The 72,089-nt window shown below is 33.6% G+C and overlaps 1 protein-coding gene across 2 annotated transcripts; it reads right to left on the reverse strand.

The window, feature by feature from the left end:
* Nucleotides 1-11,042: 11,042 nt before the first annotated feature.
* On the reverse strand, nucleotides 11,043-36,136 carry LOC129949593 (LIM/homeobox protein Lhx3). Of its 2 annotated transcripts, none has more exons than XM_056061149.1 (7): nucleotides 35,640-36,136; nucleotides 19,155-19,329; nucleotides 18,891-19,090; nucleotides 18,615-18,807; nucleotides 18,370-18,521; nucleotides 12,138-12,329; nucleotides 11,043-12,071 (listed from the first exon to the last, which is right to left on the reverse strand). In XM_056061149.1, the coding sequence occupies exons 1-7, from the start codon at nucleotides 35,746-35,748 to the stop codon at nucleotides 11,881-11,883; spliced, it is 1,212 nt and encodes a 403-aa protein (XP_055917124.1). In that variant the 5' UTR covers nucleotides 35,749-36,136; the 3' UTR covers nucleotides 11,043-11,880. The 2 variants fall into 2 exon arrangements, with proteins under 2 accessions (XP_055917124.1, XP_055917123.1); XM_056061148.1 differs by having other exon boundaries at nucleotides 18,891-19,093.
* Nucleotides 36,137-72,089: the final 35,953 nt, after the last annotated feature.

Genomic DNA, 72,089 nt, shown 5'->3' on the forward strand with positions numbered 1-72,089 from the left:
GGACACCTTCGCTACCTGACAGAGCTGGGCACAGTACATCGTTTATCACCAACAAAAACAATACAGCCCTGCCTGACTCCGCTTCGGATTTCAAAACCATCTGACACGTGACACTTGGATCCATAATATGGTGCTTTAATAATAGCATTTATTTTTTTTTGGATGCCTCTCCTCCGCAAAGCTAACCAGATATACTCCCTGTTAACGCTATCAAAGGCCTTTTCGAAGTCGATATTTAACGCACTGCTCAATAATAAAATGAATTAGAAACGAGTTAACGAAACTTAAAAAGAGAATTGTGTTTGTTTTTTAAATTTTACAATTTAAGTGTAAAATTTTAATTTAAGTGTATTTAGGTACATATATATTTTTTTAAATTTAAAACAAATAAACTAAGGTGACAAAAATGGAGAGGAACACCCATTTGTTAAACGAAAATGTACCTTTTGATATTTTTTTGGACATTAATATTCTTGAAATTCATGTTTAAATCTCAGTTCTAGAGAATCACATCAAAAAAGGTTTTTGTATTGATGGAATTGAAGACGAGTTTCAGAAATTAAAATGCAGCTGCTATATTTTTTAGAACATATTATTAAATTAACGATCTCTTTTTTAAGGTTTTTTCATTAATAATCTAAGTATTTGCTCTTTTTTATCTTATTAAAATAATTTTAAGCATCCCTAAAGTTTGTCCAAATTTTAAATTTTGTCAATACCTTTATGATTACAACAAATATTTTTGTTGTTTTTGGGAGACAAACTGTTTTTTTGGAAATATCGGTAAATAACTGAACAATCTGAAGATGAAATCTTTGTGGCTCATTCATCCTCCATTGGTCAAAAGTGTATGAAATTGTGCAGCGCGATTGGAATAGTCCAGGATTAGCGATTCATACTGTGTTTTTGGTCCAGTCCTCAGCTAAAAGTACAACTTTCAGCCAAAAGGTGGAAACCGCTGTAACACAAATTAATGTTTATATATCTGGGGCAATAACCCATAACAGTATAAGTCAATTTTCGATACTTTTCAGGGGAAGCATTTGAAGTTTATGTCAACAGTTGAAACGCTTTACAGACAAAAATATTACCATAAACACAGTTTTTAAGTTGTTAAGTGATAAAAAATATCTTTGTTTTGAAGTTTAAATTTCTTTTAAATTCTTTTATTACACTGTGATTTTGAGCAAAAAACCGACTTGTGTCGTTTTGCCTTGAACACAAAATGACTTTATTACCAATTTAAGTCGTCCTATGTCGTTATTCCTTACAATTTTTTTTAAATATGCGAATAATAAATTAACTTGTGTTGTTTTCCCTTTTTAACAACAATTGGTATTAGTTCGTCAAGTGTACTTACGCTTTTATTCCCTTACGGCATTTAAAAAAAATTAAACTTACGCTTGTAAAAGAAACATTTTTTCAAGTAAAATTATCCACTGATTTTCTGATTTACGATTATAATTATGCAAAAAATACTGTTAACCAACAAGTTTTCATTTATTCAATAAAAACGAGAATATATTAATTTGTTAATGTTACACACATGTTTTTGTATTTTTCAAAAATTGGATTATTGCTAAAAGTGTTTTGAAAACAGTTTTTTAATTTAGTTTCATTCTAAATTTTCAATTGTAAATTCGGCAAGCAGCTGCCTTAAACTGCGAGTATAAAACTTCATACAAAAACCTCCTTAGTATTTTAATTTAGGTTTAAAAAATAAAATAAATAAATTATTATATTATAGGGTTTTTTAAATGTACTGAATTATGTATCAACAATTTGTTTTAATCATTTTCTTCGTCGCTGCTTTAAATATCAGGATGAATATCTTGCTCAGCATTAAGTCCTTTAATAATTTCTTTACAAAAATAATGAAATTCAGGGCAAATAAAATCTAGTAAAAATAGCAGAAATCTCAGGGGACTTTTTAGTAACATTTAAGTCAGTAATGGTGTTGATCGCGTTATACCCGCGTTTACGAATATTTACTTCCTTAAATGGCTCATCTTCATTTACACTGTATTTGTAGTAAATAGTACCATCTAAAATCGCGCCAAAGATACTTTGCGAGAGCCGTTTGCAAATCAGCAAAATCATGGAATTTTTCGTTCTGAATTTCTACTACGTGGAAAGGGCTTAAATTTCTTGCTGACGCAACCAAGTTCTTCCAATCCCTTGGATGGTGTATTTTGACACCTGTGTGGTTTTTCTTTCTTTCGATGACTGAGTGATCGACATCGCACTCTAAATGGGTGTGGCCAGGTTCTAAAACCTTATGGTCAATTGTCAAAAGACTGGGATTTCTTTCTAAGGCTGCCATAAACATAACACTCACGTGTGAATTCTTGTTCTGCCCGCACAAGAATCGCTATATAAAATCAGATTGCTGACATTGATTGGAACATTTAAAAGATGTTCGTATAAGCAAGATGAAATTTCATTTCCTCCTCTTTTTGCGGTACCTTCATGCCACATATAACAGAAGGGCTTATTTGTTGAAAGATCATGCACTGTGAGATTGTATGTCCAGAGCTGACGCTTATAAAAATCTATGTTGGATCTTACGAAAGGTGTAGGGAGGCACTGCTGCAAATCAAAAGCATACACTTTTGTGTTTGGGTTTTCTATGGCCAAAACTTTGTCTTGTCTCTTGCAGCTATATGCCGCATATGCTTTTTTTTTGATGAAGCGTTTGAAGCTCCATTTGGGTGTTCTTTTCTCCAAGGTTCTGGGTAATCGATATTTTAGTAGCATATCTATCGCAAGTTCCACAGGTATCCAGCTTAGGACTCTTTATTTTTAGATTAAGTTCTGGAAAAACCTGAGAGTACTTTGATAAACTGACTGGGGTGTCCACTTCGGAACAATAAAGCTCGTACATCTTTGTTATATTTAGTAAGGCCAGGCTGCAAATATTTCTTGGTCGTGTCGCGCCTGCAGTAATGGCTCTCATAAGCCGGAAATCTATTTATCTAAATCTATTTTTTTTGTCCAGCAAATCTAGGCTATCCGATGTAATGTTTTTTTTGCAATTACGCTTCTAATAAATGAATTTGTTTCACCGAAATAATCTAAGAAACATTTTTTGCAAACTTTTATTTTTTCTTTTGAAAATTCAATTGAATAATCAATAGAAATTTGCCTATTTTTGTAAACAGTGTTTGGTTTTTTGGCTTTCGTTGAGGCCTTATCTTTTACGGTGATCATTGAGTTCATGAAAAGAACTCGTGGGTTTTAGCTCCCAAGTGCCCAGTATTTTTCAAAAAAGAGTTTTTGTTTTTCATTGGAAATTTTTTCCTTGCATTCGTTTCGACATGAAGACAAGTATTTTAGTTTTCTTCCTCCGACAGCTTTTCCGGCTTTCCACTTATAAGCAAGCCCTTATTTCGTTGACGCTGTCGTATTTTTTTGGAATTGTTATTATCATGGCATTCTTTGTCAACATTTTCAGCATCTAATGGCTGATGTGATGGAACTTCAAGGTCAGTAAGGGGGGTGTCTGGAACAACACTATTGACATCAGTCATTCCTAGCTGCTCGGGGTTAACAGGATCTGACAGAGAGGGGCCAAAGTAGTCATAAACGGGTTCATTTACAGTTGTTTCATTGGCAATTGCGTCTCGAAAGAGTCAAATTTTGTTGAGCTATCAATAAAAATACACGCAAAAATGAGAATCCGAAATCAAAACTACATTAATTATGCTAATAACAAGAACAAACACAAATCAAAAAGAAATGCAATATTTGGTGCTTTGGAGACGCGATTTAAGAAAAAAAAATGTTTGTTGCTGGGTATCTGTTAAAAGCCAGTAGCATCTGAATATACAAAGATTTTTTAAACTAAGGTAATATTATATTGTATCCCTTTAGAAATAGGTTATTCAAAGGCTTTGCTTCACAATATCTTATTAGTTTCAGCTAAAATATTTAGAACCTATTTGACATAAAATAAAAACAAATAATAATAAAAACCAATGTTACAGCCGGTTATTTTAACTGAAACTTATTAAAAGATTATTAAACAAATACTAAGTTTAACATCAAACAGAAAACAAAATTAAACTTAACAACACTCTTCACTGTTGCATTTACAGTCTTGTTTTCAAAGTTTTTAAGACATTGGTTTTAAACTACTTTTATCTTCTAAAAAATAAAGTTGTCAACATTCAGTAAAATTTTGGGGAAAATCTAGTTTTTTACAAAAAATAAAAACCTAACAAAAAAACAATACTAAAACTTGGTAAAAATTTACTTACGACTCAAAAAGCTTTTAAAAATTAAAAATATTGTCTTCAAACTCTTTTTATTGCGCAGAAGATATTGTTTTCGATATTCAGTTTCCGTTTTTTCATAACAAAAAATAAAATCTACAAAAAATAATGCGCAAATTTGGTAAAAATTGATGTTCGGTTCTTGATATCTCTCAAATTAATTGCATTCTTCCAATTTATAAAAATTTAATAAATGCTTCTAAAATTTGTAAAAATTTGTATTGGACTAAAAATCTATTTAACGAAACTAGATTTTCAAACTAAACAATTTCTTTATATGAAGGATATTGTTGGTAATTTTAAATTGTTTAAGAATAATTCAACTGCCAACTTTTTTAACCCAACAAAAAAAGCTACAAACTTTTAAGCAGGATGGGAAGTTATCAGTGTGAGTCGCATCCCAGCCTCTTTTCTATCTTGAAAAAGGACTGATATTTAGGCCTCAATTTTAGCTATCATTGGTTTTCATCATTGAAACCAATCATTGGAATTTTTTTTGGCAGGTCGTTTATAGCTATCATTAAAAAATTCTGTCATAAAAAAAAATTGTCCTGATTGAAACCCACCGACAAATTTTGACTGACAGAAATCTGTCATTGGAATTGAGTGAAATTGGGACATAAATAGTGGTACGATTCGTTTCACTTTTGAACATGAAAGTATCAGCTGTTCAGGAAAATGAGATTCCGTCCAGAATATAGAAAATACATTTTACAAAAAAATAAATGCGCAATTACACTTTTTTTTCTCAAAAAAAAAACTTCTTGTAATTTCCGATCAATCAGCACATAGTTTTTATTTTTAATCAAAGGGACACCGTCAAATATCGATTCAAAAAATTTTCCGGACCGATTTCAATAATAACTATAACTGGACCTTTTATTTAAAAAAGAAAATGAGAAATCTCTATACGAGCTGCATGAAAGCCATTCAGAGGCCCAGGAAGAAAGTTAGAAAGTGTGCAGCACTTAATCAATAAAAAAAACTTAAACATTTCAAATTAAAATGATTGAGTCTTGTCTTAAACGTCAGACGAACGACGCTAGGCATCAAGACACAGCAAAAGCAGATCTATTTTCTATTCAGTCGGCCATTTTACAGTTCATGGTCAGTCATTTTGTTTTTATAGTTGGAAATTGCACTATAATAAGTAGTAAGTAATAATTAAAATTATTCTTTTTTTGTTTAATAAAATCGTTATATTGTTTCAGAAATCACGAACCCAGCTTAATGAATCTTATTCACTATTGAGATCGAGAAGCTAATTTAGCCTATTTTGTACTTTCCGACGTTCGCTGCACTCGGAATACCCTACGACTTCTATCTCAAGAACCGGTAAAGATATCGAGTTTCAACAAAAAACTGAAACCTTTGGGTAGCACACAAAGTTTGGAACTGTATTTATTTTCTGTTTAGAAGAGTATGCCAATTGAAAACAATTTGCATGACCAAACCTTAAAATAAAAATGAGCAATAGTACGAAAGAAGGAACAAAACGGTTTTTAACTTCCCATAGGAAGTTATTGTAATGGATCCGAATTATCGAATTGAAAATGTTGAAATTTCTCGACGTTTCAAGGTTTCTAGAATCTCAATAAAAGATTTTTAGTGGAATATCTGTGCATGCGTTTGTGCGTACATTCGTACGTCTGTACGTTAAGGAAGTTTTTTTCGTCGTCCATACCTTAAGAACCAGTAGAGATATAGCCTTCAAATAAACTTTGCTATACAGATAATAGTGCAGAAAGATACAGAAAGCACTCTCAACAAAATTAAATGGGCATTTTCTTAACAACAGAAATTAAAAAAAAAATTGGTTAGCCCGAAATAACTTTTTATAAATCAAAAAAAAACTGAAAAAAAGAAATAATTGTCACCTCGAATAGTAAGGGTATCTCTGAAATAATTCTAAAATAAAAAAAAAAAATTGAATTTATATTTGGTAACAATACTTTCCACTCAAATATCTTTTCAAAAATTAACAAAAACATTGGTTTCAAACTAATTTCTTTTAAAAATATTGTTTCCGACATTGCGTAATTTTTTTATAAAAATCTAACAGACAGTTTTTTTTAATAAAAAATTATTTAATTAACAAAAAATAGATTTTGAAATCGAACTATTTCATCATATTCAAAATATTGTTGGTAATTTTAAAGTTTGTTAGAATAATTCAACTGACAACTTTTTGAACAAAACACGAAAGCCTCTGCAAACCATTTAAGTAAGACAAATTGACAGACGGCATGGAAAGTTATCAGTGTGGGTCACATACCAGCTTCTTTTTTTTAAGATCACAATATATTACCATTCTGTCAGGAGATCGAATATTATCGTTTAATAAAATATCAATAAAATTTTAAAAAAAGAAACGTTTTTGCAGACGCTATGGTTATTTTTCTCACCTTGAAATTCCTTGACTATCATTATATTATTAATGGTATCAAAACTAAGTCTACCTTTCGTTTTAATCAAAGTTGATCGTACATTTGTTATGGGGTGCATTTAATTAAATACAAACGACCAAACTGACAACAGTGAGTAAAGCAGTTTCATGTGGTTCTTATAAGGAATTGGATACAAAATTAAAAACAATTACATTGAGGTATCAAATTCTTTCTGTGTAAATACCTACAACAACAAATAGATATATAAAAGAGGCTGAATACAGACATAAACTCAAGAAGTAAGAAATGATGGGAGTCAGGCTCTAATGCAGTCTTTTGCGAATGCAATCTTTTATGAAATTAATTAAAATATTCCACTAGGAACTTAATATTTTGAAATCACCGATCATTTGACTGCAATCATTGGAGACTTCTTTGCATTTTTTGAAGTCTTTTCCATTCTTTGTACGGTTTAAAAGTCTTATGCACGTGATTGCAAAAACTTAAAAGAAACAATAGACTTTAAATGAATGTTATATAAATTTTAAAGAGTACTGTGAAATGATTGGGCCAAAATTATTGCAATGATTGGTGATTTCAAAATTGTAAATTTGAATTTTTAACTATTTATAATGATTATTCACAAAAGACTGCACTCTTTAACAAGCTTGACCCACTTATCAACCATAACCACCCTTGGTATACGAAAAAATTGCGTTTACTTCGTAAAAAAAGAAATAAGGCATAGAAAACTTATCTCAAAACTCTGTCTCCAATCAACTTCTCTGTTTATGTTGAATTCTTTAATGAATTTAAGGCTCTTTCTAATTTTGTACACGCTAGTTAAGTTACTGATATGGGCACCTCTTTGAAAGAGAATCCTAAAAAATGTTGGAAACTTGTTAAATTAGAGGAAAAATCAGATGGCTTTTCAGTTAACTTCACTTACGAGAACCTTTCGTTAAATAAAACTAATGTTATCTGTTATGCTTTCGCAACAAATTTCTGTAAGTCATTTGTTAATAGCCCGCAAGAAGTTGATGATGTATATTTTCATAATCCTCACTCCTTTTCGCAAACTAGCTGTAGTCACATACCTGTGCTACAGAGTACAGTCCTTGATCTTTTATCTGCGTTGAATGATGACTGCTCAGCCGGTCCCAATGGTATTCCCCCGACAGTATTAAAAAAGTGTAGTAATGCTTTAATTGAACCCCTTACGTTTTTATTCAAACTTTCTTTAAAAACAGCCACATTTCCTAGTATATGGATGAAGTCATTTCTAACACCATAATTTTCAAGAAAGGTACCAAGGCAGATATAACATACTACAGGACCATTGCAAAGCTTTCTTGTATTCCTAAATTGTTTGAACAACTTGTTTGTGAAAGTATAGCATTTTTTAGTAAAAATCTCATTTGCGAACAGAAACATGGTATTGTGGAAAAAAGATTAACCGTTACAAATCTCCTCACATTCTCAAACATATGTTCAAACGCTTTAGAACAACGTTATGACGTTGACTGTATATACACTGACTTTTCTGAGGCTTTTGACCAACTTAGCCACGGAATTATTTTATTTAAACTTAAAGCTCTTGGTTTTCCACCATTTTTCTTAGCTTGGATTAAGTCATCCCTTGAAAACAGATAAAAAAAACCTCCCAAGGGTACCAGCCACGAACCGAAGCATGTAAAGACGATCAAGGAAACATCGTAGTAGAACCACAGTCGATGCTGAGAATATGGAAAGATCACTTCTCCAAATTATATAACGGCGATGACGAACCGAATTCCGCTGTAAGAGAGATCGAACCACTCAACCTCGGCGACGCAGATCAACAATTCCGCCTACCCGACCTTGACGAAGTGAAGATAGCAATATCTAAACTTAAGTCAAACAAAGCTGCTGGAGCTGACGGAATCACCGCCGAACTATTCAAAGCAGCAGGCGATGAGTTGGTACGGAGCATGCACCAACTCATTTGCAAAATATGGTCGGAAGAAAGCATGCCCGATGAGTGGAATCTCAGCATAGCGTGCCCGATACATAAGAAAGTAGACCCTATAAACTGCGCCAACTACAGAGGCATCAGTCTCCTTAACATTGCGTATAAGATCCTCTCTGCCGTATTATGTGAACGTCTGAAGCCATTCGTCAACAACCTGATTGGTCCTTATCAGTGTGGCTTCAGACCTGGAAAGTCCACTATCGACCAAATATTCACACTACGGCAGATCTTGGAAAAAACCCAGGAGCTTCAAATTGATACCCACCACCTCTTTATCGATTTTAAAGCCGCGTATGACAGCATCTATAGGGAAGAGCTCTACCGAGCAATGTCTTGTTTTGGCATCCCTGTCAAACTTATCCGTTTGTGCAGAATGACGATGGAGAATGCACGCTGCTCTATCAAGGTCGAAAAAGATCTTACCGATGCATTTGATGTCAAAAAAGGTTTTAGACAAGGCGATGCACTGTCATGCGACTTCTTCAACATCGTTCTGGAAAGAATTGTGCAAAACTCAACCGTCAACACTAGAGGCACAATCTTCCAAAGATCCATCCAATTACTCGGATACGCAGATGATATTGACATAATTGGAAGATCAAAGCGTAATGTCAGTGGAGCGTTTTTGAGCATTGCGACGGAAGCGAAGAAGATGGGTTTAGTGGTCAATGAGGGCAAGACCAAGTATATGCTGTCATCAAAAAAGGACACTTAACGACGACGTATTGGACAAAACGTCACCATGGACAGCTATAACTTTGAGGTAGTTAAGGACTTTGTCTACCTAGGCACCGCTATTAATGCAGACAACGACACCAGCGCTGAAATCAAACGAAGAATAACTCTTGCAAATCACTGCTTCTTTGGACTTAGAAGGCGATTGAGAAGTAAAGTCCTCTCTCGAGCAAGTAAAATCACCATCTATAAGACACTCATCATCCCGGTTCTCATCTATGGCTTTCCTGGACCCTGTCAAAGAAAGATGAGAGCGTCTTAGGATGCTTGGAGAGAAAAATTCTTCGGGTGATTTTTGGTCCCGTACGCATGGATGGAGAATGGAGGAGAAGATATAACGACGAACTGTACGGGCTGTACAGCGACACTGACCTAGTTAGTAGAATTAAAGTCCAATGGCTTAGAAGGCTAGGTCATGTAGAGCGGATGGACATCAACGCTCCAGCCCGGAAGGTCTTTGAATCCAATCCCGAGGGACGGCGCAGTGGAGGAAGACCGCGACTCAGGTGGCGCACCCAGGTGGAAGAGGACCTCAACCAACTTGGCGTGCGAAACTGGAGACAGCTAGCTAGGGACCGAGCTGGCTGGAGACACTTGTTGGTTGAGGCCCAGGTCCGCCCCGGACTGTAGCGCCACCTTAAGTAAGTAAGTAAGTAAGATCCTACGAGGTAAAATTTAGAAATTGTCATTCTGAACCTTTCGTTGCTCAATCTGGTGTTCCCCAGGGAAGCCATCTTGGCCCTTTTCTTTTCATCCTGTCTATTAATGATGTATCGTCATGTCTACGCTCAAATAAACTTCTCATTTTTGCTGACGATATGAAGATTTTCAAAATAATAAAGTCTACCCATGATCGTATTCTTTTACAAGCCGACATTGGTAGTTTCACATTTTGTTTCACCCTTTAAAATGCCAGATGATAACTTTTACTAAAAAACGAATAGTTAGTGTATTTGATTATTGTATATCACAGCAAAAACTCTGTCGCGTCTCCACATTTAAAGATTTAGGTGTTTATTTCTGTTCCAACTGCTTGTTCAAATGCAATCTCTCCATCAAAGGCGTGTTAATAATGACTTAATATTTGTTCATCAACTCATTAATAATACTATTATTGATGTACCTTATTTGCTATCTTGTGTACAATTGAATCACCGGGGCGGAACTCATCACCTGCGTAATTTTGCTATATTGACTTACCTAGAACTAACTATGGAAAGAATAAAGCTTTGAGTCGAATGAGCATTTTATATAACTTAAACTGTTCATCGATTGATTTAAATTTAAATAAGGTGGGATTGAAATCATTGTTTTGAACAAGTGCTCCACTATTCTAAATGTTCTTATTTAATTTTTTGTTCTGTAATAGTTAAAAATGTTAATTGTGTTTTGTATTTAGTGCGTGTGTTAGGCTTTAATTGTATTATTTTGTACTAACAACTAACACATGCACTTATGATGAGCCTCTGATCGTAGTATGAAGCCTGCTATAAGCTAACTACTTTCTGAAAGTTCTGAAGTGTTAAAAAAATCTGAAGTGTACAAATTTGACAAGGTTAAATTTTTTTGATAATTTACTGCAAGAAAACACTAAGTACATTTTCTAAGTTTGTATATTTCAAACATACAAGTTACCATTAGTTTTATGTCACAGTGGTTTTAATTATTTTAGTTTATTTGGTTTTTTGTTTTTTAATAAATATACATGCATTCATTCTTTCTTTCTTAATGTACCTAATGTTAATTTAAAGCAAAACTTGTTATTTTGTATACCTACTTTAAGTAATAGTTCTTATACAACTATTTTATTTGTTTTCTTACAGATTTGTATGACCAATAAACCATAAACGGCTTAATTATGTTTAACACTTAAAAAGGAACTAGATTTAATCTTAACATTTGTAAAGACAAATCAAAATTAATTTTTTGTTTTGTTTTAAACACAAAAATAAATTATTATTTGTACGCTACAATTATTTTTACTATTCACACATAATGTACTTCAACGATCGAGAATGAGAACACAAGGTGTTTGAATTCCATAAATCACAAATATTTGGAAGGAGATAAATGTTTCTTAACTTGAAAACTGTATGAAGATTTGAAGGTTTTGAAATGCATATACTAAAAAATAATAATAATAAAAGAAAACTTTGTAAAAGTCGATAATTAGAATCAGAATGTCTATGCTATTGTTATGAAAAGGATTAAAGAGTATTGATTAGAACTTTTTAGCTTACAAAAGTTTGTCAACAGGTAAAAGATAAAACACTCAATTATATCTATAATTTCATTATCATAAATCTCCTTCAATGATAAAATTAAATGTTGTAATTCTTAAATAATTTTCGAGAAATTTCCCCAAAAAGAAAGTCAAAGATCAATGTCCATATTAGGTAATCTACATGCTACATGATCGAGATGAGGATAGGCTAGTGCGTGAGACTTTAAGCATTGCCATTATAGTTGTATATCAGTATTGCACAGCGGGTGTTGATGAATTTGCATTGGCACTAGTTGAATCACCCAGCCATGAGTCAGGACTAGGAGGAAAATCGGGATAACCTTGTGCTGGACTGGAGTCATTACTCAAATCTGATATACCACTTGCAGGAATCACATGAAGATTTCCAGAAGTTTTTGCTGCTGAATTCACAGAATGACCTTAAATGAAGATTGTTTTAATTAGTTCGGTTTTAATTTGAAAAAAATAAAATTATAATATTCTACCTAAATGCGTATAAACAATGTTGTCTGAATATGATCCAAAAGAATGCCCAGATCCAATTGCTGGAGGTGAGTGGTTGGGTGGATAGATGTGTGGACTTCCGCTTCCACGAGTGTATGAACCTCTTACACTGTGTGGAGAAGCACCTTCTTCAAGTCCTAGATTAACGGTACTATAGCTGTCATTACTTTGATCTGTAAAAGTAAAATAAAACCATATAAATGCATGGATTTTATGAATGTTCGAGGAAGTTATAGAAAGCTAGTAAAGTTTGTTTATAATTTCAGAAAGTGCAAACGTTGTATTTAATTAAAAAAGAATAATTTTAGGTATGCTAAACGTTGTTGGGAATGGTTTCTTTGTTTCGACTCAAAACATCCAGTGCCAGCCAAAATGCAAAGAAATTGAGAGGCACTATCATGTTATATTTCTTTTATCCGAAGTAGTTTTTAGAGACTATAATATTAAATGAATGTGAACAAAATTACTTAATCTGAATTATTTAATGGTTTTGTCAATCAACTGAGTCTTGATTTCTAAGCCCCTTCCAGTACTTTTCTTGTTTCTCAAAGTTAGGAAGTTAAGGGTATTCATGCAATATCGAAAAACACTATGGGTGTTCGGGAAGCAGAGTAAAACACTTAATAAGATTAAGGTTTACCATTTCGATAAATTTATATTTTCGTTTACTTAAATTCGACAAAATTACTCAAGGACAACAAAATTAAATCTTGGGATAAGCTGCGATCACTCGATTGGTCAAATGTACCGATTTTTGTCCATTTGTATGTACAGACCGTGTGAATAGCAGAAAATATTGGGAAAAAGGCAGATATGACAATTTTTTTGGCAGATAGGCAGATAAAAATGAGGTGTCGTGTACCAATCGTGTGAACTGTTTATACACTGATGAGGACAGAAAATATTCTTAAATGTGCAAATAATTTGTTCTGCCACTTAATGTTCGATCATAGTGACAAATGAAAGCAGATAAGTGCATTTAATGTTTTGTTCTTGTTGAAAATTACGATCTTTTAATAATGATTTCATAATTTATTATTATTATATAATTTTGAAATTTGGCAGTACTGATTTGATAAAAAACAGACACCACTGCTTCTTGCATCAGGATTATTCATAAAAATTTTTATATTTTCATTTATTTTAAATATAAATACTTGATAACTATTGCTTTTAATTTTTAAGATCATAAGAACACATATGAAGAAGAAGTGATGAATTTGGCCAATTTCGTGTGCACAAATTTAGGTGAACAGACAAAGGAAGCAACACCAACGCCAGAAAAATATAAGCTAAAGCGAACTCATGTGACAACTAAAGGGTGATTTTTTTGAGGTTAGGATTTTCATGCATTAGTATTTGACAGATCACGCGGGATTTCAGACATGGTGTCAAAGAGAAAGATGCTCAGTATGCTTTGACATTTCATCATGAATAGACTTACTAACGAGCAACGCTTGCAAATCATTGAATTTTATTACCAAAATCAGTGTTCGGTTCGAAATGTGTTTCGCGCTTTACGTCCGATTTATGGTCTACATAATCGACCAAGTGAGCAATTAATGCGATTGTGACCAAGTTTCGCACTCAGTTTACTTTATTGGACATTAAACCAACCACACGAATGCGTACAGAAGAGAATATTGCGTCTGTTTCTGAGAGTGTTGCTGAAGACCGTGAAATGTCGATTAGTCGCCGTTCGCAGCATTTGGGTTTGTGTTATTCGACCACATGGAAGATTTTACGCAAAGATCTTGAACTGAAGCCGAACGATCTGCCACAACGTCGAATTTTCAGTGAATGGGCCCTAGAAAAGTTGGCAGAAAATCCGCTTTTTTATCGACAAATTTTGTACAGCGATGAGGCTCATTTCTGGTTGAATGGCTACGTAAATAAGCAAAATTGCCGCATTTGGAGTGAAGAGAAACCAGAAGCCGTTCAAGAACTGCCCATGCATCCCGAAAAATGCACCGTTTGGTGTGGTTTGTACGCTGGTGGAATCATTGGACCGTATTTTTTCAAAGATGCTGTTGGACGCAACGTTACGGTGAATGGCGATCGCTATCGTTCAATGCTAACAAACTTTTTGTTGCCAAAAATGGAAGAACTGAACTTGGTTGACATGTGGTTTCAACAAGATGGCGCTACATGCCATACAGCTCGCGATTCTATGGCCATTTTGAGGAAAAACTTCGGAGAACAATTCATCTCAAGGAATGGACCGGTAAGTTGGCCACCAAGATCATGCGATTTGACGCCTTTAGACTATTTTTTGTGGGGCTACGTCAAGTCTAAAGTCTACACAAATAAGCCAGCAACTATTCCAGCTTTGGAAGACAACATTTCCGAAGAAATTCGGGCTATTCCGGCCGAAATGCTCGAAAAAGTTACCCAAAATTGGACTTTCCGAATGGACCACCTAAGACGCAGCCGCGGTCAACATTTAAATGAAATTATCTTCAAAAAGTAAATATCATGGACCAATCTAACGTTTCAAATAAAGAATCGATGAGATTTTGCAAATTTTATGCGTTTTTTTTTTTTTTTAAAGTTCTCAAGCTCTTAAAAAATCACCGTTTACATGGTTTACAGAAGACGTCTTTAATTTAATAACAATAATTGAAAGCAATTCATGCCTTTGGGAATACTCTTCAGCAGATTACAAGGACCGCCAAAAGAGAAAATGCAAGGCGAGATGTTGCTACTAAATGTCCTGGCCGTGACGTAGATGAATGTAAAGCGGAATGGGCAAATGTGAATACGGCATGGTGAAAGGTGCATCGACCACGAAACTTTATTGGTCTTTCTGAACTGCCATGCAGTTTTATCACAATCATGACAGAGAAAAGAACACAATATCGGTGTCAACACTTTGCATTGCCAGTGATAGTCTAGGTTCGTTCAGCGAATTGCCTGCTACTCCAATTTCGTCACATTCATCATCTCCAACTCCTACACAAAAATGAACGGCAAAAACTGTTTTGCAACAAACAGCAAAGTTATTGTCATTTGATACAGAAGACCAGTGGCATAGCTTCGGCATGTATTTAGCGTGCCAGCTGCGTGAATTGAAAAAAAAACCTTGGCGAAAAAGTTACACATTACTATAATGAAAAACACCATGGATGTGCTTTCAGAGTTAGATGATGGCTAAATTCTATTACTTTCTCATAAACTGATTACATTGTTTTTGAAATTTAATGAAATCATATAAATATGTCATACATTTTTTTTTTAACATAGACATTTATATTGGTAAGGTATTTCACCAGCAGCCAACATGAAGTATTGCTCAAATTCCTGACGAATTTCTTTGGCTTAATTGCTTATATACGTTGTTGGGAGTTGGCCTAACACACTTCTGGCATAAACAAAGATATGGTATTTGGTGCTATTCGAAAGTGAACCGATAGCTTGGCGCATGTTGGTGTTATTTTTTTTTGATTTGTGGAGAAACTTATCTAAGCAGATCATTAAAAGTAGCTTCATTCATTCAAAAGAAATTTTTAAATACAAATTTCTAATTTTCGATTTCTTGGAACTCCCCCAAAGTTTTTACAGAAGCAAGTGCCATCAATACTAATTTTCAGGAGCCAATCCCGCAACCAAACACTTCGCTTCCGTGCCTTTATTCTTTTTTTTTTTTTCAATTAAATGTACACAAATGCACATTATGGCACCTATTTTATTTTTTTTCGGTATGGACATCGTTTTAATTGTATTTAATTATAGATATAACATATACACAATTAATCAGCTGTTGAACAGGGTTGCAGATATCAGTCATATTTTTGCAGTGCACAAATACCTAATCGCAGAAAATATTTGGCTAAAATACAGGAATCGTGTGAACACCTAAAAATATTTTCGGCACACGAAATTTCTGTCACCAAATGTGAACAGAAAAATGTCGGCCGAAATCGGTAAATTTGACCAATCGTGTGATCTCAGCTATAGAAAGGAGAAGGGTACCAAATGGGATCTGAAGGCAAGACTAGTTAATCTTAACTAAAGATTGACTGAACTAAAATCAGTCCGAAAAAAGAGGCTGGGATGCGACCCACACTGATAACTTCCCATCCCGTCTGTCAATTTGTCTTGCTTAAAAGTTTGTCTATATGTACTCGTATCAATTTTTACCAAATTTGCGTACTATTTTTTGTAGATTTTATTTTTAATGAAAAAACGGACTGTTGGATTTTTATATAAAAATTACTGAATATCGAAAAAAAAAAATTTCTGTGAAATAAGATAAGTTTGAAGCCAATATTTTTAATTTTTGAAAAGCTATTTGAGTCGAAAGTAAATTCTTACCAAGTTTTAGTACTGTTTTTTTTTAGAGTTTTATTTTTGTAAACAAAATTGTCAATTCGATTTTTTTCAAAATTTTATCCAATGTTGAAAACAATATTTCTTTTAAGATAAAATTAGTTTGAAGCCAATATTTCAAATTTTTGAAAAGATATTTGATTCGAAAATCAATTTTTACTAACTTTTATTAATTTTTTTTCGGTTTCTATTTTTTTGTAAGAAAACTGTAAATTTGATTTTTTTAAAAATTTAAGTGAATGTTGACAACAATATTTTTTGAAAGATAAAAGTAAATTAAAGCCAATATCTCAAAGTTTTGAAAAGATATTTGAGTCGAAAATCAACTTTTATTAATTTTTTTTAGGTTATTATTTTATGTAAAAAAACTGTCAATTCGATTTTTCTCAACATTTTATCAGATGTCAAAAACATTATTTTTCGTTGCACAAAATTATTTTGGAGATGAAATCATATTTTAGTCGTAAATTTTTGGAGGTGACAAATTTTTTTTTCATTTTTTTTGATTTATAAAAAAAAAATCGTTAAATGAATTTTCTTCAAAAAATATACTTCTTTGAAATAACGTTACAATATATTATATAAAATTTAATTTAAGTCTCTAGCGTTTTTGGTTCGTAAGATATTTAGGGTTAACCAAATTTTTCACCTTTTTTTAAACTACTATGGTAAAAAAACCACCCACGCAATTTTCTTGAGAGCCCTTTCTGCATCTTTCTGCATTATCTGTATAACAAAATTTATTTGAAATTGATATCTGTTCTGGTTCTTGAGCTATGGACGACGAAAAAAACGTCGCGAACGTACGGACGTACGAACGTAAGTACACACGCACGCACATACATCTTTCTAAGAATCTTTTATTTCGACTCTAGGGACTTGAAACGTCGAGAAATGTCAAAATTTTCAATTTGACAAATCGGACCCATTACAATAACTTCCTATGGGAAGTTAATAAAATATACAAAAATATTAGATTCATGTTTTAAGCTCGTTGATTCTTTAAATAAAACTAAAAAAACTTATTTTTAGTGTTCGCAAGGTTTCAGGCGGAACTTTTGGCCGTACCAGATCTCTTACCCTGGCTTAAAGAAAACATGAGATCAACATCTGATATCCCTATTGCCGTATTTCAGATAGTCAGGCTACACATATTATATCGGTTCATTACTGTCGATCATCCCTGACGGAGATGTCAAAACATTTTAATATTAACATTTGCTGGGTGCCGGGTCATGGAGACATTACAGAGAAAGCAGATGAACTCGGTAGAAATGGTACAATAAAATCCATTCTACCACGTTTGGCTAATGCTGACATATTGCTAATGCAAGACGCTATGGAAGAAGACAACATCTGGTGGAATATCATCACCACGTGTCAGGACACAAAACACATCTGGCATACACTAGGTTTAAATTGATCAAGGTGCTTGCTATTTCTAAGCAGATCGCATATAAGTTCGATAATCGGTATCATAACCGGGCACTGTCTAATAGGAAGGCACGCCACGTGTCGTATTATCAAATGACTTTTGCAGAAGCTATTAAACTGGCCTAAGTGTGTCCCACTCCATCACGGACAGCCACTTTTTGGTATATTTAAGAATGTGTGATCTTAAAATAAGAATTTTTAATCTTGAAATGAACCGATTAAATACTGAACTTAAATCTTATTAGAATTTGAGGCTTATAAAAAACGAGATTGAAGAATGAATTTTCGGCTTGAATTAGGAATTTTCGAGACTATCGTACTTTGCTCACCGGGTCACCTTTTTTTGACACCGATATTCTTGTTGTTCTGTGTTTAGATATTTCTATCTCATATTGTTTCTCAAAGACTGGTTATTTAAAAGACAAAATAAAAAAAAAAGTAAATAATTACCGTTGTGACTAAAACTATCGTAATCCACTTTTAACTCGTCTTTATCTAGAAACTTGTCAGTTCGCGGGGAACCACCACCCTTCATCGATCGGAAATATTGACTCCATCTAGTACGACCCGCATCCTTTTTCAGTCGTTTTTCTTTTGCTCTCCTATAGACGCATCAAAAAAAATAAAAATTGTATTTCACTTATTAGTAATTTTCTTCTGACTATGCTTTATTATTAGAGCTTACTGCTACTTGCCTATTTTGGAACCAAACTTGCACAACCCTCATGTCAAGGCCGGTATCCTGAGATAGTTGTTCTCGTACGTGGCGGGCAGGTTTCGGACTACTGTTGTAGGCATTTTTAAGTGTTTCTAATTGTTTTGCTGTAATAGTGGTGCGAGGTCTCTTATTTGGTTGATCTCCATCCAGTGATCCTTCCAAATAGAGTCCTAAGTTTTTTGGAATTTATTAAAAAATATTAAGATATTTTAATACATTTTGTCTATAAATAAATTAATAAATGTGTATATACCTTTCGATTTGGCTTCTTCATAATCACGTTTACAAACCAACTTTCGATCCTCCATTAAGTAAAATTCATCACCAGTATTTAATGTCCTCGAGCACATAACACAAAGAAAACATTGAAGGTGGTAAACATTATCCTGTGCCCTCCGGACGACTTGTGTAGGTGGTATACCCAGATCACATGCTGAACATTTAGTTCCATATCTTCTACAAGAATTCAAAGACACATTAACAATTGATTTTTTGTAAATATGAGAGATTTAATCACTTAAAAAAGTCATCTTTACAAAATAATTGGCCATTTCGAGCAAAGCATTTGTCGTTGAGTTGGGCTCTACACTCACTACATTGTAAACATTGCGCATGCCACGTCCTTTCAAGAACTTTTAGAATAAATCGATCCAGTATCAGCTCATGACAGCCTCCGCATTTCGGAATGGTAGCTATTAAATAAAATGTGTATATTAATAAATAATATTTTGTCGACGAGAACTTATGTAAAATTATATTTTAAGTTGAATGATAAAACAAAATATACAACAGTAAACAGGATTCAAATGATAGAAATAAGATATTTCAAATAAAATGTGTTCATTTGTTTGTCTTTAAAGTAGACTTTTCCAAGAGCAACTGTAGATTAAGAGAAAGCCAATAAAGTCGGTAACAAAGCATGCATTTTTAGATATATGGAAGGATTTCAATATTTTTTAATGTGAAGTAAACATACAAATGTACTCCGAGAAGATTTTACAACTTTGTCGTAAAACGTCTGCAAAATCATAAAAAGAAACACTTTAATAGTAAGGATAACCATACATATACGAATAATCGGTCTTAGGGATAATCTCTTGACAAGATTCTAGTTTCTTAAACTCGGTTTCTAATTGAACAATTAGAATTCGATTGATTTCTTCCATCCATTCCCGGTGCGTTAGAAGACTGATTAAGATTTCAGTTTAAGATAGAATTTCCTTACAAAATTCTAATCTCTAAACTCGGTTTATCTATAAAGTTAAAGTCTATTGAGATTCTAATTTATTTTTTATCACAAATCGAGATAGAACATCGATATATTTGAAAACTTTAATTGGGTTTTCTAGGAAACTACAGTGTCCGTGGTTTTTTGGCATTCTATAAATAGTATGGTGGAAAATTTCCAAGAAAAAAGTTTTGTGAAAATCAAAAGTTAAAATAAAACTAATAAAATGGACAATTTTCAAGAAGAAATATGGTAAGAAAACATCTGGAAATTGAGATTCTATAAAAATAGTTAATTTAACAACTGCAGCTTTGACATAAAATAAAAACTTCAAGAAGGGAGTTTGTTCGTAGACTACTAAATTAACATGTGATATTGAAGCGAGCTTGAAGCTCGTCTCAATTATTTATATAACTGAATCGAGTTGAAATGAGCTTGATTTGACTCGATTCCGGTCGGGGATCGGAGTCAAAATTTGTGAAGAAAAACCTGTGTGGAGGAGTTGGTTTTAGAGATAATGCATTATGGTCTGTTTATTTGCATGTTTGTGTACAAAAAATATGGTTTTGTTTTCATCAAATTAAAAAAAAATTGCACTTGGAGTAGGTAGCGTTTTCTTGTATGTTGCTGAACTAATCAGATCTTCATTGTTTAACACGAATCAAACTATCTCACTTGCATTTTATAAGAAACATCGAAACCATTTGCATGCGGTGGAAACACCAAGAAGATTTATTTAATCTAAACTGAGATACTTTAGTGAACACATAGAAAAACTTAATTATCTTTTCTATTCTTGCAAAATAACCCCAGTAAGTCCATTTTCATTAACAAAACTAAATAATATCAACAGTAACAGATAAATTTTTTTGCCAATAAAAAACACATGATTCCAAATGCACAACTCCTCAACGAACACTGCCATCGTGATACGAATGCAATATCAATCGTACCAACATTTGAGAACGAAATCACATAAGATCCATTCGAGACGTAGTAAGATTCTCTTTTAATTTTTATCGGTAGTATTTATACTACGGATATTGTTTTTGCTATTGGTGTAAAATCATACTATACTATTGATAGATTTTCCAAAGTTTCTATGACTTAGTGGTCATGTTATAGATATTGTTCTATTAAATTTGATGACACTAGACTTGAAAGCTTTGTACATGCATTTAAATATATTTATGCAGATTATATGCATGAAAAGAGCATACAAGCTATAGACTCTATTTTGAAGTCGAAAACAGCTTTAAATCTCAAACGATCGTTTATCCATGAACATTAAATATAAAAGTTTGAAGAAGGCTAACGGTCTACTTAGAAATAATGTCCATTTAAGAGTAATAAAGTTCATTTAGTCTGATTTTAGTTTACAAAATGTCAATGGACATTATAGCGTTTTTGTATGTTGGGCTAAACCTTTACGTCAAAAGCTTGAAGCCCTTTTTCAATTATATAATATAATATACAATACAACATATACAACTTTTATTGCGATATTCTAAGTTGTTAAATGTTGGCTTTTGGGATTGAAAAGCTTTCAATTAATGAACACTGCCGATCAATCAAATAGACTCAAGGCTTTTAACAAGAATATTGATTTTTTTTTATTAAAACACTAAAAAAGTTTATGAAAATATATTTTTTCAGTATTCAATTCAAAATTAATTAAACAAAAATTAAAATTCTAAGTCAAAGGGTTGTTTAGAAAAAAAAAGTTTTTGGATGAAACTCCAAAAAGGGCCACTTTTTATTGATCAATCAAATAGACTCAAGGTCTAAAATTTAATTAAATAACAGATTCTTCAAAAAATTAGTACTAAATTGCACTTTTACAATCTTTTGAGCTAAGCTAATAATAGGTGTAGCCACCTTTATTTGAAATCACTTCATAAATTCGGTAAGGCATTGAATCGTAAAGGGACTTTAAGAGATCCAATGATAAATTAGTTCCAGACGCTCTTTGTAGTCCATCTAAATTGAAGCGTTTTTCATCAGATAAAAAACGATTTGATACCACTCCATGACATAAGACTCCGACCAAAAAGACAGCGAATATGCTTACAAGACTCGGTAAGCGGTGTTTTTTTTTATTAATTTCAATCTTTTAAGATGTTTCGATTTCCTTATTACTACAATATTTTTTCAGCTATTTGACCAGTTGTAAGTTTGCTGTCGTGATAGGCTAATATTTTACCCTTTTCCTTCGAAGTTAAAGCTGCACCACGACCCATTTTTGTTCACTCAATCGATAATTATACGAAAACAACTAAATTGACCCTTTAACTTAAACAGCTAACTAAAGTCACAACCTCTGAGATTATTCTGGTTATCTCCCAAAAAGAACATTTTGCTGGAAAAAACAAATGCAAATAAGAATAGAAAATAATTGTAAAATTTCTGCAGCCAAGAGGTGATCTAACTGTTTGCTATAAAAAAAACAACATAAGTTGGGACTATAGCTTTTTGCAATGAAGAGAAAATCAAAGTGTAAAAGACAAAGCCTGTTGAGTTTATTTAATTGATCGGCAGTGTATATGTCTATTACAATTGATTACCAACAAGAAAACATATTGAAAAACACCACTAAATCTCGTAAAAAACCCTCGAATTTAATCTCGTGTGTCAGAAGAATGGTTTCACAAAAGTATAAAAACTCCAATTAAGCGCAATTTCGCCAACGACTTCTGTCGGAAAAATTCGACCACCTAGACGTCTGTCATGAACATATTCACAACCATGGAGTCCAGGGCTTCCGGATAAGACAGTTTCAAGTGGTTTCACAAAAGTCTAACAACACCAAAAAAAGACAAACTCTAAAACCATATTTGAAATCAGTGATTCGCAGGAGTCAATTGGTTTCCCTCCCTATTTCAATTTTCGGAAAAGTTGTACTTTTGATAACCTTTTTCTCGGAAAACGGCGGCACTGCGCGGCCTAAATGTGTTGATCCAAGATGAAATACATCTGCTTTGATTGATCACATATACTCGTACGTAAGTCTAACGAAACAAGAAATATTCTCAGCAGTTGTTAAAACTGACCTTGCCGATCATTGTGCCATACTTTATGCTACAAAAAGCCTAGATGATAATAGAATGATCGAAGAAATCGATGATGTTCATATTAATCAACTGATAGTTAATGAGCTTATACATCAAACAAATTGAGAGATCATGCTTCAAGAAAACAATATAGAATCTCTTTATGAGATATTCGTACGGAAAATAAACAACATATATACAGAGTCAACCAAATATAAGAAAACAAAGAAAAAAGTAATCGATATGTGTAAGAAAAGGGATGAGTTCTATAGAAAATGGAAACATAGTCCAAAAAGCCAAAGTTATCAGCGCGAATACAAAAAATTCCAAAATTTTGTAAACAAAAGCATCCAAATCATAAATACCAACTTTTATAAACAAACATTTATAAATGCACAATACGACTCAAGGAAGACATGGAGCGTGATAAATGAGCTCTTGGGAAGAAAAAAAGCTTCAATCGATGACGTTACACAAAACAACTTTTTAACCAACATTAATGGTAAAAAAGGTATTGTAAAAGAACATTATGCATATGTGCAACATTTAAACACAAACGATGAACCATGAAAACTTACAAGTACAGCAGAGTATTTTCATTGAAGAGGCCAGCAGAGAAGAGATATTCCAAATTCTGAGCAATGTAAATACCAAAAAAGGACCTGGGGCAGATAACATAAGACCAATTGACCTCCAAATGAACGCCGAAATGTTTGCACCGGTTGTACAAGTAATAATAAATCGTAGCATAATCCAGGGTTGTGTGCCAAAACTTATGAAATCTTCAATTATTCGGCCTATTTATAAAGGAGGGGGAAAAAGTAAAACCAAAAACTATAGGCTGATCTCTATCATGTCGGCCGTAGAAAAATGATTAGAGGAAGTAATTGTCAAACGACTCAATTTATTTGCAAGCAAACATCAAATCTTGCACCAAAACCTATACGGAATTTTTCAACATACATATATCACCGAAATGATCACTGTCCATTGTCAGCCAACAACCAACCAATCGAAATCGTCAAAAAGATAAAGTATCTTGGAGTTATCATAGACGAACATCTTCTTTAGCGTAAACATATTAACACTTTACGCCTTCTAATAAAAAACAGCCTTTTTGTCTTGGTTTACCTTAAAAGATTTTCAAACTTCGAAGTACTTAAGCAAGTTTATTATTCGCTCGCAGAATCTCGAATTCGATATAGAATCCTAGCCTGGGAAAAGCTTCAAAAACACATCTCGATAAGATACTGAATCTCCAACATCGTCTGATTAAACTCATTACACCTACTTATGCACACTTCAAAGTTCTAGATGTAAACGCAATATATCGTAGGACTACTCTACAACATTATATGGATGACCAAAGATTCCTCCAGCCAATAAGACATAGTCTAAATACTAGAAGAAGAGCACTTGGGATGCTTGAAATCCCGTCAACTTTCAACTTATATGGGAATAGAGAGCTCAGATACATTGCTCCAAAAATAATTAATGAATTACCACAGAATCTGAAAAGCATACGAAATTTTAAGAAACGAAAGAAAGAAATTAAAAAAACATCTGGTAGAATTGTATTTTGTTCTCTAAGTCACATTAGTAATACTAAATACCTAATACATAGATTATGTAAAATTTATTATTCTCAAAATAAGATTTCAATTGCATCATAAATTTAATCACCATGTAAAATAAAATATTAACTATTGTTTATAACCGCTTGCAGATAAGCACTGTGCTTTGTGGGTTAACTATTATAAATCTTGAATATTTGTGAAAATAAAGAAACCTTTAAATTGAAAATTAAATTAAATTGTTTCTGTTATTACCATAACTAAGACTACCTGCAAATTTAATATAAACTGGTTTCGTTTCGCTACAAAAATTAACTCTCAGTTCTCCGTCTTAATGAAACTATTGGAATTTAAGAAATCACTAGTTTTGAACATATTTATCTTTGAAGATAAACTCACAGCTATTAGATTGTCACTCTTTGACCTTATTTAAATATCCGTGCTCATGTTGATGATAAAATACTCAAAGCCAACTCAGCTTTTCGTTTTGTAAAACGTTGACCAAAAGAATTATCCATCCCCTAAGTTTCCCGATATCTCAACATTACCTTTATCCGTCCCCTTCTTAAATATGCCTCTCAAGTACGATCCAATTACCAATTCCTACATATTTTAGGAATTGAAAGCGTTCAAGGACTTTTCCTTCGACTTGCCTTTTGAGGCCTATTTTGATACCATGAGGTGTTCCTTCCTTTCTATCAAGACCATCTTAAATTAATTAATCTGAAGACCTCGGTAGCCAGATATCTGACACCTTGATTATCCATCGTCTACTTTCTGGCTCTATTAAACATCCTTAAATGTTTAATCTATATTCCTTAACACTAGCCCCCTTAATTTGAGAATTAGTCACCTCTATTACCTTCCCACCTTCGCACCTACTGCACCTATCATGGCTACATGCGAAATGCCAATTTAAATGGAAACTTTTTGATTGAAAAGCACTTCTTGTTTCAAACATCGTATCCAAAACTGTCACTTTCAACAGCCGCATCCTTTACTCAGTTACTTAGCTTTTAAGTTAGTTAAAGTCTATACCTTGAATTAAACCGAATAAATGGAGGCTATGCACCCACCAAATTTGAAATTTTCCATTCAATACACCTACATATTATATTCAACGAAAAGAGGGAAACAAATGTACGACTTTTTTGTCAACCGTATATTAGACAAGTAGCATGCTGTGATGGTTAGTCCGTGGGACTGTCATTTCAATCCTTGACTCTGCCAACAAAAAGCTAAAGCCGAATTTAGAGAAGCAATTATTATTAGCTTAAGGTGATAATATAAAAATAAATAATAGAACTCAATGTCCCTGATCAAGAGATCCGAATCTAGTTAAAGTCGATTTAAAAAAAAATAATTCCGTAGAAATAAAACATACATTTTACTTCTAAACGCTAAGATAAGTTCATTTTTAATTTAGCCGGAGGAGCTTTTAAGCATTTAGAGGTGAAATTTGTGTTTTATTTCTGCGAATGTTCTAGATAAAATTGATTTTAGGCTAGATTTGGGTCTATTGTCCAGGGTTAATAGTTACATTTTATTTAATGGTTTCTTATTATTTTTTTCGTAAAAACCTTGATCTTGTTTGTTAGACATGAACGGTAACATTGCTTGAAAGTCTTTTTTCTTTTCCTTGGCTTTATGTTGAAAACACTTTGTACGACAGTAGGAAGGATATTACACATTGAGCCTCTCATAATTTTAGCGATTCTAACCGTTTGAAAATCCTCACTATGTTTTGTCTTATAATATATATTCAATTTGTCTGCAATTCTTGAAAGGTACCATTTTGAGATCCAGACTAGATTTATTAAAATTTGAAAAATCTTGTTTCTTAAACTGCGCAATCTTAATTTTGCTGTAATTCATTCAGTTCAGAATCCTTATCAAAGAAACGGGGCTGTAAACTTCCAAGTCCAAGGCTGTAAACTTCCAAGTTCCTTAAGCATCCACTTGCATTTGCGAATGGCCTGGTTCAGAATACTTGTGTGTAATTGTTTCAATACTGGTATTATATTCTATAAATTTAAGAATGGCTAAGGATACCATTCTGTTCTTATTTTGCAAAATGCAAGCATCGGACCACAAAATAATCGTTTTTTTTCTGGATCTTCCCCAACCATTTTTGAAAATAATAATGAGACCAGATGCTATATAGGAAAAAGGTTTTCTCGCTGTCTCTATTTGAAAATTGAAAATAGAAATAAATGAAGTATATAAAGATATTAAACAAAAAATCCATAATTGTGCATATTGAACAAGTAAGAAATAAGAAGATATAATTTTAAAGATATACAATGAATTGTTCAATATGATACAAAAAAAAAAATTAATAGTGATTTATTGAACAAAAGTGATACTCAAAATGGTCAGAAAAAGTTTAATTGAACAAAACAGTTCTCCATAACTTGAAAACTAAATGAGATAGAACAAAACTGTTTGAACAAGATAGAACTAGGTAACGATTTGTTTACTTTCTTGAAACACATTTTTGACATAAAATATGGTATTTTTGAATAGTTTTCATAAGTTACATTTTTTTTGCAGGAAAGGGTTCACATTCAGTTTAAATTTCTGCCTTTCATTATCTTACAAAAATCATCTTTTCAAAATATTGAACATGTTTTCAATAAAAATGATTAATTTTTGAAGTACATATAACAACATTTATGATGGCAAAAATATTCCTTTGAAGTTCTCAATGGGCAGGTTTAGACGATATAAGGGAATTGAAAGTTTCTATTATCTGATTGTCCAGCTGGCAAAAAATTACCTTCCAATTAAAGCAACTTTAATGGAAATTTGACTGGAAAGCTAGTCAAGAAAAATCTCCCTAACTATCATGTCAAGTCTACTTCTGTCAAAATGACAGTTGATAATGTTTTTTCATTCAACTGAAAGCTGAACTTTATTACTTTATGATTTATTTATTTTCTGCACAACTTCATTTAATACATTCTGTAAATGTGTCCCTTGTCAATTTGAAAAGAAGTTACTAATATTTCTTTACAATACAAAATATAAATCTTGATGGACTTGTAGCTTGCTTGAGGAGTGCTTTGTAGTCAATAGTTTGTTTGGTACTTTTTGTACTATGAACTAAAATGGGAGGTTTGGGAAATAAAGTTCTGAATTTGAAATTATGACACTTAAAAAAATAACTATAGTTGCGTTGGTAAAAATGTGCGTCCAAAGAATGAAATTGACTGCAAATGATGTCCCTTATGCTACCTGAACCTACCCAATGTAACAAATTTAAAAGTATTGTAATGTTTAAATGTCAAAATAAAAAAGGGGAGGAAACAGATGATGCTTAGGCTCAGATCACACCCTCATTGTAAGCACAAACAATTTAATGTGATATTCAAACTCTACACACATTTTTTTAGAAATACAAAATAAATTAATAAACAGTTCGCAGTAACGTGACGATCGTTATCATCGACGAAAAAATATGGCCTTAAGCATCTGGAATATGAGGTATGAGCTGCGAACTGTGGATGTTCGGATATTTTGACTTTTCTTTTAAATGAGCTTTATTTCTATTCGACGAATTGTCAATTTATAATTACCCTTTTCAAACAAAACAAGAGTGGTATAATTTTGAGGTTAAGTTGAGCGCGAACAATTTATTCGTTGCAGTGTGGATGGTACGTGGAACGCGAATAGAGTTTGACAGTTCGTAGCAACCACACTGCAATTCATTACTTCCAATTTGTTTTTACAAAATTTTCCTGTTTTTGAGAACAAATTTTTTCATTCTGACATGAGATCAATTGGATTCCTTTAATTTAAATGTGTTTTTGTTTGAAATTGGCTTTTTGGAATGTGTAAAATCACGTTTGTTCGTCCATTCGTTATTCGCTCTCATGTGGAAGGCCCTTAATAGCGTCGCCGCCGGCCGGTATCCAAACCTCAGCAAACTACTATTTTTTGTGGATGTAGTATGTTGATTTTTATAAAATAGCTTGTGTAGCCTATTTGTATTTCGTTAAACAAATAACACTAACCAAAGTCAGTGCGATATCCTTAATACGAGAAATAAAAAGGAAAGGGAGGGCTCGTTTGGATGTGTCAGTTCACATTGGTTTTGAATTACTGGGTGGTCAAGCATTCCACATTCTTGTAGTACAGTTAATTAACAAATTTCGTTGGACAGTAGTTTGACTTGATAATATTCCTTCATAAATTGCTTAAAGGGAGAAATGCGACTGGCTCTTTCAATACTGTCTTCAAGCATTTTGAACACTCTTCTTTGAATACTATTTAAGATTTGCCATATGTTTAAGTAAAATAGATATGTAGGTAAGTTTCTACATACATTCAAAGATTTTACAAAAAATGAGTATTGCTAGTTAAAAATTAGTTTTGACAATAACTTTAAGTTGGCTGTCAGGTTGAAAAGGAAATTGAAAAAATATATAACCTTATTAAGTAGATTAAGTTACATATGTTATGTACATATATATGTTATGAAAAATCATTTATAATAAGATTGCGATTTTTAATTCACGCTTTTAAAAAGTAATATAAGTTTCAGTAGCAGTAGCCATTAAGAATGTTAAGAAGTTGTGAATGGGAAACCATGCCGCTGCCAAGAAATTTGCTTCTTTACGTTTTGAATACTAGGCAGGTTCCAATAAGGTGCATGGTATTTTCCGATTCATCCATATTACATAACGTAAATATTCCATCTGTATATCCTTGGAAGGCTCTTCCATTGATATTAAGGAGCCCGCAGCGAGCTTTAGAAATGATGGAAATCATGAAATTGAGACTGTGCGTCGCACTAGCTGTAAATTTAGTCCAGTGTAAGAGAATGTTTTGTAAGCTGGGCAATTCAAGTAAAGAAAAAGATCCAACCATTCATTAGCCCAGAAGATTTTCTTATTTATAATGGCTTTCGATAAAATGTTGGGTAAATGAATGTTGAAGATTTCGTCTTATGAAAGAAAAATGTAGCTGGAAGGACGTTAGAAAACCCTTCGGTAAACCAGTTTCAATGTGCAGAGCATAATTAGGAGTATTATCGGCAGCAAAAAGCATCTTTTCATGAAGAAACGCTGCAATTTTTCGACTTGGTTGTATTCCCGGTATTCCCAAACTTGAGCACAGTACAACAACATTGCGAAATATTACTATTTCCGACTTATCAAGATTTATTTCAAGATTCCATTGAATGCAGTAAGTCTTAAAACACTCAATTAGCTGTTGCAAATTGGAAGGATTATCTGACAACAGTACCTACAGTCCGCAAATAAGAGGGGGTTAAATTGAGGATCGTCTAAAACAATATCGATTGGAATTTGCGCATGAAGATCATTTAAAAACAGAACGAAAAGAAGAGAGCTTAGCACACACTCTTGACGAATACCTTTCTTCGTGGGAAGAACACGAACCATCCCAAATAGCTGCAGTAAGGAAACTTTATAGTAGCCAGTATCTTTAAAGATATTCCCAGAGTCGATAGCTTATAAATAAGAGCATTCCTGTCAATGCTATCAAAAGCAGCCTTAAGATCGATGAAAAAAACGTAGAGTTTCTTCTTTTGGCAGAGTTAAAGTTAAATTATGCATGAAAGATTATAAACTTGGCCCACAGTAGAATAGTTGGTTCTATACCAGCTTGAAATTCATTGATGATGTTGTTTTTTTCTAATCAAGCTGACAGTCTGTTTATGAGAACTCTAGTAAACAGCTTATAGAGCGTATCGAAAATGAAAGTCCTCTATAGTTTGACACAACATTTGTATCTCCTTTTTTAAAAGCAGTGGGTATATAATGGATTTTCTGAAAGATGATGGTAGCGTTGCAGTTTCAAGAATCTCAGTGAATAACTTCTGTATTTCTTCAATAAGAGATGGACATACATTTTTATAAAATGCATACGGTATTCCATCAAAACCAGGAGTTTTCAAATCTTTTGATGAGGATATAGCAGAATATATCTCGTGCAGCTCAATGGGGTAATCTAACTCTGGTACATGTCGCTGAGGAAGAGCGTATGAGATACTAGCTGAATCATTTGATTGCGAGAGTAAGCTTCCAAAATGCAGTTTAAATTCATGTACTTTTATTGACTATATATCATACATATCCGTTGAAGATTTATGTAAGGACCAGACTTGTGAATCTAGAAATCAATAACAAAAGTTATCTGTCACCTGCGAAATATTGAATACGGGCTTTGTAAGCGTTTCTAACTTGTTGCCAGTTTTTCTTATGTGAGTAGGATTTATAACAACAAGCTTATTTTTTAACCATGTTCAAAACTAGGAGCCAAGAAGAATTTTGTACATTAAAATTGCACATGGACATGGAAATTAGTGCAGCTTTAGTTCGGCAACTTTTAATTTTGACTTTAAACATATTTTTACTCTTAATGATATTAAAGGTGTTGATTAGGGCTAGGATTTCCATGCAAATGCATATTTTTTTTGAGAACAGTTAGAAGAACAGGAATAAAACACAAGCACGAATCATTAAGTTTACTATAAAATGGTATTTAATCGTTAGTGCATATTTTTTCATATCCCATGATAAATGCATATTGCATATTTTCAATAATAAATGCATATTTTTGCATATGTCGCAAAATCGAAGCAATCATACAAAAATTCGTGTGTTTAACTTCATATTTTAATCAGTTCCAGTGGGCAACATTTTTTTAATTATTTTTTCTTGGTGAGTAAGCTGAAATAGCTGTAATTTTGTGGTCCTTCTTTTTTTCTGTTCTTAAGTTTTAATTTATGTACATATGTACGTCGTCAATGATCTTTCGTTGAAAACAGAATTTTTCTTTTGGATAGTTTTAAATTTCAGATTTGCTTTTGAGTAGAATTGTAAGAAGTAAGTGATTTGTAGTTGTTTCAGGAACAATGCAAAGACGTCTGTAAGTGCAGTTCTGAAGAAATATTTTTCGGACAACCCGCAAACTTTCAGAAATGATGGAAATTTGTTTTCTGTAAAATTTTAAGCAAAGGGGTCTCCTATGATAAAACAACTGAAATCTATGGGGTTCTATTAAAACTTTCGAATTCTACGAACTCGCAGCAACTCCTTTCGTTTCAAAACACACAAAGTAATTTTAATACGTACATATATGTGTGAGGCATTTGTTGCAGCTGATATTCCGTTAAGGTTAAGTAAACTCAGTAATCCCAGTTTGAGAAAATTGTTGTTTGAATATACCAAAGAAATCGTGCTAGATTCTTTAACATTTTACTAATGGAAAAATAAAATCCGACTTAAAAGACGAATATATATGGATTTCAATTGATGAAACCACAGACATTCAAGGACTTCTGTTCAACGTGACCAATGTTGTTGCAGGTGTGCTAAGCCTAAACCAAGATTTACGCAAAGAAGTATTGCTAAATGTTGTCGTGTTGGAGAAAACAAACTATTCCACGATTGCCCAAATTTTTGACGAAATTGTCAATTATTTTGGCATAAAAAGAAACAAAATACTTCTGTTTTTAACTGTTGCCCTTCCATCATGGTAAAGGCCGCTCATGGGTTAAACATTTTGTATCAGAAATTGATTCACGTAATGTGTTAAGCGCATGCATTACATAGAGTGGCAGAACAGATAAGAAGTAATTTTAAAAATTTGGATCCTTTAATCTCGAGTGAAAAAAAAAATATTTTTAAAATCACTATCTCGCGTTGAGCATTTGAATACAAGGTATCCCTTGATTCCTCTTGCTCCACAGCCAATTGTCACCAGGTGGGGAACTTGGTTGGAAGCTGTAGCTTACTCCGCCAAGAACTATGAAGAATTTGATGACGTTGTGAATGCGCTTGATGACTCGGATGCCGTTGGAATACAAATATAAAAAAGAGGCATTAAAGAAACCTTCTTTAAAGAGTGAAATTATTTTCATGAATTCGAACCATACTTTCTTGTGCGATGTAATTGTACAGCTCGAGGGAAAAAATTCCTTAAAAATATAAGTGGATCTTATTGAACCAGTTGTTTTTATAAGATTGCTGCAGTTCAAGGGTCTTTTGGTGCAGCGATTAAAGAAAAACTGAATAATGTTTTGAAGAAAAATGATGTTTTTTTAAAAATTAAAAATATATGAAGGTTTTTTTTTCTTTGAGTTGTGCCGAGGTATGTTGAGGATTTAACAGCTGAAGAAATATGTTTTCTAAAGAATGCCTCGTTGACATCTGTTGATGTGGAGTGATCGTTTTCTATGTACAAGATATTTTAGCCATCGAATCATCAAAGCTTTAAGTTCAGAAATTTGCAAAAAAAAAAAACTTCATGATCTTTGAGAAAAAAGCATACGGAATTGTGAAAATTAGATTTAGTTTAACAATGAATTGTGTGTTATTTTGAATATTTTTGTTTTGTTTTAATTGAAATGAAAACTTTTATTTTTATGTTTTAATTAATGTAATTTTGTATTCCTAGAATAAAGTCTGAGTTTTTTTTTTATAAAACCACAACACAATGTTCTTTTTCCAAACAAGTGAACCATTAAGTTTAGTTTATTTCATCAAGCAGAGTACAACTCTTACAGACTACTTTTACAAGTAAATATAATAATTAATTTAAATATAAGTAACGGGGCATATTGTTTTAAATGCATATTTTAAATTTTTGAGAGCATATTTGGCATTTTTAAGTGCATCAAAATCCTAGCCCTAGTAATGATACTTTTTCACAACATATTTTTAAAATGAGTGTTTTTGAAATGTTTTTTTTTTTTTTTAAAAAAAACAACATTTCTTTGATTGAAAATCTTTGGTTGTTATTTCGTAAGTGGTTGAAAATTTTAAAGACCGCGCGCCGCGCACCGGCCGGCCGTGGAGTCAGTACTGTTTTTTATTTACTGAGAAATTTACCAAATCTGGAATAATTTACCACAAACATTTATTTAGGAATAAAAATGCAGCGTTTTAAAGCAACAAATACCTACAGATTGAAATTATTAAAGAAAAACTGAATAATGTTTTGAAGAAAAATGATGTTTTTTTAAAAATTAAAAATATATGAAGGTTTTTTTTTCTTTGAGTTGTGCCGAGGTATGTTGAGGATTTAACAGCTGAAGAAATATGTTTTCTAAAGAATGCCTCGTTGACATCTGTTGATGTGGAGTGATCGTTTTCTATGTACAAGATATTTTAGCCATCGAATCATCAAAGCTTTAAGTTCAGAAATTTGCAAAAAAAAAAAACTTCATGATCTTTGAGAAAAAAGCATACGGAATTGTGAAAATTAGATTTAGTTTAACAATGAATTGTGTGTTATTTTGAATATTTTTGTTTTGTTTTAATTGAAATGAAAACTTTTATTTTTATGTTTTAATTAATGTAATTTTGTATTCCTAGAATAAAGTCTGAGTTTTTTTTTTATAAAACCACAACACAATGTTCTTTTTCCAAACAAGTGAACCATTAAGTTTAGTTTATTTCATCAAGCAGAGTACAACTCTTACAGACTACTTTTACAAGTAAATATAATAATTAATTTAAATATAAGTAACGGGGCATATTGTTTTAAATGCATATTTTAAATTTTTGAGAGCATATTTGGCATTTTTAAGTGCATCAAAATCCTAGCCCTAGTGATGATACTTTTTCACAACATATTTTTAAAATGAGTGTTTTTGAAATGTTTTTTTTTTTTTTTAAAAAAAACAACATTTCTTTGATTGAAAATCTTTGGTTGTTATTTCGTAAGTGGTTGAAAATTTTAAAGACCGCGCGCCGCGCACCGGCCGGCCGTGGAGTCAGTACTGTTTTTTATTTACTGAGAAATTTACCAAATCTGGAATAATTTACCACAAACATTTATTTAGGAATAAAAATGCAGCGTTTTAAAGCAACAAATACCTACAGATTGAAATTATCTTTTTTATTTTTGTAAACTTTTTAAAGGTCATAACGAAAAAATAGAGTTAGGCTTGTAGAGAAATCTTCTACATATGTTATCCCAGATCACTAAAATCAACGTTACTATCGCATCACGATGCAAATAAAAAAGAAAAAGGAAACGAATTAAAACGTAGTTCAAACAAATAAGAGTTTTGAATTAAAACAAAATGTATACAAATAAGAATTAACTATTATTTGACGACGACTTTTAACTTAAACAATAACGTGTTGTTTTTATTGCCAACAGTCTATTGTTATTGTTTGGGAGACTTAAAGCGATCTTTTTTTTGTATAAGCTTATATCACTGCCTTGCTTTTGTAGTTCTAACTTTATTCTTGAATGCGACTTTTGCCATATTTGATCTAGCTTTTTAAAAAGTTCATATATAGACATCCGGTTTCGATTGATAAATAACTCGGATGTCTGAAGACATAAATACGTATAATCTGTCACACACCTTAATTGTCAGAAAATCTACACTGCGCATAATGTATTTAAGGGAATGAAAAGGTTATTTGAATAAACTTTTAGTAGTACCCGTTTAGTGACCGTAAGTGCGTAGGACTGTCATGCCAGAAGTCTTGGGTTTAATACCCGCCTGTGCCATATAACGTTTTTTTTTTTTGACGAAGTACAGCCTCTTACGAAGAATTGACAAATCCTCAAAGATCAATAATTCTTTTCATGAAAAGTGTTTTTTTTTTTTCAAATTAGCCTTTCGGATTCGGCTTAAGACTGTAGGTCCCCTATATTCGTGACAACATTACTCGCACGTCACAGGAATGGTTAAGAGTTGTAAGTTACTAATTCATAGATCTCAACGGACTGTTGCGCCACCAATTTGTTTTATTTATATAAACTTTTGTGTAAGCTTAACGTTTTACGCAGCTAGTTAAATAATGATGTTGCAGGGCATGAATACTTTTTAAATTAATTTATTGATTTAGGTTATGACTTTTCACCGGTACGGACTTAGGTTCTTATGTTTTAAAACTGTTTTGCCTTAAAAAATTCGGACAAGACTTCAGACTATGTACAACACAGAACTTAGAAAACCATAATTATAATATTAACACGTTTGCTGTTTCTTGAGAAACAAAATCCCGAAATTGTGCACTGGCGGCGGCTTACCTCAGAAAGGTGTAAAATAAAGACCTCAAAAAACCGTTATATATTCGCAAAGAGTTTTCGAACTACCTTTGTTTTATAAACTTGAATTAACGTTTAGGTACATTTCATTCATTGATCTTACTTACAGAGCAAAAACACTGGTAACTGATCCAAATTGATTGGCGGAACCCGCTCTTCACTCTTGCAACTACTTAAAAATTCACTTTTATACATCATTAACTTTAAAAGTTCCATTGTAGTTTCAAAAATTTCTTTAAAATAAGCTAAAAAGCTTTAAATTAAAAAACAAAAACATTCAGTTTCTGGTAAAGTAGAATTTGTAAACATTATTCTAGATGATGCTGTAGTAAAGGTATCCATATCATCGATTTTTCATTTGCTTATATTTCAAACAATTATTAAGCAGGTAATTAAAACGATTTGATAGATTATATCACTTTCTCTGCAGAAACTTTATGCACTATTCAATAATCCACGGAAAAACGTAGGTAGGTATAGAGATAAATCACCGAACCGTAAAGAAAAACGTTTTCTTTTGTTACATGTATTTGGCCGTTTTTAACCCGTAAGCTTGACCATTGACATACTCTTAGTTCCGCATTTCAAAATGATCATCGCGTAGTCAATCTCATGATAAAGACTAAAGCAGAATTAGAAAAAACCAAAAATAGATGTCAATATTCGTTTCCAAGATTCACTGGAATGCTATTGGAAAAACAGGGGTGTGTTTGGTCGGCCCAGCCCTACCCTTAAAATTCTCTCCCCCTTTTAATATTCCCATCAGAGAAAAATAAAATAATTCACTACATACGCACAGGCAAAGCGGCACAGGCCACAGACTATATTCTATACGAAAGACCGTGTGTCATCTTTTTCAATGCTTTCCAGCAGCTCAGCTTTAATAACGTCTATCTGCACTTCTACTGAACAGACAGAGGGCGCATAATACAAAATACAATACAATACAATTCTGGATTGGTTGTTGGGTTACAATTAAGGGTGTGGCTTTTCAACAAATGGGGTTATTTTTAAAGAGCTATCTATGTGTGCAATTGTTACTCTCTACAAGTGTACACCGTGTGCATACATTTGGACTATGTTAGATAATTTAACTACGATAACAATCCCCAAACCTTCAATACGTTATGTAAGAGATATTAAAGAAAGAAACTTGCAAAGAATCATATATATATATATATAACTGTATTTACGATACGTATAAGAACTAACAATAGGGTGTTTTTTTTCTGTAGGTAGGTACAGCATGTTTTTTTATATGTATGTAATAGCAAAGCTTGTGAACATGGAATTCGCAACCCCCCCATTTAGTATCTACTTACCACCCCAACCGATTTCTTAATATTTTATCTTTTGTATAAAAACAAAAGCGGAGTGACTGCTTTAGATGAAGGAAAACTCCATTGATGATCGGAAATATAGCTGAAAGAGGTTAGAGTTGATTCTGGGCATACTCGTAAAATCATTCTGCCTGACACAGGTTGGGAGTTGGGATTGGGACAGGAGGATGAGTTGAAACCTCTCAAAGTATTTTTTTCCATCCATTGGGACGTAATGGAATGTAGCCTTCATTTTGCAGACAAACGTTCTTCGCAGTATATAATTTGTAGACAATAGTATTTTTTTTATTTAACGCATTGGAGGGGATGGTTTAAAACTACATTATACATGAAGCCCACAATAAAAACGCCACCTCCCTGTTGCGTTCTGGCAAAAAAAGTTATCTTTAAAGTTTAAATATACCTACATAAGAGAATTCCGTTTGTAAATTAGTTGGTCTGTATTTTTATTTAGTGGGTAAGTAATAAATTTGAGGATTGTAAGGGTTCTTTCAAGACGAAAAAGGCGAAACGGAAAATAGAATACAGATACAAAAGCTTTTGGTAGTGAGGATTTATTTTAGGATTAGATGGGGTTGGAAACTTAAAGGAGTGTTTTAAGTTTTAAAGGTTTTTGAAAAAAAAGATTAATATAGACCTAACATCATAAAATGATGGGACTAAGATTTTATTTAAAAAATCTGTTTCCCACGCCGAAATTGCAGCTGGAAAAGTGAATTTTCTAAAGACAAAAAAATAACCTTGTCCAATCCAATTTTTTTTTAAGATTAGCGTGTTAGAAAGATGCGACAACATTTAACTGATGATCTCAACTGCCTTGCATAGGCGAAACATTATTGGACTTAAATTTAACTATTTTCATCTATCTATATACAGCTGCGGTCAAAAAAATAGCACCATAGGTCGTAGGGCAGCATCAGCATCTGAAAGGAAAGAATTGCTCTCGTGCTTCGAATACAGTTGATTTCAGTTAAATAAATTCGATTTTTGAGCTTTCAAAAAATTGCATCAAAACAAAATGAAAACTGTATATCTTTGAATACATTTTGGATATGTACTTTTTTTAATTCTATATTTTAAAATACTTTGATAGCATATCCTTTATTTACTATTAAACAGAGCAGCTATATCAGCGCCTTTGTTCGGAGTTAGATTCCAAGCGACACTTAACTTGTTGACGATTTTTTGCAATCACCGCTTGAAATACTCTGCGTAGAAATAAAAATGTCGTTTGGTTTCGTTTATGTGATTGCATGCTATATTGCACCTGGTTCTTCTTCCGAAATTTATGAAAACTTAAAAAATTCCTAAAAAACAATATTTGAGAAAATTGAGCCAACTGTTGAAATCATTACTATTATGGTCACTGTAATCTTGACTTCTTTGGAATGGTGCCAACTAACAATGTTGTTTGAAGTCCAAACCTAGACAAAAATTCAACTTTCAATAAATTTGATGATCTGTCCGACTCCATCCAAAGAATTTTTGCCCATTTTCCTCACACTGAAATCGTCATCGCGGGCGATTTCAATGTACACAATTCTTCTTGGCTTTGCTATTCTGGCCAGTCAACACCCAATGGAAGGTATGTTGAGGTCTTTGCTGAGTTCAATCAATTAACTCAGCTTGTTGATGAGCCTACTCGAATCGCTGACGTTGCAGGTCAATCCGCCAACACCCTAGACCTATTTCTTACCTCTGACCCTGATAAATATACAATCAGTGTATTACCGCCTCTATAGGCACATCAGAACATTGTATCATATCAGCAAAATTCTCATTTCTAAAAAAAACAGTTAAAGAAAAAACTCCTAAGAGAACCGTTTGTCAATATGAGAAAGCCGACTGGGACGGCCTCAAAGAAGTCTTCCAGGAACTTTAACTGGTCACTACGCTTCATCGATAGTGACGTGGATTCCAGCGCAGATATGGTTACAAACTTAATTCTTTGTGGAATGAAAAACTTTATCTCGAATAGGGTAAAATTAATCAAACCTAAAGAGAACTCATGAATTGATTCGAGCTGTAAGGAGGTTATAAGGTTCAGAGATGTTACTTTCCGGATTTATAAAGCCAACCCCAATGAGGAATAGCGGAATAAGTTCAAACAAGCTAGAAAGACCTGTAATGGTCATATTCGTCGAACCAAATTTTTGCATGATCAGAAATTAAGGCAAAAAATACTACAATGTCCAAAAGGTAGTAAACATATCTGGTCATTTGTAAAAAACAAAGGAAACACCACGTCATCCTCTGTTAAAAACGCTATTCAACAATGACACTCCCTATGTGAACTCGTTCGATAAAGCCAATTTGCTTGCAGCACAGTTTGCTGTTAATTCGACGCTACCGGAAAGTGTCATGAGTCCTCCTATTCTTGAGAGCGTAAATGATTCTATGCAAGATTACTGAAAGACCTTGACATACACAAATCTGCTGGCCCGGATAGCATCTCCCCAATTGTTCTAAAGAGGTGTACTTCAACGCTTGCAAAACCACTGTGTAAGCTTTTCCATCTTTCCTACTCTACAGGTCTCTTTCGGAGCGGATGGAAAACAACATTTGTACAGCCTGTACCTAAAAAAGGCGAATCCTCCTCCCCCTCTAACTATCATCCAATAGAACTCATGTCCCTTTTTTCCAAGGTCATGGAAACGCTGATTAATTATCAGCTTAAGAAATATCTTGAAGAACGGAAGTTTCTTAATGACCGGCAGTATAGCTTTCGTAGCAATAGGTCCACTGGTGATCTCTTGGTTTATCTCACCGAACGGTGGAACAAATCTTTACATCGTTTTGGTGAAAGTAAGATTATTGCACTTGATATTTCAAAGGCATTTGATAGAGTTTGGCACCAAGCTCTCTTATGGAAAATGCGTGCATTTGGTATTGATGATTCTCTTCTTCGTTGGATTAGAAATTACCTTTCTAACCGTTCAATACAAGTTGTATTGGATGGTTTCAAGTCTGAAATTCATAAAATAAATGCGGTGTTCCCCAGGGCGCCGTTTTGTCTCCGACTCTCTTCCCTATGTTCATAAACGATCTTTTGTCTGCCACTTCTAATCCATTAAACTGTTTTGCCGACGACAGAACCCTCAGCTTCTAATACTCGTTTCTAGATTCACATCCTTGTCCTTCGGATGTGGAACTTCCACGGCAGCGTACAATAAGCTCATTAAATTCTGATATCGACAGGATTGTCCAATGGTTAATTATAAACCGTGTAGAATTTAATGCTTCAAAAACTCAATGCTGTCTCCTGTCGTTAAACCCTAACCCACCTCCAATGCCACTATCTATGAGTGGGACTTGCATCCAGGAAACTAATCAACTTTCAGTACCCGGTATGTGTATCACAGATCACCTCTTATGGAATGATCAAATATTCGAAATTGCCAAAAATGCTGCTAGATGCTTAGGATTTCTCCGACGTTGCAAGAAATGTGTTACCACTTCTGATCTGGCTGTAATTTACAAAACTTCAATCGTCCAATACTCGAATATAACTCCCATATTTGGACAGGCGCCCCTAAAACAAGTTTAAGTATTTTAGACAGGATCTAAAAAAGAGCTTTGAAAATGATCCAGAAGAACGTTATCACAAACCCAAAAGACCATAATCCAGAAAATCTAAAATCAAAAAGACTTTTTTTACCATAAAGCTGAATGCATTTGTATTCTTATGATAGGCAATGTCCCAAAAATCTAAATTTGTAATCGAATACAATTCAAAATATGTCTTAACTTTTGATAGAAAATGGTTCTGGATATTTTTTATATATTTAAATAAAAGGAAATAACATATAAATTTTCAACAAATCTGTTTTTTTCAAGGAAATTATAGTGCAGGATTTAAAGCGTCAAGAATTGATCTATTAAGGATTTGCTTGACGGAGTTTTCTGTGCGAAAATGTTCCAAAGACTTTGAAAGAATGTAGATATCACTTAGTTTTTATGTTGAAATTATTATACGAGTAATATATGTTATAAAATTAATATTTATTAATACCAATTTTTTTTTTTTCTGATTAAATGTGTTTCAGTTTTCAAAACTCAGGAAGTCAAGGACTTTCTTATGCTACTAACTTCAAGTATTTTGCCAGAGGTCCAAACTCGACCCAAAAGCGCAATTTCAGCATTTCTGACAGGAAAATGTGACCACCTAGACGTCTGCCATGAGTCATGAGTCAAAGGCTTCCGGATGAGACCAGTTTCAAATGATTTCCCAACAGTTTAAAAACGCCAAACGCGTTTTCAGCAAACTCTGGAGGACAAATGCCGGACCTGCATATAAGTAAGAAACCATATTTTAAATCAGTGATTCGTAGTTATCAAAGTGCAACTCATTTGAAATGGTTTCCCTCCCTATGTCACTTTTCGGAAAAGTTGTACTTTTGATGCACTTTTTCTCGGAAATGCGGCCACTACGTGCTGGATGACGGACGTTTTTTATTATGACCTTTACGAGATTACAACAATTAGTTTATTTTCACTCTTAAAATAAGCTCACAGACTTTGGTGTAATTAAATAGATAAAATGTATCGATCATGTCTAAAAAAAAGGATCGAAAGAAAAAGAGACTAAATCGAGTCCTTTCAAATTATCGCAAACGTATACAAATCTTTTACAGTTAAGAACAAATAAAAAGTTTACTGCTGGTTCATGAAACCATTTACCATATGCCCAAGTTCATTTTCGGGAATTATTATTAACTGCGCCAATCGGTTTTAAAGTTCAATCCCTAACTTTTTTCACGGTTACTGCCTCTTGCGAGGAATTAACAAATCGTCCAAAAATAATTCTTTTCATGAAAATTGCTTCCTCAAATTAGCCGTTCGGAATCGGCATATAAACTGTAGGTCCCTTCTACCTCTGACAACATAACTCGCACGCAGGAATGGTTGAGAGTTGTAAGTCACTAGGCCCTGGTTTTTCATGGACTGTTGTGCCACCTAAACCTAATTTATTTATTTAGTTTTCTTTTTTTGTATGCTGTGAACCCTTCATTTAAATCTCAAAATGTTTATAATTTTATCATCATTTTTATCTAAAGTTTAAGCTAAATGTTCAACTGCCCGAATCCAGCAACAAGAACCAAAACTCCTTTAAGAACCTCTTTTTCTTTTAAGTATTGATGTTACATTTTTAATGAATAGATACAACTTAAGGATTCCTGTAATGTGTTTCCTGTCACCCTTAAGGTCAACCATTTTGGCACGTTTTAACTTAAGTTAATTAGGAAAATCCATTCGAATATAAAAGCACTCCTTATACATTACATTACACTTGAGGAGAACGAGTATGTGCACCACAGGCATACTTTTCTCTATACACCTGCTCTTCCTGTCGTCCTTGTCGGTCGTCGCGTCGGCGTTGGTGTTGGCGTCGTCCGCGTTCATGTCGTGTCATCTACAAAAGGTCCTTGCTTCTAATGGGGTAAGGCATAATGCGTCTATGGTATAAAGTGAAAGAAAAAGAAAAAAGTAAACAAATTTATTGTTATTATGTAAAAAGACCATACTCGTTACGTTAATTTCTTGTGTAACTTGCTTTCAATTTGGTGTCATTTTACATTACTTTATGGTTGTTCCTTTGAGCCAGTTTTTCTTAAGTGAATATCATAATTAAATGTGACACTGGTGCTCAGCTCAGGTAACCTACAAGATACCTTCGACCGTTAGGGCTTATGACTTCTTAGTTGGAACTTGGAGCATAGGAATAGAAATGAGGATAAGAGCATAAAAGTTGTTGTTGTTCGTTATTTTATTTCTATAGGTAGTATGTTACTTAGCTTTGGACAAGAAAAGTGAATCAGGAAGGAAAAAAGGGAAACAATTACTTGAGTGTTTTTGTGCTTTTTCCGTTTAAATAAATAGGTATATTCGTTGCCCTTAACACTTTGACACTTGCATTCGGTTGTCAGTGGATTATCGTTTTTCTAATTAATAAGCAATTTTGTTAAGTGAATCATTAGTTTTATTTAATATGCATACATGTCTGTTACATATTTATTTATACAGCTATATTTAATTTGTTATGGTTTGTACATTTGTTTAAATATCAGTAAATAGAAGGGCTGTCTCTATTTTTATTTTAATAAAGATAAATGACTTATTTATTTTTTTATTTATTTATTCATCATCAATTGATATACAAAATCAATTAACTGCAATACTTAATAAAAATTTTGTAATTTTACATATCTACTTATATTTTATAAATGTACATGAACAATTTTAAAAGAATATTCTTAAACATATGTCTATGATTGAAATAAAAAAGTGATAAAGAATGAGTTACGGATTCTTGTGTCCATAGTTCGTCCTGTGATAAGAAACCGAAAAGAGGACGTCCCTGTTTCTAAGAGATTTTATTCCATTGAGAATGGCTTTTATAATAAGAATTATTAAGAAGTATTAAGTATTATCTTCGACTTTTTAGAGACTTCAAATCTATTAATGTGTATCCAGACCTTTTGACCAACCTAAGATTCTCATAGAAAACCGTGCGAAATAATTTGGTTTAAGAAAAATAAATATTAAAAATATTAACTTTTCTTAGTTTGTTTAAAACATTACAGATGTATTTACTCATTATGTCGAATTTGAAATTGAGATTAAATTTGAAAAATTAAAAAATCTAAAGGGTGTCCCGAAGTACGCGTGGCGTGATTGTCAGTACGTAGGACTGTACCACCTAAAGTTTTTTCATGGTTACTGCCGCTTGCGAGGAATTGACAAATCCTTCAAGAGTAATTCTTTTCATAAACTGCAGGGGCCCTTATACACTGAAACAAAAAGGAACATGATTTTCATGATTGTGTACCTGTTTTTTATGTACAAATACATAAAAAACGAGCTTAACATCGCGTTCATGTAATTTAGGTTTAATTGTATGAATTCTTTCATACGAGTATGAACGATTCCTGTGATTTATGATTCATTCAAATGTAGGTATTTGATATTCCTAAATCCAATGCTTGTATAATTAAGTCCCATGAATTAAGTTCATGTTATGTAATTTTGTATGCAATTGCGATATATAGAACTTATTAATATGTCAATAGATTGTATGAATGCATTCCTAAGAACAATGTACAGCATTTATAAAAATTATGAATCTATACGTAAGACGAAAAATTGTCTCCCTGGATTCTATGAATGTATTACTAAAAAATATGCAAAGCAATCATGGAAAATATGAATCTATACATAAAAACCGAAATTCTGTCTCTAAATTTTATGATTACATTCCTTAAAACTATGTACAGTATTCATGAAAATCATGAATCTATACATAAAACCCAAATTCTTTCCGTAAATCATATGAATGCATTCCTAAGGACTATGTACAGCATTCATAAATAATATGAATCAGTCTTTAATTTTATAAATAGCTATTCATAAAACACCTATCACCTATCGTTTTTAGAGCTCTTTTTTCAATACAAAGGAATCAAGTACGTTATTGGCCACCGCCCACCAGCCCAAAAATAAGAATTATGCAATAGTTTTAGATGGATCAAAGCTTTGTAAGTTACTCGTATATCCAGATCAAAAGGTTTAAAAACTTTTTTCATCGTCTTTGAAAACCTAAACACTTAGCAGCATTTTTATAAATTAATAAATAAGTTGACGCAACAGTCCGTAAAGCACCAGGTCTAGTGACTTACAACTCTCAATCATTCCTGTGTGCGAGTAATGTTGTCAGAGATGGAGGGGACCTACTGTTTATATGTCAAATCCGAACGGCTAATTTGAGAAAGCACATCATTTTCTTCCAAGAGGCAGTACCCGTGAAAAAGTTAGGTGGCACAGGCAGGGATCGAACCCAAGTCCTCTTGCATGAGAGTCCAACGCACTTTGTTTTTTTTTTTAATTCATTTTTATTACTTCAATCTTAAACCTATCTTAAAGCTAGACAAACATTCATTAAACTAGCCTAATTAACCATAACTTATATAACTTACTGGTCCCATACGGACATTCTAAGTTAAACTATAACACTTAATACTAATGTCTTTCGGACCTAAGATCTATTCTACTTCAATTTAAATTGTATTTATTAGAAAATAAAAAAAAACTAATATTAAGATCCTTTTTTATTTTTACTTAAAACTACTTAAAATAAGGTAATATAAAACTTAAAGCTAACTTAAACTACCTTTTCTACCTATAAACTACTTAAAACTAGAACAACCACAGCAGCAAACCTAACTATCTAACATATTTTGTTTTTCATCTTTTTTTCCTTATTCCATTTTTTATATACTTTTTTTTTTTTTTTTAATTATTTTTCTTTTTTTGTGCTACCATGCTTATTCTACAACTAAACCCTAAAACTATAAAAGAAGTATGTTAGCTGGTAAAGGTTTAAAACCCCATCCGGACTACCCACTATCAAGTGCTGATTGGAGCCACCAAATCTAGTTCTCCTGCTTCACACTATCAGTTCGGTCCCATTCGGCCACAGGCCTACTGAACCGAAAGAGCTCTGCTCCGCCTTTTGCCATGACGTCCCGATTATACAGGAGTCGCTTATCCACGGTTCGTCGTCTGACGTGGTAGATTAACGGAACTGCCAATCTATCCTGTATCAGACCGCATCTATCTAAAAAGTGGAATGAAGCCGCTCAAGTCTGCACTCTCAAAATACTCGTCGTTCGGATAGAACGCCCCGAAAATTAAATTGTTGGTCGAAGAAATACATAGTTCTTGCAATGTGACGAACGAGTTTTATCACAAAATTGTCAATTCTGTTGATTCGAGGCGCGTTGTATAGGATCTCGTTGGAATAGTAATGCACGTAAGTAGATTCGGCTGTTCGATATAAGCCGGTACAGCGTCGTAAACACTGCCGCTCGAACACCCGAAACTTCTCCATCTGGGAAGGGCAACGTTGAACCACACAGGATAACCATAAACGATCATTGGCCGTATGAGGGCCATGTAGCAAATTACCTTCACTCTGGGGTCAAGTCGACTGCTAAAAACAGCCGTTTCGTCAGAGCGAAGGCTCCTCTGGCCCTGGTCAGAGCAGCATTTATATGTCTGTATATATAATACCGATCTAACCAGATACCGAGCTACTTCCCTTATACACTTTTGCTTGCTAATGGCTGCTCGTGAAGATCAACGATGACCATCTTGCGCCAATTCTTGCACGTATCCCTCGTATGCCTAGCCAACGGAGTCCGGAACAGAATTATCTCCGACCTCTGCAAATTTATTTTCAGTTTCCAGTAGTCGCAATATCGCTGAATATTGTCGAAATCACGCTGCAAGAGAATTCTAATAACCTCAACCTTTTGGGCCGTTCTGTACTCAATTAGATCGTCGGCGTACGCAATCGCCTTTGTAAGACTATACCTATCAGATTGCTGGTGTAAATGCGGAAGAGAATCGTCGAATTCACCACTCCCTGTTGAAGACCATTTTTAATTGAGAATGTTGTGGTAGAAGTTACATTGCCACTTTTGACAACAAACTTTCTACCGTTAAGCCAATTTTGCTAAGTTTTAGGTAAAGACCCTCTAACCATACGGTGTCAAACGCCTTTTTCAAATCAACCAGGACAGCACCTGTGCATTGTTGTTTTGATTTATTCAATTGGATATCAGAAACGAGTTTAGACGCAGCATGAATTGTGTCATGACCCGCCTTGAACCCGAACTGTTTATCCGGAATTATTTTGTTGTCCGCAGCCCACTTAGTCAAAACCCTTTTAATGATTTTTTCGAAAACGTTGCTGATGCTCGGAAGAAAACTTATCAACCGAAGATTTGACGGGTTGGAGTTGTCCTTTCTCTTTTTGGGGAGAGGATGAACCTCAGCGGTCTTCCAATGCACTGGATAATATGCATTATTACGTGCATTATTGAAGAGTGTGGTGTAAATGTCAATTGCCTCCATCGGTAAATGTCTTAGTACAACGTTGGATTTACCATCGACACCTGCTGACTTTTTATTTTTTATTGAATTGAAGATGAGCCGAAGCTCAACCTTCGTCATAATTTGCTCTGCCCGACTATGGCATTTGCCAAGGAATTGTGTGATATCATTTCGAAGGTAAAAGTGATTAAGTAGGGCTCTGTTTTCCAGGTCGTGCTTGGGGCGAATGCTAACATTCACCTTGTACACTTGCTAGAAAGCAGCTCCCACCGCCGCCTCCACTTTTTCCTTCCGATCTTTAGTTATGTAAACGTCATCGACAAAGATGGCTTCTTCTGGATCTATTTGCGCTGTCCTGAGTACGTCCCTGTTCTCTTCAGTTCTTTGGAGTTTCAGACACGGAAGGTCATTGTCGTTCTTTTTTCTAAATATCTTGTTGATTTTAGGGAACATACTAGTCACTGGAATTAACTGACCGGACCTTACGGTCCCTGTACTTGTTAATTGATAACATGTAGTCCTCCTTAATCAACAGATTGACATTTTTTATCATGAATTCAGTGTCCTAACCTCCAAGTCGTGTAGGTCTGTAAGTCGTCTGTACAAGTTTTTAAGTCTTAGTCCAACGCACTAACTATCACGCTACGGGTACTACTAGCAGCATTTTTGGAGAAGTCAAATATTTGAGCAATCCACAACAAGTTGTTTGTGATACACATACCAAGAACTGAAAGCTGTTCATTTTCCTAGATGCAAGTAAAGCACCACCCATGGATAGTGGTAATGGGGTAGGGTTATGCTTTTGCGAAATTAGACAGCATGTTGAATTTTCAAACATTAAATTGTACGCAGTTTTTGATGCTCAATAAGACAATGCTGTCGAGATCAGAATGTAATGAGTTTATTATATGCTGCCGTTGGTATTGGTAGTCTATATCCAAAGAACAAGGATGAGAACCTAAAATAAATATGAAAAGCTTAGGGCCTTACTGTCAACGGCGAAAGAATTTAGTTTAGGTTTGAAGTTTCAGACAAAAAATATTTTATAAAAATAAGGAAGAGTATCGGGAACAAAACAGAGCCCTGAGGCACACCAGGGTTTATTTTATAGATATCAGAATAAAACCAGTTCAATATTACTTAAATTTAAAGGTCCAAAAGATTGGGTAGTTATCGAACAAAATAGAGATTTATCAATACCAAATGTACGCATTTTCCATAAGAGGGCTTGATTCCAAACTCTATCAAATGCCTTTGAAATATCAAATGCAATAATCTTACTTTATTCAAAACGACGTAAAGATTTGTTCCACTGTTCGATGAGATAAGCCATGAGATCACCAGTGGACGTTTTGCTATGAAAGCTATACTGAAAGTCATTAAGAAGCTTTTGCTGATCAGCGTTTCCTTGACCGCGGAAAGAAGGCTGCAGTTGGATGATAGCAAGAGTGTGAGAAAGATTCGGAGACCTTTAGAATAAGACAGTAGCGGTAACAGATTAACTTATTCGATTAAATTATTGCTAATTCCTTACATATGCAAATTTCGCTTGAGTGCACTAATTTCAGACTTACGGTACTCAGCTAAGACTATACAATTGCATTTGATTGTATATTAATATTTTAATAACTACAAATAGAAAACAATACCTATAGCATTAAAGTATTGTTTTGTATTTTTATTTGTGTATTGTTCCAATTTGTCATCACTTATTTAAACCAACAGCAAACGTGCTAAGATTGCTAAAAGCAGAAGCAAATATAGTTCCAACTTTGCATCGAATCGATCTAGGATTGGTGTGGTTCCATAGGGATCGAGAAATCGCAGGTTTCAGGCAGACCGGCCCAATCCTTCAAATGTTGCTGTCTACCTGAATACAAAAATGAAGCACCGGTGGGTGCATTAAAAATATATTATATTACAATATCCAAAGGTACGAGAACATACCTATATTCTATAGAAAAAGAAACATCTTCCTCTCTTCTTTAATCAGTCCTTTTATCAATGAGCACCGACCTGGCACCGCGACCGGCTTGGAGACAGGACATCATATCCCTTTAATTATACATAAGTTCAGTATTCATCGATGAATTGAATAAAGTACTTACACAAATCATTCCATTTAAATCTCTGCCAAATCTTACTCTACATTTCCACATCGGCTTAACAAGTCTTTTCAAACTCCCCCATTATCTCTATAGGTATACATTAAGCATGAAAGAATCTATTGAGTAGATGAATAGTTTATTTTGCAAACCGGCTGTGCTCACGAACATTACAAAAGTCACTGTTGGTCGCTGGCCCTGGTGCTGAGCTGCGCTGCTGGTCGTGGTCGGGTCGGGTTAGATTAAAGTACAACACTCTAAATGATTTTACCCTCTCTCTTACGATGAGTTGGTGTATGCGTTTAACCAGAGCACATTTTTGTAAATAAATAAAACGAAAATACCACGACCCAACTGACGTGACATTCAGAAATGGAATGGATGTGTCATACAAAATTCTACCCTCACAGCTCGAACACGAACACCACACAGGGTTGATATCGTATACATTTTTCATTCACTCACTTCTTCCCAATCCAAAGGACCACATCATATTAAGGATAACTGATTACCGAAAGCCCGACGCACGTTATTACCCACCATTGACATTCAGGGACATTTAAGTGAGGGTGTGTCGGAAAGAGACTGTTTGTAAAATTATCGTTTTATTTAGGGCATTTAACACACTATCCATATCCTTAATGGTGAAGGATAAACAAATTATTGCACTTGCATTTCAGTAAAGTTTTTATGGTCTCGCATTTATTGATAGCCAAATATAGTATGAAAGTTTGTGCAGATGTGAAGAATGAGTAAATGGTTCGAGTGAAGAATAGACGCGTTTCGTCATTTAGGATAAAGTCAAACAATGCTTAGTACCAACTCTGATGCTATATTATTTACAATGATATATACATACGTCTACAGACTTGTATATTTAAGAGTATTACGTAATTAAAAAAAGTATGTACTTCAAATAATACCTAATGAAGTCCAAAGGAATAGTTAGATTTGGCGCGACCAGGTCGTTGTTACGGCCGTCCGCGGTCGGTAAGATCTTCTTGCAGATATATAAGTCCAAGGATTAAGTGCCCAATGACCAGTGGATACAACAAAGACGAGCGACTGGAAAATGCAAAGGACAAAGAAAAGTTTGAAAAGTATTTTTTCGGTGCCGTAAAACAAAGCCAGGTGAAAAAATTTACCTTTCAAAAGTTGGTCTTATTACACTTTGACAAGGCAAAGCATTTGGCCGTAATATACTTAAAATATGTGAGATTGATTTTATTTAACTTTCAACAGTGGCATATGTATATGGCGGTGACATGCAGCCCCCTGAAACACCCTGCTTGGGCATACTTTAGGATTTGGGAATGGTGCGAGGTTGGTAGTTCAAAATCAGTATAGTACGACTTCGGCAACAATGCAACAAATTTTTTGAATTACGCATCTAAACATACCAAAAATCGATTATTACAATAAAAAAAGTCACATATTCAAATTGAAATATCTCGAAAACACCTCTAACGGCTTTGGAGATACTCACGTATAATGTTCTCAGTCTAATTCAATTGATTCCATTTCAATTAGTAACCGCATTGAACCCCAAAAAGTGGGTTAACTACTTTCATTTGAAATAATATTTAACATTTGAAACGATGATTGAGAAGATTATGTCACTCAAGGATATAGTGTTAAGTCAAACATATAATGCTTTGCAAGAATATAAATGCACCTGGCTTAAAATCACCAAGATTGCAAATTTCAAAATTGGTTTTATGACAAAAAAATTGCAAGCTAAAACGATGACTTTTAGTTTTAGACTTTTATTAATAAACTTTGACAGGGCAGCGCACAGAATTCTGTACTTTTGTAGTAATATTTTTTAATATTACATATCTCACAGAAACCATCAATTCGGGAACGTGTTTCTAGGTTTGATAAAATCAACAAGAACAAAACAAAATTTAAGCTTTGTTTAAAAACATGGGTACATTATGTATCTATATTAAATAAGCAGTAATGAAAACGATGCATACAAAATATCTTACAAGGAAAATACATCAAATCATGTCCGGGAACTTTCCCGAAATGACCGTTCACGAAATGACGATTTTAAATAAGAACGCCCTTTGATTATACGGCGGCCATCTTAAATGCGATCTGATTTGTCAATAGGAACATATTTGAGGCATCTTTGTTATTTCGAGTTGTAAAAAAGAATTTTATCAATAATTAAATGTAATAAATACGTTCGCGGAATGACGGATTATTGATGTACGCTCTACGAATAAAGAATAGAAAGGTACTTAACATTTAGATATAATTTATTTGACCAAAAATACTCTGACAACTGGCTTTGTTATTGTTCTCTTCCTCGACTGATATTTTACATCAAATGGCTGGATTTACTTAAAATTGTTTTTGATCGATTATCGATATGTTCACTAAAATTATTTGTGCGGTATGGGACAAACTATTTTTGCTTTTTTATAGTTGAAAATAAATAATCTTTTAGTATCCTCTCTAAAACTACATTTTGTATAAAAAATACGGTGTATTGAGTAATGTCCGGGGTTAAATACCTTAAATTATTCAATTATATTTTAACTTGTTGTTAAAGATTGTAAATTAGGATTAGGAAAAATTCACCTTATTAATGAATTATATTGTTTGATGGAAACACAAAACAGATGAGTTTTAGTATTTTATTCTTTTTTTTCAATTGAGTCAAGATTTAAGGAATTAAATTGCTAGCAAAGCCAATTCTGCACCTTGGTGGTTTTGAGCCACATAAACAATATTAGAGAAAATTGGAATTGGAAAAGATACTTTTAAAATGTCTTTTATAATGATGGAATCAGTGGTCAGTGAGTAAGCAAAATTACTATTATTTTTCTCCTGTAATAGTTGACTCGACTCGGCAAGGATTGGCCTTTCCTAGCTCACTTACATAAAGGGTAAATATTCCTCTTGAAAGGACAAAATTTTCTTAATTTTTTTGACAGAATCCAGCCCCAGTTTAAATAGTCTAACGGACCGTATCATAAGCAGGAAGATACCTTTAACAAAAATCTGCTCTGGTAGTCACAAAACAGCAGACTGTACTTCTCTCGATAATAATAATCATTGTGCTAATTGCAACGGTTCTCAGAAATCTTATGATCCCAGCTGCATCAGTCGACAGAATTACTTGGATATTTGTCAGAAATTCTTATCTCGCCGCTCATCACAGAAGAACAATCACCGACCATCGTCATCATCAGCAACAGAAAAAAATGTTTCATTCGATCATTTCTCCTTTAACCATTTCCCACTTTTAACTTCGCGAGCTGGTCCCTCTCCTCTCTTTTCAGTCCCTCCGTCCACTACACCTAATTATGTTCCTGTTCAACATGTTCCTCGCAGTACTTCGCCAATCCCCACTTCAACTTCAAATCCAAAATCTAATGATTTATTCTCTTTTGAAGAGATAAATTCTCTCTTAAATGAAGTTTTAACAAAACTTCGCTCTTGTAATACCAAAGCTGATCAATTTAATATTATCACTTCTCTAGCTATTAAGTATTAACTATGTATACTCAAATGAACTTGCAAAGTAATTCTCTTAATATAATAACTTGGAATGCAAGAGGCATTACAAATAAACAAATAGAATTTTTCAATTTCATCATAAGAAAAAAAGTTGATATTGTGCTCGTTACAGATACCTGGCTTAATGGTAATAAGACTTTCTCTCATCCAAACTATCGCCCTGACAGGGAGTCTACCAGAGGTGGTGATGTAGCAATTTTAATAAGGAAAGGTATTGAACATTCTGTTCTTCCTAACTTAAATCTCCAGTGTATTGAGATTTTAGGTATAGACATTGCATTAACTAGCTACTCTAAAACGATTATTTTTTGTGCCTATTTCCCTGGCGAAATAGATACGCAGAAAAAATTACTAATTTTTAAAGAGATTTGCAAAAATTATTCACATATCGTCACAATATAATTATTGGAGGAGATTTAAACTGTCGACATCAGTTACGGAACTTCCTTCGTGACATTATCGATCCTATGTGACATTATCGATCGTCACCCGAATTTCTCGGTACTGTTTCCTCCTAACCACACTTATATACCATCTTCCCCAAAGAAAAGTCCCTCCACTCTTGACTTCTTTATCACTAACTCGCAAAATTACTGCAGTAGACCCTTCACGCATAATAAACTTGGGTCAGGTCATTTACCTGTTGATATCTGTCTAATGTTGCAAATGTTAGACAAATCTCTTATTACTATAAGTACTCTGCAGCCAACTGGAATCTTTACAAATCGTATATAGGCAGAAATTTTCCTGACAATAATTTAAAGGACGTACATGATCCTTTACTCATTGATTCAATGTGTTCCAATTTTACTTCAATTATAAAAGGAGCAGCTGACTATGCAATCCCTAAGAGACCCATCAAAGATACCTTCTAATATCTTATACTTAATTCAACTAAGAAACGCGGAAAGGAGAAAATGGGTAAGATACCGATATGATTTCTTTTTAAACAGCGTAAAATTCCTAAACAAAGCAATTAACAAAGAAATCTTTGAGTATAGGAACTGCCGGTGGGGAAAACTTCTTTCATCTTTTGATAGGGCAAGTAATCCCTTTTGGAACGTTTTAAAACTGTTAAAAAAATAGGTCTAGTATCCCGCCTCTTAAAGTTGAGTTAAAGATATAACTCTGCCTCCCTCTTATTTTGTGAACCATAGTAAAACAAGTTTTCTAATTAAAAATCTAAAATCTAAAAAGTCGCCTGGCCTTGACAGTATAAATAACACATTGCTAAAACATCTGCCGTTAAGTGGTACAAAATATTTAACAACTATTTTTAATGCGTGTCTCAAACTATGCTATTTCCTAGTTTGTTGGAAAAAAGCGTCGATTATTCCAATTCACAAACCAAGTAAACCTAAAATCGAAATTAATAGCTATAGGCCAATTAGTTTGCTCTGTAGTATAAGCTAATTCTTAGAACAAATAATCAAAGAAAAAATAGATGAACATATTAAAACATATCATATTCTTCCGAGCTTTCAGTTTGGATTCAGACAAAGCCACAATACTATCCAACAAGTTGCAAGAATTAAAAAACATATAAAAGATAACTTCAATTACAAAAAATCAACTGGTCTCATCATGTTGGACATAGAAAAGGCATTCGATACGGTCTGGCATGAGGGATTGCTTCACAAGTTCAAGTTGTTTAATTTTCCAATGCAAATAATAAAAATAATTCAAAGCTTTCTGTCTGATAGAGAGTTTGTGGTCATGTTGAACAAAAAGTCTTCTTCTACACAGACTACAGTATCTGGTGTACCACAAGGTTTGGTACTCGGACCTATCTTCTTCAATATTTTTGTAGCTGACCTTCCTCAAATTGGTGACAATGTCCAATTTGCCATGTTTGTAGATGATACAGCAATTTTCGCTTCAAGAATTTTCTATAGTGATGTTCACCATACACTACAAGAATCACTTCATAAACTCGAAGATTATTTCCAAAAATTGAAAATCAATGCTCAAAAACCCAAGCAATATGGTTTTCACTTCGTCGTAAGCCATGTTTTTTACCTGGAAATGTAAATCTTCACTTGGGCTCAGTCAACATCGAATGGTCTGAGCATTGCAGATATCTTGGCATTATGTTAGACAAAAAACTGAGTTTTAATACACACGTATCCATAACTATAAATAAAATAAATAGGTATATCCAAATTCTCTATCCTATGATTCCAGAAAATCTGAACTGAGTAAGGACAACAAAATTATTTTGTTCAAATCAGTTTTTCAATCCATCCTCCTCTATGGTGCACCTGTTTGGGGCGACTGTGCTAAAACTCGTAAGCTGAAACTACAAAGATGTCAAATTAAAGTGCTTAAGATTATGTTAGATCTTCCAAGGTGTTACTTTACACACAGGTTACACGAACTAGTAAATATCAACTTTATCCGATAATGAACTCGTTCGTCAATTACTTCAATATCAATGAAATATACATATACAATAATCATGTGCAATATTAGTTTGTAAGTTTTTGAATAAGGGTTTTTTGTCTTAGTTCTTTTCCCTTTTAACACCAAATTTATAATACTCTTTTTCTTTGTATAAAATTATATCTTAGCTGTAAAGGTTAAAAAATTGACCTAAAACTCTACAAAAATATATTTTGAATTTGAATGTAATCTAGACTTATAAAATGTAACTAATAAAACTTTAACTTTCATCATTCATGCCAAGCCAGGGTAACTTTATAATGTGCTGGACATTAGTCGATAGAAGAGCACTTACCAAAGCTGGTTATCCCTCACTATACTATAGTATCGCTAATTTTGTCACTATAAATCCTTCAAAATATTATTTTTTATATTTTTATTTTCCATTATATAGGTCGAACGAGTTTATGGTACCATAAGGGCGCTTTTCAGCGCTAATTGAGTTGCGCATCAAGGGCTGCTTGTGACTGCCACCTCTTCGTACCTACCTAAATTTTTATCATAAAGCCCATGTTAACAAATTACAAAATATAATCAAGCATATAAAATCGTCAATATAGAACCGTTTTAGAAGTTCCATGCATCAACAATTTCTCTCAAAGCTCGAAAACAATAACTATCTCTCTATTACTGGAGTAACAAGTCGACAGCTCCAAAAAATTGATATTTTGAAATTAAAATTACTTTGACGACTAAATTTGTTTTTTATATATTTTACAGGCACTCAATGGGTTATTTTATTAGCAACCTTTATATGTTTATATTTAAACACATTGCGACAATTAGGAAAATAGGGAAGGGTTTAAGAGGAAATACCGGTAGACATTGGTCTTAAAGTTCTAAACATCAAAATGGAAGGGAAAAACAGAATTGGCCAACGCATTCCACATTCTCGATGTGCGATTTAAGAAAGAATCTCTATACTTAACAGTACGTCAGAAAGTGAGCTCAAGGGTAAAATGATGAGCATTTCTGAAAGTGCGAGCATTACGGCTGAATCGTTTAAGGGGTGGAATGCAAGTGGCTAATTCGACACAACATTATTTGTAAAAATATCGAAAAAACAACGAAAGGCATGAAACATTGCGGTGGTGTTCTAGCGATGTAAATGTTTCGATTATAGTTCTATCGCCTGTCATTTTTAAAGCCCTTTTTTGTATTCTATCCAAGAGATTTAAATTTGTTTTAGGAGCACCTGCCCATATATGCGAATTATATTCAAGCTTTGGACGAATGAGGGCTTAGATCTCAGATCTTGCACCTTCGGCAGCATTTTTGGCAATACCAAATATATGATCGTTCTATAAAAGGTGATCTGTGATACACATACACATACCAAGTACTGACAGTTGATTAGTTTCCTGGATGCAAGTACCACTCATAGATAGTGGCATTGAAGGTGTGTTACGCCTTAACGACAGGGGACTGCATTGAGTTTTCGAAGCATTAAATTCTACAAAGTTTTTGATTCCCCATTGAACAATGCTGTCAAGATCAGAATTTAATGAGCTTATCATACACTGCCTTTAAAGTTCAACATCCGAAGGACAAAGATGTGAATCAAGAAACTAGTATGAAAAGCTGAGGGTACTGTCGTCGGTGAAACAGTTTAATGGATTAAAAGTGGTAAACTTTTATGAATATAAGGAAGAGAGTCGGAGACAAAATCAAGACAAAAGAGAGTCGGAGACAAAATCAAGACATCAAAGCTAGCGAAGTAAAACGACGAGATTGGTTAAGAAAAAAACCAGCGATTTCCCCTAAGGGTTGTACAATAGTCCAAAAGATTTTATTTCGTTAGAAAGTATTTATACAAAAATTTATGTAATTTCGAAAGAGAGATTACGTTACATTTTCAGTTAAACTATTAAGGCGAATTTATAAATATCAAAAAAGATGGCGATTGGTATAATATAAGTTACAGATTTGAATTCAAAAATTTAATTTTGTCAGTTACAGAATTGGAATTTAAATCCAATATTTAAGAGTTATTTACAAGTTTTAAAAATAAAAGTTTATGATGATCAGTAATGATGTTTTCTGCTTCAACAGAGAGCTTGATGCCAAACTCTTTCAAATGCTTTTGAAATATCAAGTTCAATAATTTTACTTTCTCCAAAACGATGTAAAGATTTGTTCAACTGTTCGGTGAGATAAACCATGAAATCACCAGAGGACCTATTGCTACGAAAACCATACTTACGGTCATTAAGAAACTTCCGTTCTTCAAGATATTTCCTTAACTGAAAATTAATTAGCGTTTCCATCACCTTGAAAAGAAGGTACGTGAGTGCTATAGTTAGAAAGAGAGGAGAATTCGCCTTTCTTAGGGACAAACTGGACAAATGCAATTTTGCATCCATTCGAAAAAAGAAACCTGTATAGTAGGAAAGATGGAAAAGTTTACGCAGTGGTTTTGGGTTGAAAAACACCTCTTCAGAAAAATTGGGGAGATACTATCTGAGCCAGCGGATTTGTGCATGTCAAGGTCTTTCAGTACTCTTGCAACTGCACGAGAGCGAAAGAAGATTCGTCCCATATAATCATTTACGCTCTCAAGAACAGGAGGACTCATGACACTTTCCGGTAGCGTCGAATTAACAGCAAACTGAGCTGCGAGCTCACAAAGGAAGTGTCACTATGGACGAGCGTTGGAACCGAGGATGACGTGGTGTTTTGTGCTTTGTTTGCAAATGACCAGAAATTTGTACTACCTTTGGGACATTTTAGTATTTTTTGCCTTAATTTCTGATCATGCAAAAATTTGGTTCGTCGAATATGACCATTACAGGTCTTTCTAACTTGTTTGAACTTATTCCGGTTTTCCTCGGTCGGGTTGGCTTTATAAGGACGGAAGCTTACATCTCTGAACCTATTAACTTCTTTACAGCTCGAATCAAACCATGAGTTCTCTTTGGGTTTGAATAATTTTACCCTATTCGGGATAAAATTTCTCATTCAAAAGAATTAAATTTGTAACCATATCTGTGCTGGAATCCACGTCACTATCGAGGAAGCATAGTGTCCAGTTAAAGTTCCTGAAGAATTTATTGAGACAGTCCCAGTTGGCTTTCTCATATTGCCAAACGGTTCTCATGGATGGAGACATGATCCTGAAGAAAAAGAAGCTGAGTTTGCCAAAATTATCTTACCTATTGAACAAAATTGTGGTAACATGCGTATATACTATGTATTGTTTATCATTATAAGCAGTAAAGATTATAGCCGAAAGCTCCTTGGTTTTCGTTCAGTGCATGTCCCATTTGCCCTAACCAAAACGTTAACATACATATGTTTTTATGTTTATAGTTTGAGGTCTACTTACACCTAAAAATTCTTCTTGGTATTTCAGCTTAAAAAGTAAAAGACAAGCAATCTGTTAAGTTAATTTTCTAACAATAATTTGCGTGAGATCGACACATTTGAAGTCAATATCGTTCCTTATCGTCATAATACTTGAGTCAAAAACCATTTCTTAGTAGTTTTTTCATTCGTATTTTTGAAGCTGTTCGTGTTTTTTTAAAAAAGATGTCAATTGAGTTTTTTCGAAAAAATTAACTAAAAGTTTGATTTCGTTAACTTTTTTCGTTCCCAACATTCCTAAACAAAAATCATTTTTATCAGCATTTTTAAAAAGTTTTTAAATCTTTTACAAACGAAACACCGATTGGATCTTTTTAAGAACATCACCTCACGTTAACAACACAATTTTGCATTGAATCAAATAATTCGCATAGTTCGTAAATAGACGAAATTATCGTTTATTCTTGAAATATTCGAATCGAACATCAATTTTTATAAATTTTGCTCAGCATGTTTTCTAGATTCTTATTTTTTATAAATTTTAGAACACAATATTTTTCACAAGTCCAAATAAGTTTCTCATCTTGAATATTTGAGTTAAGAATCACTTTTTACAACTTTAAGTAGCGTCTTTTTAGGTTTGTATGTTTTGTAAATAAAAGCGTTACTTCGATTTTTCTCCAAATTTGATTAGATGTCAAAAACACAATTCTTCATTGCATAATATTATTTGGGAGTGACAAATACCTTTTTCAGTTTTTTTTTGATTTGTACAAAAAAACTTGATGTGAACATTTTTCCAAACTTTAGTTATTAGAGCGCGAAATATTTAGGATGAACCAAAACTTTCAGTTTTTTGGATAAGTGTAGTTAAAAATCCACTAACTCATTTTTCTTAGAAGTCCTTTCTGCATCTATGAAACAAAATTTATTTGAAGCTGATATCATTCCGTTTTTTTGGACGACGAAAAATGATATCCCACATTCTTATATTTTAAATTGGACAAATCGGACCGCATACTTTAAATGGGAAGCTAGAAAAAGATTTTGAACATTTTTACTATACATGATATATTTTTATCTCCCGCGTTGTAAAATACCTTCTGTCAATATTCTATGAGGTCTACTGCAAAACATGATACAATTGTCTGTTAGAAGATACGCAAGTCGTTTGTCTTAATTTATCCGTATTTTTTTCTATCAAATTCAAAGAATCTAAAAAAACGAATTACTAAATCTATTTTGTCCGTATTTTCTGTAATTTTAATAAGTAGTTTCCAACGTATAGCACTCAGTAAAATGCATTTACTAAAAGCTTCAAGCACTTTTTGCCTAATTAGATAATAGTTTAATGAAACAAAAACAAACCGAGAGCAGTGGTAAACTGTGGCGCGTGTTTTATAAAAGTCATATTATTGTACACCCCAGAACGCATCAAAACAAGCCCCTTAAGTGGCTATACGTATACGTAATTCCACGTAAGCCATATCCTTCACTCGAAATATAAATAATTTCCCGTCACGCGATTTTTCAACATATACCAGAGGGTCAATACTGACAATGAACAACAGATGGTAAGGTGTAAAGTTCACGTGATATGGAATCGCATACAGGAAATTTATGAACTGTCCTTTAGGAGGCACAGAACGAGTATAGTGGGATGATACTGAATAATTATCAAACATGTGTTGTGGAGGTTTTTTCTTTGTCAGTTCAGAAAGCCAAGATTATTCATGCTTTAGAGAGATAAGGTGTGGAACGATGAGTGCATATTGTTTCTTTTTTAATGTCGAAAAAAATATTTAGTTTTTATTTTGTAGTGTAGAAAACATTTTAAGGATTGTTTTACGTTTTACAATTGAAATCATCGTTTTGAGAGTTTTAAAACTTTGATAATTTACTCGTATAAGGTCCACATTATATACTCCTTTAAAAAAATTACTTCAAATGGAACAAAAGCAGCTGACATTTAACAAATCATTCAACAAACAATTTTGTATATTGTCATAATTTGTATAGTTTCGAATTTTTATATTTTGTATGTGCTCTTTAATAAAATAAATATTAAATTTATGTAAATGTTTCTTATTTGCACTATGCTGTTGCCAAATTTGCTTCAAATTTTCGATTCTTTTCTAATTTCGGGTGGGAAAGATTCTGGTATTATAGTTGAATGTGTTTTGAAAGTTTTTGAAGGAACATAATAAAACTGTAAATTGTAAATTGTAAAACATTGGTTTGAGTATAGAAAAGACATTTGGTGTGTTAAAAAATCGTTTTTAATGCTCTTTTCCATTAAATAAAAAGTAAAAGTGTATAACTTCTAACAAATCAAGTGCATACTATAAAAAAAACTTAAGGTTTACTTTTTTTTTAAGAGAAATTATTACTATTTTTAAACAATTACCTCTTGTCGAATTTAAATCAATTAAAAATAGAAAACATCGAAATACAGAACACGGAAATTTAACTTCGTTTTGAATTTGGAAAAAAATAAAATCCATATTGATAAAAGTGAATTTCAAAACTCAATGTCATTGCTAGTGAAAATGAAATGTAGAACCTAGCTGGATATTTCTAAACTTGACCTATTTTTAAACTTGATAGGTTAGGTGAAGTTAAAGTGGCTGTTCATGATAGAAACGGCCAGTTAATGGCCCATTGCGATACCACATAAATCTTGGGACTTTCTCCTAAGCTCAATGGAACCAGTTTGAGTCCCTTACGAAACGTGAGAGGCTGATTATGCTGATATGGTTTAGATCGTTAAAGAAGAATTCTCCTAGGTAATTCTCGAGTTTTTGAGCTAGAGCAGTACAGAGAAGATGAAGAACTGTTTCCTTCTCTTCCTCGTCCATATAGCTTCTTCAAAAGTCATTTGAAAATACTCCTAGCCGCGTGGCGTGCTATCCTATTAGGCAGTGTCCGGTTATGGCACCTATAATCGAGCTTATATAAAATCTGCTAAGAGATAGCAAGCATCTTAATCGCTTAAAATATAGTGTTGGACAAATGTTTTTTGTGACCTGACACGTGGTGATGTTGTTCCAACTGGTGTTTGCCTTCTTCATAGAATCCCGCATTACCAACAGTTTACAAGAAGCGATTCTTATGCCAGTATTTGTCGAATGGTCGGTTAATGGCGCGTTCATCTGCCTTACAGTTGGAATGGAATGTCTCAATGGCCGGCAATAAGCAAAGGTGAATATTAAACTGTTGTGCCACCTCCATTAGAGATGATTGACAGCTATGGACTGTTATAGAGTTTCTAGAAACAGAGTCCAGATATTTGATAACAGCCTGGCTATCTGAGAAGATACGTATATCAGATGTTGATATCACGTTTCTTTAAGCCATGACAAAACTTCTTTTATCGCCAAAAGTTCCGCCTGGAACAAGCTACAATGATTGAAAAGGCAGAATGAAAGACTTAATTTCAGTCGTTCAGAGTACACACCTCCACCAACTCCTTCTTTTGTTTTTGACACATCTGTATAAAAATGGATTGACTCATCCTCCCAAAAAGATCTGGGAGGTATAGAAATCTGGAAGTTTCTGTCGAATTGCAGTTGGGAGATGGTGTAGTCTTTGTGCTTTGGAATTCTAAATACCCAAGAATTATGGAGTGGCCAATGTTGTTGTTAGTCCACTGCGACGAAGCTTTGAGGCAAATAGCAGAGGTTGCAGCTATTTGTTTGTTAAATATAGAGGTGTTAGGTAGAGTAAGGTGTCAAGTGCCGCAGATGGGGTCGTGCGAAGCGATCAGCTTATACGAGAAAAGAGAGCTACAGTAGCTTTTTTGACTTTTTTTCTATACATTGCGTTTACAATTTAGTTTTTATCTAAAACAAGACCCAAGATTAAGACTCGTCTGAGAATTTTAATTGGATTCCTTTAATAAACACCGATCAGACCAAAGTATTAGTAGGTTTAAGGCATTTTGTAAGATTTTTTTTAAAGGTGTTAAGATGCTTTCCTGAAACTGCTATAGCAACGTCGTCCGCATATGCTATCATTTTGAAACCCCCCGCATCCAAAATAATTAGAATTTCATTTACCACTAGGTTCTAGAGTAGAGGGGATAGAACACCACCTTGCGGTGCCCCTCTACTAACGAACCGTCTGCAAGAAGAGTTGTCCAGTTTTGAAATAATTATTCTGCTAGCCAGCATTAAATGAATTAACTACCCAAGCGAACTCTCTACGTTTAGAGATGTTAGTGCAAATGTAATTGCAGATGTGTCCACGTTCTTAAAAGCACCTTCGATGTCAAGGAAAGCAAAAATAGTGAACTCTCTATGATTCAGGGAATATTCTACGGTGCGTACTAAGGTGTGTAATGCTGTTTCCACCGATTTATCTTTACAGTTGGCATGTTGAGACGAAGTCAGAAGTCTTGTATCGATACGTGCCCTTAAATGGATATCAATCAATCTTTGCAAGGTCTTAAGAAGGAATGATGATAGACCTCTTTTCATGGTGCCTTTTTCGAATCGAGATCTTAACAAATGATCTGTAGAGTGTCGATAGATGTTTATGTGTAGATGCTCCCTGATTAGCATTGAAATGGATCTGGTATCATCCAATTCTGTAGACATAATATTTTTCTTCGGAAGTGGTTTTCTTTCGTTCTGGTACTGCTTTCATAAGTATCCAAATGTGCGCAACGTGCTGACTTTTTGGGCTGGTCATTTGATCTTGAATATATGACAAATTGGAGGAGGACCTGATTCCCGAAAAATATTGAATATTTGTTGAAAAACAAGGGCTTAAAGTTTTTTAACAGTATTAATGACTCTACTACGTAGAATAAGAATAATAAAAACAAATGTTATAGTAATATTATAAAAGTTCTTAAAAAATTGGTTGTTTTCTTCTTTTTTCTTAATTTACAGATTAAAAACATTTTTTCCCCAGACTGTGAACAAAAACAAATTAAAATGGACTTTTCAGACTGTCCCAGACTATGGGCAAAAATTACTAAAACCACTTAAAATTTGCTGGAATCCGGAAATCATTAGATCGACTGACACAAATTATTAGATCTACATCCTCAAATTAAAGTTATTTTAATTATCCTTCAGGCTTAAAATAACCAAATAAGCAAAAAACAAAAAAAATGCCATTTTTGCCTAGCGGTTTTAAATTTGTATTATTCTTATAAAATAGTAAATAAAATAAAAAAATGAATAAAATAATAAATTTGAATAAACTAGCTATTATTTTTGACATATTTATAAGATACTTTTGATATGAAATCGTCTATAGAGTACGAAAACATGCCGAATTCGACAAAATTGTCTCAAGTAGAAAGCAGGCTGTGTAATCTATCCTTGTGCAGCTAAATGGTAGTGCAACCTTATACCACAAATTGAGAAGATCCCCAAACCAAAAGATTCTTTCGGAAACAAACCTCTTTTTCTTACTCCAATAACCGTTGGTTTGGTCTGTCAAAGATAAAGTTTTTGTCACTGATAAACCACTGTATTTCATTTCAAGAATGCATATAACTGTCTGATACAATGGCGCGTATGATTTTGTGAAAGGTTTATTACTACTTAGCTTAAAAGATGAGTCACCTTATTTTAAAGGATTTTAACTTCTTATACTTTTTCCTCATTTTTGGCTAAAGTTAAAACCACAGAATGGCTACTTTAACTTTTAGTATTTTCCTAAATCTATACGGCATCTGTCATTATCCAATACAAAACTTCTTGCCAATTAAGCTTGAATCGAGTTGATCTGATGAGCTGAATGATGGAAAATTTTACTCCAGGTATAGATTTGACAAGGTAACAGTTTGGTTCTTGGTTGAAAACCTGAGTCTGAATTATAAATTGTAAGCTTCTTTTTTTACCGTAATTCCGTGAAAAAATATGCTTAAGGCTGATGTTGGTAAGTAAACTTCCTAATAGAACACGTGATCGTAATTGTGTGTAGAATTAATCTTATAAGAGCAGTGGATGGAACGGTAAGGTTTACAACTAGGGAATTCCAATTAATAGGTCCGTTTAAGTTTGTTTGCTCCATTTATTTTCTCGAACTTTCGGTGTTCGGATGAAAGTTTTTTTATAAAAGGTTATTAGGAATTCACTAGTTAGCAAAACGAAAAGAACTTTAAAATTTTGGAGTCGCTAGTAAATTGTTAAATATGTATTAAGAAAATTGCTACTAACTAAAATGTTAACAATCTTTGTACAAAATTTTGGGCTAATATCCTTTAACATTAATAATTTAACTTAAGTTAACTAATTCAAAATTACTTACTTACTCACTTAAGGCGGTCTTACAGTACTGGGCAAACCTGGGACTCAAACAACATGCGTTTCCAGCCAGCTCGGTCCCTAGCTAGTTGTCTCGAGTTTCGCACGCCAAATTGGTTGAGGTCTTAACCCACCTGCGTGCCACACCTGAGTCGCGGTCTTGCTCTAACGCGTCGTCCCTCGGGATTGGATTCAAAAATCTTCCGTGCTGGAGCGTTGATGTCCATTTGCTGTACATGACCCAGCCATCTAAGCCGTTGGACTTATTATTTTAAATAGGTTAGTGTCGCTGTACAAGCCGTACAGTTCGTCATTATATCTTCTCCTCCATTCTCCATCTGTGCATACGGGACCAAAAATCACCCGAAGAATTTTTCTCTCGAAGCATCCTAAGACGGTCTCATCATTCTTTGACAGGGTCAAGGCCTTAGAGCCATAAATGAGAACCGGGATGATCTTATAGATGGAGATTTTAGATGCTCGAGAAAGGTCTTTATTACTCAATTGCTTTCTAAGTGAAAAGAAGCAGCTATTTGCAAGATATTCTTCATTTCATTTTTGCGCCTGTGTCGCTGTCTGTGTTTATAGCGGTGCCTAGGTAGACAAAGTCCTTGACTACCTCAAAGTTATAGGTGTCCATGGTGACGTTTTGTCCAAGACGTCGTTCTTCAATGTCCTTTTTTGATGACAGCATAAACTTGATCTTGCCCTCATTGACCACTAGACCCATCTCCTTCGCTTCCATCGCAATGCTCAAACACGCTACAATGACATCACGCTTTGATCTTCCAATTTTGTCAATATCATCGGAGTATCCGAGTAATTGGATGGACCTTTGGAAGATTGTGCCTCTAGTGTTGACGGTTGAGTTTTTCACAATTCTTTCCAGAACGATATTGAAGAAGTCGCATGAAAGTGCATCGCCTTGTCTAAAACCTTTTTTGACATCGATTGCATCGGTGAGATCTTTTCCGACCTTGATAGAGCAGCGTGTATACTATATCGTCATTCTGCAAAAACAGATAAGTTTGACAGGGATGCCATAAGAAGACATTGCTCTGTAGAGCTCTTCCCTATATATGCTGTCATACGCGGCTTTAAAATCGATACACAGATGGTGGGTATCGATTTGGAGCTCCTGTTTTTTTTTCAAGATTTGCCGTAGTGTGAATATTTGGTCGATAGTGGACTTTCCTGGTCTGAAGCCACTCTGATAAGGACCAATCAGGTTGTTGACGAATGGCTTTCAGACGTTCGCATAATACGGCAGAGAGGATCTTATATGCAATGTTAAGGAGACTGATGCCTCTGTAGTTGGCCCAATTTGAAGGGCCTCCTTCTGCATTCAAATTTCAAAATTACGAGATTAAAAAAAGAGAACAAATATTTACAAAACAATAACTTTTTAAATAATTTTTAATTCTTGTTGTTTTGTGATTTTGTTTTAATATTAAATAAACTTTGGGATGCTAAAAACATCATTGAATCAGTTGACAAGATATTTACGACATAACGAAACAAATTTTAATTAAAACATTATTGTGGCAGGCGGGTTAAAAGTATATCTGGGAGCAATTTCAAACAATAGAGTTTAACATAATTTGCAAACGGCTTCGAAATGAGCTATTCGATCATATCTTCGAAGGCCAATGACATGTCGAACAATACTTGCATAGTCACCTTTGCAGTATATTTCCAAGAAGCCATATGTCAAAACTGGTAGCATTAAAGTCTTGGCAATAAGTTTGTGTGTTTTTACCGGAGTAAGAGTCTGGGTTACTCAAAGTGTAAATTCGGTTTAAAGTCACGCCGAGATTTTTGACGGTATCATCATTGTCCATTGGAACAGCAAAATCTACGGAAAAAAATCAATTCTACTCTTTGTGGGTTCAAACTAATTTCAATATGTTTTCAAGGTCTTCATTGACACTATAAGCTCCGTGGTCAATAAGTCCAAGGGGGCAAGTTGAATACAGATTCATGTCATCAGTGCATGTGGCAAGCACAATTATCAACCAAAGAGGAAGTTTATTGACATAAAGTCCTTGAGCTTGAGCCACTTAAAAATCTTAAAATTTTCCCTTTTCCGTGTTGCTCTGAATTGTTGCTTTTTTAAGCTCTGAGTAGCTGCTTCGAGAGATTTGCATAGTGAAGTTATACTTTTGGAAAACGATCAAATTCGTTTCTAAATCATAGGTGCACGCGCATACTGAAGCCATTCAACAAAGTAAATAATTAGCTTTCGTTTCCATATCTAGTTTTATTTCCATTAAATGTATTTCTACAGGGTGCAGTTGTACTTTCACAGAGCACGGTATATTCTTGCTGATTTCAAAATATCCCTGGAAAATAAGAATTCAGTAGACATCTATAAAAAGAAACATACTCATACATACATTTTATTTTGAAAGCCAGATACTATTCGGCTCCTTCCTATAATGATGCCCAACAGAATACCTATGAAATATTATTGACACACGAATTTCATAGCAACAATTTAAATGCTAATGCCACAAGGGGAACGCAATATGCCTTAAGCACGATATAGAATTGTACTAAAACATTTCTTCTGTCATGTAGTACTAAGCGCGAACAATTTTGCCAAAATAAAGACTTCTTAAACCTAAAAAAGGTGTAATCCTGGCAAAGGCTATATAAACACATCTCCAAACTCTTATTTTAATTTCCCTAAAACGTACCCGTCTATCTTAATACCCTTAGGATCAATAAAACCATTAACATATTCAATAAGCAACATATGTAGGTAGATATTCATAGACGATACCGCACCCCTTCTTAAATCACAACACATTTAAGAATATTTTACATTTAAAACATAGTTTCGTGTATAGATGTAGTTCTTAATGCAACTAGGGTGTCATTTAGCCACAGCAATAAAATTAAAGCTTGACAAGTGACTGAGTGAATAATCACCCCATGTCCGGTTCGTTGAGTTGAGTCTGTCTATACCAGTTACAAAGCAAGTGCTTATTACCATTCTTTTTTACCGCGCATTCGTACCGCTTTGTCTAGCTGCTAGGGAACTGAAAGGATGAGAGATTTAAGTGCGACAGCACTTTCGCAGTCAATTACTTACATTAGTGCTAACAATATATTGTTTCCCTCATAATATAAATATATGTACCTACGTAATGTATACCATCAGGTCTATTCAATCGTCTTAAAGCATTATCAACCCCTATTAAAGTTATACTAAGTAAAATGAATAAGGGAGCTGTGCACATTTATTTTTTGTCTAAGAAAGCCAAGTTTTTAACAAATATTTAAAATATTTTCAATAGTAGCTATAATATACCACCTAATTTGCATTCACATGCACACCCGTCTATAAGGATATTTAAATTTTACAGTTAGGAAAACGTTGTTCTCAAATTTCTCATTGGGATTTTTTATGGAATTTTAGACACTAGTCCTAATCCTTCTATTAAACACACAGAGAAATGCTTGACCTTTTGAAGTTCTTGCAGTTATACGAGGTTTTGGACCCGTAAAATTAATTTAAAATGAAAAATATAACGAATAAACTCAAAAAGTATTGGACCGATTTTAATAATTCTTTTTTCATTAGAACGCTACATTATCGCTGAGTAACCTAGGCTATATTTTATTTAAAACCAATCGAAGATGTACAAAAAATAGCAGTAAAATGTCTTTGATAGCCTACGCTGCTAAGAGTATTAATGATAGAACAAAGAAATTAATGACAAAAGTTTAAGAGATGTTGGATTACCTTCTCGGAATCGCGTTGTCAGAACTTGTCAATTCAAATGTACCCAAGTCAGTGGCAGATCAAAAAATAGCGTACAATGTTATAAATGCAGTCTGGAAAATAACAGTAGTCAGCTATTTTATTGGAAGCGCCCAGTGGCACGGGTAAAACCTTTCTTGACAGTTTGGTATTGTCAAATGTACGATTATCCGGAAGAAAAGCACTAACAGTTGCATCGTCAGGAATTACTGCAAACCTATTAAATGATGGGAAAACAGCTCAATCTATGTTTAAATTACCGCTGGCTTTATCTTTAGATCAACAGTCTTTATGTTCAATCCTTAAAAATGGTCCACAGGGAAAGCCATCAGCCGTAGAGAGCCATGGAGCTCATGTAAAAGCAGTGGACCACATATTAATTAAGATATAAAAAACTAACTTTTGTTTTCGCTGGAAACTTTCGCCAAACTCTATCAGTTGTAAGAATAGGTACACGTGCCCACGTTATTGAACCTTTCCTCAAATCATCACCTTTGTGGCTATCAATAAAAACTCTCAATTTTAGCACGAATATAAGATCGCATTTATGCAATAACCGCGGTGGTAATTTCTCAGAAAATATACTTAAATTAGGAGACGGACAATTTACTACTCCAATTGCAAACAGCTCCCAAGTACTGTTGGATATTGAATTGGCTCAAACTGTTCACAGTCTAGAAATTCTTATAGACACAATCTATTCCGATATCAACAATCATACAGTAAGAAATTTCCATTGTCACCCAGAAACGACTCAGTAAATGAGATAAACAAAATTGTTTTTGAAAAAGTACCAGGTGATTTTAAATGTTACAAATCTCTTCACACCGTGTGCAACATCGAAGATGTTGAGGGAATTTAAACACAGCAATGTTTAAATTAACTCAATCCTGCTGGCTTGCCACCTCATGAAGTAAAATTAAAAACAGGTACGTCTGTTATGCTTTTAAGAAAATTAAGCCCTCCCAATATGTGTAATGGTACAAGACTATTGATAAAAGAATTAAGAGATAATGTGATTGTAGCAACTATCATTACGGGTGTCGTGGCCGGTCAGCTTACACATGTTCCGCGGATCTCAATGATACCAACTGATTTGCCCATATCTTTTTAAAAGTTGCAATTTCCTATCCTTTGCCCTAAAAATAAATAAATCCCAGGGATAATATTTTCCATAATTGGTATCGAATTAAGGAAAGAGTGGCACTTTTCCGAATAGGATCTCCTGAAAATCAATTTATTTATATTGACGCAAAGGAAACAAATAATTTCAGCAGACTTTTATTTACATAACCGTTAAAAGATTGGCACAATGTTGCAGAATTGAAGCTTTTAGCTTTTCAAGTCCAGCAGCTTAGTTTCATACATGGATAAATCAAGTGAGCTCAACGGCCATACAATTTCTGCGTTACAAGAAATGAATTGACAAGTTTCACCGTCTTGCTGGAACCAAGTAGGTCACATAGCACATAAATGTACAGAGTATAGAGAACACAGCACCTTGAGCGACTAGACTATGTAAGGTGATAACAACACAAGACAATAATACAAGACAGAAGGACAGAAGAAAAAGAACAACCGACAGAATGAACACATGAAAACAGCACGCGGTAGGTTCCAAGACGGTCCCCGTCTGTGTACTAACCACGCTTAAGGCCCAACTATAATAGTCTTAACCGAAAGTAAGCTAATGTCAAAACCGAACGAAAAGTTATCAGAAGTTATTGTCAAAACAAAAAGCGTTAATAATGTATTCAAGTAACTTAAGCAACTTTGACATTTGCAAATTTGCATTTGCTTAAGCTCAAGCCTTTTAAATGGCTCTTGCGTAATTGCGCGAAAGTTAGCGAAATTTAACGAAACTGAGCAGAATGTCTTTTATGGTTAGTTACATATAAGGCTGCGTATTGGATCGGTCCCTTAAGCTGGCTTAAGCTCGGTTAAGTCTATTATAGTTGGGCCTTTAGAGTTTTCCTTTCACATAATTCTGCTCACCCAGACTCGTTTAACAGCTGTCTGCATCGTTCGCTCTTAACCGTTCCGTCAAAAAACAAAGGACCAATGACACATCCACAGCCTTATTTCTTAAAATTCTTTCTATTTTTTTACCCACTCTGTACAAAAATTACTCTAATGATTAATACGCTGATTATTTCAGTCTAAAACATGTATTCACCATATAACCACTTAACAAATTTTTTTAAAAACGCTTGAAAACAGGGCAAGACATGAAAAACCAAGAACATGAACCTTATGTGAACAGCAGTTACGTCAATAGGGCTATTGCTGATGGCCTTACATAGTTAAAAATGTTGGAGTAAGTATTTTTAAATATAAGATTTGTGTCACGTTAGGATATTTCAAAAACATTTTTCAAAAAGAGGATGGTTTGCGACCCACACTAATAACTTCCCATCCGGTCTGTCGATTTGTCTTGCTTTAAAGTTTGTAGGTTTTCGGATTGGGTTAAAAAGTTGTCAGTTGAATTATTCTTAAAAATTTTAAAATTACCAACAATATTTTTCATATAAAGAAATTGATGAGTTTTGGAAGTTTAGTTTTGTAAAAAAGATAGTTGAAAACAAATGTGTACTAATTTAAGTAGCATTTCTTAAATTTTTACAAACTGCATCAATAAAATTAATTTGAGAGATTTGAGAGAGAGAGAACATAAATTTTTACCAAATTTGCGTGCTATTTCTTGTAGACCTTATTTTTTTATGAGAAAACAGACTGTTGTTTTTTTATAAACAAAACTACTGAATATCAAAAACAATATTTCTCGTGAAGTAAAAAATTTGAAGACAATATTTTTAATTTTTGATAGCTATTTGAGTCAAAAGTAAATTTTTATCAAGTTTTAGTATTGTTTTTTGGCAGGTTTTTTTTTTTTTTGTTTAAACTGTCAATACGATTTTTCTCCAAATTTTACTGAAAGTTGACAACAATATTTTTTAAAAGATAAAAGTAGTTTAAAGCCTTAAAGTTTTGAAAAGACATTTGAGTCTAAAATCAATTTTTACCAACTTTTGTTAAATTTTCTTTTATGTTTTTATTTTCTGTAAAAAAAACTGTCAATTAGATTTTTCTCAAAATTTTATCGAATTTTAAAAGCAATATATCTTATATAAGATAAAATACGTTGGCAGTCATAATCTCAATTTTTGGAAAAGATATTTGAGTTCAAATTCAATTTTTACTAACATTGAGTAGTGTTTTTTAGGTTTTTATTTTTAATAAAAAAAAACTCTCAATTCGTTTTTAATTAAAAACGTCTTATACAAATTTTCTCATCTTTTGGTTTATGCGCATCTTACAGTGAAACAATGAACTATGAAGCAGCAGCAGTTTTCAGTCGCTCACCTCACATTTTATCACCAGAATGTGGTACATTTCTTCAATACGTTGCAGACAATGCTGATATTAATGTAAATACTTTGGATGGTAATAATACACTTTATATAATGGGTATTATACAAAAATACACCGAGTGCACTACCTCACAGGTGGTGTGGAAATGTGTGCATATTATTTTGAACATAACTCTTACAATCGCGATATCTCAGGAACGGTGATACTTAGAAAAAAAATCATTAGGACCATTTTTGTAGAGAATTTTGAGATATACAAATTCGGTCTCATGTATTTTTGTCATAAAACTTACCGTTTTTGAGAAAAATCCAAAAAACCTAAAATGTTGACCTTTGACCCCGAATAACTTTTTAAGCTCGCATGGGATTGATGGGGACTTTTCAATTTTTATTCCTTAGGGTAAACCCAAGGTCTCCACCAAAATTTTGCTCTGTCGCAATTTTTGTTATTTCAATTGTCTAAATTGACCGGACTATCTCTTCTGCTTCTTGAGCTATGGACGACGAAAAACGTCGCGAACGTACGGAGGACGTAC

The sequence above is a fragment of the Eupeodes corollae genome, chromosome 3 (assembly GCF_945859685.1).
Source record: "Eupeodes corollae chromosome 3, idEupCoro1.1, whole genome shotgun sequence".
Lineage (NCBI taxonomy): Eukaryota > Metazoa > Arthropoda > Insecta > Diptera > Syrphidae > Eupeodes > Eupeodes corollae.

What these genes read in the sequence shown, in the direction of transcription:
- LOC129949593 (XM_056061148.1), bottom strand. Translation starts at nt 35,748, where the DNA reads ATGGAACTTTTAAAGTTAATGATGTATAAAAGTGAATTTTTAAGTAGT. An exon ending in GTTACCAGTGTTTTTGCTCT is followed by an intron (nt 19,330 to 35,639) that starts GTAAGTAAGATC and finishes TTTATTTAATAG; the next exon opens with CTACCATTCCGAAATGCGGA. An exon ending in CATTGTTTATACGCATTTAG is followed by an intron (nt 12,072 to 12,137) that starts GTAGAATATTAT and finishes TCTTCATTTAAG; the next exon opens with GTCATTCTGTGAATTCAGCA.